Genomic DNA, 72089 nt, shown 5'->3' on the forward strand with positions numbered 1-72089 from the left:
GTAAGATGCGGAGTATGCAGCGCACGATAAAGGCGGTGTTGTGTTGTGTGCAAAAGGAGGGAGTGCCCCCTCCCTCGTCGGACTTGGTCTCACAGTAGGGAGTTGTCATGGATATGGACTCCCTCACTTCGTATGTCTGCATGTATTAGTTAGCATCCTCATGATAGTCACTTCATATGTCTGCATATATTAGCTAGCGTCCTCATGCATTTTCATGTTTCTTTGCAACTTATGTACTGAATGTCTTATTGAATGAAATTGGCCTTAAGGAAAAAGTTTTTGGGTTACCTAAAATGCATGAGTATTGTGTTCTTATGATGTTGAATCGGGCTATGCCGAGAAAGATAGTTGAAGTTGTGTCATGTTTTGAATGTATTTAACACAATGTGGGTCTACAATATGGAGTGAAAATCATTGATCTCATGCCTGCAAGTGGGACTTGAACACTGCAACCATGAAAAAGAATGTGTGGTCATTTGATCACTGCAACAATGAAAAAGAATTATTCTTTCACGCAGTGGTTAGGATAATTGTTTGGATTGGCACCATTGCAGATTAGTCATGTCTCAAGACTTTCTCCAGGTGGAAAACCTTATCCAAATAGTTGATGGGTTTTTACAATTGAATGTGGACCATTGGCTAGAACATCCATTTTCAGGACAATTGTAGTCACTCCCTTGTTGAGATCTGTTTTGGCATAGCTTATCATTTTGTGGAGGACAAGCTATGCGAAAACATATTGACAAAGAACATGCGAATTGACTGAATTCACCATGAAGTGAAGAGAATTGACCGCTTAGTGAATGGAATTGACAACGAAATGAATGGAATTCACTGTAAAGTGAATGAAGTGAATCGAATTGACCGTGAAATGAATGGAATTGACCGCGAAGTGAATGGAATTGACCGCAAAATGAATGGAATTCACCGCAAAGTGAATAAAGTGAATGGAATTGACCATGAAATTAATGGAATTCACCGTGAAGTGAATGTCTTATTGACTGAAAATGGCCTTAGTGAAGAACTTGAACTTGTGACATGAATCGGGATATGTCAAGAAGGACATCGGATAAGAATTCCAAATTTATTAGAACTTATTTCAATGCAATCTTACTCACATGGATTTTATTAGAACTAATTTCAATGCAATCCTAATAGTAGAAGGTTACTAAAATCCCTCTAAGACATGGATTTTCATAAAGTATCTCGCCAATCATTAATATTTATTCAAAGTCTGAATCGTGGTGGTAAGAAATTCACAATTTCAAAGAAAGCAACAAATGTATTCGATTTATAACATTCATAGTCGTATTACAAAAACTGCATTACAAATTACATTATTTCGAAGGTATTGGAAATTTGCAACTCCAACGATTATGCCACGTTTGTTTACAACGTCCACACTTTACTGTTTTTCATTCCTCTCCACGGGAAAGGATTCGTACCTTCTTCGGTCTTCCAGCTGACCTCCTTTGTCACGGGGGCTTGATACTCACACAATACTCCCTGAATCCAGTAGAAATTTTCCATTGGCTGTTGTCCTGTACTAGGTACACGGAATCTGGTAATTCCTCGTTGTATACAACGGGGAGCAGTACGAATAATGAGGAAGATTATAGTTTATACAGGCTGAAAGAACATGCAAAGAAGAGAATCCCGGCCCTTTACTACAAACTCGCGACATGTATAGGAAATCTCATTGAGCTTGACAGTATCATTGTAGTCTCCTACAGTATAGTATTCATCCTGAAAAATTACATGACAACGAACATGTTGTGCCTTCGATATGAGATCCTTTAATTGTTTCTCGACCCACGGTGTCAACGGTCCAACAAATGATGATGCTGATTCTCTTCTCCTATAAAACATCTTTTGAATTTTAATTCTGACCATTTCTATCAGGATAATCATGGGATATTTTCGTGCTTATTTGAATAGAGCATTAACGCACTCAGTTATATTTGTAGTGACTAAATTGAATCTTTTTCCTAGAAAGTGAGAAGATGCCCACTTTTCATATTCTATTTCTCTCAGCCATGCATGTACTGGGGGGTTGGCAAGTTCGATATCGTGCATCATTAACTTTTCAAACTCAGCCCTCATACAAGGCTTTACAGCTTGTCAGTAGTAGATTTCTAACGACTTGTCTTTGAACGTGTCCGCCAAATTTCAATATATATGGTAGGCACAATAGTCATGGATTGCTGCTTGGAAGACCTGAGGAACTTCTTTCATTAGACCTTTATGCCGGTCTGATATGATCACAAGATCAGGTAGATCCCCTAACGAACAATTGAGGTAAGTAAGGAACCAGTTCCAACTACTGTTGTTCTCTGATTCTCTGATACCAAAAGCGACAGGAAAGATATGATTGTCATCATCCAAGACCATAGCAACGACAGAACACCCTTATACTTACCTTTTAGATGCGTCCCGTCAATGGCCAAGACCCTTCGCAGAGATGTTTGAAAACTTCTAACGCACTGTCCGAGTGTAACAAAATATCTCTCAAACCTCATCGTCTGTGGATTCACAAGCAGGGCAATCGCTGTCCCCAGGTTCGTCCTCCTTAACTCATGCAAGTACATCGGGAGTTTTTTGTAACAGTCTTCATAAGACCCCCTTACGCAATTGATTGCAATCTCTTTAGCGTGCCATGCCTTCTTATAGCTAATAAGAATATTATACTTCTCTTGCATTGCGAATATAATGTCCTTCGACCTTAATCTCATGCGTTGCTCAATACAATTGACAAACAGTTCACTGGCTAGCTTATTGCTTGCTTGTCGGTGATCACTCCTCATCCATGACATTCCACATGTATGTATGGACGTGTAAGTCTTAATCTTGAATATCCCCGCATTATTCACCCTAGATATGTGTACCCTCCATTCATACTTATCTTCCATACACGCAACGGTTAATTTCTTGGATGTGGAATACAGGACCCTATATTGAAAGTTGTTGCGAATTGCAAATTGGCTCAAAACATACTTACATCGGCTCTTGGCCTTAAATGTTTAGCCAATGGCTATATCAATCAGGTCATCAAGTGAATATGAATGTAGTAACAGGTTTGCACTGGTGAAACCAGCATTCTCGAAAGGCACAATGACATGGCCGGTGATGAAGTCTGATGTTCGAGCTTACTTAGGCAATGGAATGTCGCTTCCACTTACATATCTGGCATTGGATGTTGAGGAAAAATCTACTCTTGTACATGAAGGTGATGCCATATATTCATTTCTGAGCTTGAAGTCAACTGACGCGCTTACTTGACTTGTCATGAAGTTTGATGTCTGAGCCGTCTCGAGTACTGGAGTATGGCTTAGAGGAACCTGTGAATGTGATACCATATATTCATATTTCAAGCCATGTTCCTCACCCAAACTTCCAACTGTCGGGGCGTCATGTTCGAAACCAATGTAAGCCACTGGGTTTTCAAGTATTACCTCATTAACGCGCTGCATTGTCTCGATGAATAAATGGATGTAGAGATCCAGATGCTTCGACTGTGCTGCCAAAAACATTCTCACATCTTTGTCGTCTTCAATTACAGTCTAAGGGATTGATTTGTTTAAGCAAAGGTACAATGCTTTCAACCTAATATCATAATCCTCAAGCGTACTCTTCGCAATCTTGTATATTTTAGATAAAAGCTCATCATATGTAGTCTCGACGCCCACAACAGTAGTTTTTGAGTTTCCACCCTTATACGTATATCGATTGTTTTCGCTTACTAACTCCCCACCATATGAGTATAGGATGATTATCGAAACCATTTTCTGAAAACAACCACAATGATATAACTCATTTAGTATTCACATGTATAAGGTGAATTTGACCAAGTAGTAAGAAATCCACCATTGTATTAGGTCAAATATGACTGACTTATCAGTCAAATTTTCGAAGTTCTCAATTAATCAATGAATTTCACTCACTTCTCGGTCCTGAAGTGATTGAAAATCACCGCAAAGTGAGTGAACTTAAGCACAAACTGATTGAAAATGACCGCGAAGTGAAATTGACTGTGAAGTGATTGAACTTGAGCACAAACTGAATAAAAATGACCGCAAAGTGAGTGAAATTGACCACAAATTGAGTGAAATGACCGATGAGTCGGTGATATTTGAGTGAAAATGACAGATAAATGTGTGAAATTTATCGAGAAGTGCATGAAATTGACCGAGAAATTCATTAAATTTATTGCAAAACATCGTCAAATTGATCGTTCACTTCTTGAAGTTGCGGTAAAATGCGTGAAATTGACCGATAGATTCAGTAAATTGACCGGGAACTTCGTGAAATTGGCTGCGAACTTCTTGAAATTCACAAATAACTGCGTGATATTGACTTAGAAGTGCATGAAATTGACCACGAACTTCTAGGTAAATTCTTCAGATTTTAAGCATCCTTACCTCCCATAGCCACCGTATCAGTGAAATTCGTGTTCGAGAAGAATAATAAGAGTGCGTTGATGTGAAACACGACCTTCGGAAAAAAGCCTTTAAGATTTCACGTTTATCAATGCATCCACGTCCTTTCAAAAAAAGAATGAAGGTAGCCTTAAGTAGGATGGAAGATGTAACGTGATAGTAGGATGGAGATTCTATGAAGATTTAATGAAGAAAATGGGTGAAAAGAAGAAATAGGGATGATTAAGATGAGTTCAGACATGTACGTGGGTGTAAGGGAGAGAATGGAGTGAAATTGATAATGCAGGGGCATTTTAGACCTGTGAAAAGTCATCCGTACAGCAGGGAAGTATTCTTGGAAGGTAAGAATGGGAGGGCTTAGTAAGGTGCGTGGCTCAAAAGTAAAGAGTACAGTGGGAAAAAGCTCTGGTTTTATTATGCTTTTTTGGCCGGACTTCGGTGGACGCGAACCGTTCAACAAAAACTCTTTATGGCCACCTTGATGCATGATATCCACACCGTCCATCATCTAATCCAGCTCATGTAAGAATGCGAGCACAATAAAAAAAAAATCCAAAAGTCAAAGTAGGCAACACCATATGAAAAAGTGGAGATGGGACGCCTGCAATTGAAACCCTCTACGACCCACCAAAGTCTTGGATCAGTATCATATTTTCTTTGTCCCTTCATCACGGTGGGACTCACCACCGTATGAACGGGTTGGATAGCATATAAACATCTTGGTGGGTCCCAGGAAGGTTCTAATGGTGGGCGTCCACATCCCCTTCGTTTCCCATGGTGGATTTGCCAGAATTTTTCGCTAAAGTCCTGCCATGACCTGGCGCAATGATGGATGTTACACATCAGGTGGGCCCACAGCTTTTCGTTGCACGGGTTCCCTTGTCCCTACACGACTTGTTGTAGGCAATTTGACGTGTCCCCGCACCTGTTGCGGAAATTTGCTTCCCACTTACAGTAGAAGTTGAGAACACAGGCGCTCTTAGCGTATCCGTGCTTTTACATACTTTTTGCTGCTGAATGATAAATGCGGGCCGTGCGTTCAGCTTGTCTCCCCAAACTCTACATTGATTTGAGGAAAATTTCCACGTTTGTACCAAAAGAAGGCCCACCTAACAATACCAAGTATCCTAATATTATCTCTATTTCTACCTCTGAGATGCCAATAACACTAAGTAGAGATACTGATAAAACCAGCAGTTTCAGAAATTTCAGGTACTGGTGATGTATCACTAAATATTGCCAATGTACCACTAATATTTTCCATTGTGTAAATTCTAAGTGTCACTTGTATCACCTATGTATTAATATCTCCAATGTATTGACAATATTTTCGACTATGTTAATTCTAGGTGTCACTAATATCGCGTGTATCGGTGATATTTTGATAATATCGCCAATGGATCGATATAGCCAAAAATCTATTTATTAAAAAAATCATTTTAATTTTAATTTTTTTATCGGCACATGGTTGTATGCAGTGAGTAAATTGTCAACGATATCATTAATGTAACATTGGCGATATCAAGAACATATTCTTTCGTTTCCTTCTCGGTTGTCGATAATTTCTCAGCAAATATCATATATATTTTAAGAAACTATTAGATGTTTGAGTAAAAGGTTGGATGGATAGATAAGATAATTAGACTGATTTCTTACAACAACACATGCTTTTGAACCCCTCATGAAATAAAAACTTATTATGTATGCATTTTTTTTAATTTTATTCTTAATTTTTAAATATGTAAATTATATGTATTTTAGCATCTCTTGAAGTTTCACTAAAAAATTCCATCAATTTTCTGTTTTCCCACATTTCCAGTTATCAGTAATGTTATTGGCAATATTAATATGGTTTCCGTATCCCCGACCAGCAAAACTTGTAGTGATAACAATAATTCAAACACTGCATTCAATAGAGTCAACTTAGCATATTTGGTCAAGGAACGAATTTGATAGATGAAAATAATCATCCCATCGTGACTTGTCCATCAAATGCGTGATCTCATGTTACCAAAGTCCAGAAAATCAGGCCGATCCAAAACTCACTGAGTTGCAAACTAGCATGATTTTATTTTTTTTTGAACTCTTCATCCATGCCACATGAAGGGTCTCAATCAGCATGATATAGTAGGTTTTATTTGAGTTAATATATGCCACGTGTACAATGTCTGAATGCCTGTATATCAAGCGCATGCACAGCTTGAGTATCATATAACTCCTCGTACTATAGTATCAGCTATAACCGCACTGAAGTCTACCAATGAAGACGCAAGAATCATACTCTTCCAACTTCCTCTTAATAGATAGGCATATCAACCACTACAATGAAATTGAAATTTCCTTCTACGTAATGATATTCAACAGTTTGCTTCTACAATACCATCAGGGAAGAGTGATTTTCTACAGGAAAATAGAGGATTCCGATTTAGCAAGTCATCTCAGCGGAACAGTGGCCATTTTTGCTCACCTGTGGCATATGAGATTATATTCCTCTTGAGGGGTCCAAAATACTGAGCGCCTTGGAACGCAGCGGCTCTTAAGAAATTGAGGGGACCGAGATCGACAGAAAATGCCTTCTGGAACCCATCCAGGATTCCCATCATCATAATGTTTGCCGGCTTCCTTTCCATTTCATATTTCTTCAACAAAGAGAGCTGCATGGAGATACATCACATGTAAATTGTAATGAGCAATTTCGCATCATACGTAAAAACAAAGGATTGCTGAACTTTCTCGTTTTGCAGATCAACACCCTTTTGCAGATCAACACCCAATAAGCTTTTTTCTTTTTCCATATTCAAGTACATATGCTGTGCTGTAATGTAAAGGTAACAGTGACAACTGTTACACGGTACGGGGTTGTAACAGCCGTAACGGCCATAATGGAAAAAATGAATTGTAACCGCCTGCTACGGCCCCCCATAAAGGCTGTAATGGCCCCGTAACAGTCCATTATGGAGCAAATACATTTTTTTCGGTTTTTTTTTTTTTCCAATTAAAGAGAGAGAGAGAGAGAGAGAGAGAGAGAGAGAGGGGCCGTAAAGGCCGTTACAGAGGGCGCAATGGCTGTTATGGCCCGTATCGTAAAGGTAATGATGGTGGCTGTTACAGCCACTGTTATCGTTACAGAATACCTTGATATATCTTCAAGTTTGAGACACTTTTTGAGATATACTCGTACGATTGATTCTTTAGTGTATGCAATATTCAATGATTTATGATATACTGCAATCTTCATGACTCATGGTAAATAGAATTATACCAGTTCCACAAATGTAGCAGTCCTTGTATAAATAAGAGAGAACATTTGTAATTATGATGTGGTAAAGATAGACCCAGCCTGCTAAAATGTGTGGTTAAAGTCAAGCAATCTCAAATACATGCAAGGCACACACCTGCTGCAAGTGCACACATGCTTCAACGAGAATAACGTAATCATATGATGTAACCAACACTAATGTTCCACTATAGTTACCCTCCAAACTTGTTGCAATCTTCTTCTTTCACTTCAGCAGTGATTGGATGTAGCAACAAACAGTGGTTGGTCAGACTCCCAAGCCAGCAAAGGTACAATTTGCTTATGGGGAAGTGTGAAAACGGAACCAAACTAATGCAAGCTTCCATCTTCCCACTTCTTCCAGCCCATATCTCAAGTGAGATGTACTGAAAGTCTGGATCATGCCTCAATTGTCTTTAGGCAGTAGTAAATTGTGTTTACCTTTGGAGCCAGCAACTCCCAAATATACCCTTAGAGCCAGTTTGCATGGGAGATATCTTTTTGAATTTCAATCAGATAATCTTTGACAAGGGGTGCTGTGTCAGCTATGGACTTGTCATTTTGCAGGAAGAATCCCCAAATACAATTTTTCTTTGGTGGCGCAATGAAAGAAAACGCATGGTTTTTTGGGGGATCCACCCACAAAACGACAGGGCTATTGCTGGCCTGGCATCCTTGTAAGAGATTCTCTCTGATCAAAATCCAAATGGATTTCTCCTCCATAAACAGGCCCTAGCTACAAATTCCATCATCAAGACCGGATGTAAAGGTACTGAAAGGAGAGATGAAATACCTCCCCAATGTTGCTGCCCACTGAGATGCCTTCGGCAATGACCTTCGAAAGAGCAAATGCATCTTCAAAACCTAGATTAACTCCTTGCCCAGCTAAAGGATGAACAGTGTGTGCCGCATCACCAATAAGCACCACATGGTGTGACGCATACTCGTTGGCATGCATTAAAGATAAAGGAAATGCCATCCGTTCTGAGGCTAGCTTCACTACTTTCGGTGGAACTTGAAAGCATTCGCTCACAGATGGTGTAACACCTCCTGTAATCCAAGAAAGGCTGTCTCCATATTGACCAAGAAAGCTTGAGCTAGGATGAGGTCCATATCCATAATCCAATGCATGGTTTACCACTTTCACAAAATCATCCTCACTCATTGATTTGTGATCAGAAGCTTCCTTTGGGTTCATTGTCCACACAATATTGCTAAATCTATCGCCTATTGGTAAAAGTGCAATGGGACCCGCAGGTAGAAATCTCTGCCATGCACAATGGTTCTCGACAGCATGTTCTACAATACAAATGACTGCATTCTGTGAATAGTTCCATCCATTTGTTTTGATCCCTGATATCTCCCTAACCCGTGACTTGGACCCATCAGCTCCAACCTGAAATGCTTGCGATCAGTTGGCTTGAACGTCATTACAAAATGGTAAGAAATGACAAAGGCATTTTATAGCTCTTAGATGCACTAAAATCCACATTCAAATATGCGCACCTCTATTCTATTTTACAGCATATTTGGGGGGAAATACTTCATATTAATCCATGAAGCAGAAATGTTCATGCAAGCTGGGGCCTTACCACCAATTTCGCATAGATGCTGTTGCCGTCGCTCAGTTCTAACTTTGCTAAGCATCCACGATGTTTTTGCTTTAAAATATTCTTGTACAAAGATGTTCCTGATTGTGGGTCCTTGAGGTCTGGTGACTGAGAGTTGATCTCTGAAGATGGCGGATATGATTCTAAAGTCATTGAGGTCAACCTCGTGGGATGGATTGCCATCTGGAAATCTGCATTCTGTATATAAAAAATAAAAATAAAAATGCAATAATATGGTTTTGTCAAGTTGCATGAAGAAAAGCGAAAAATACTCCATTTATTTGTTAGCTAATTCCACATGCATGTCAAGTTCAGCCCCTCAACCTGCCGCCACATGTGCCACTCTGGCACAAGGTGGGCTCCACCGAGGCCCTGGCATATCAGGCCAGTCAACTCATCAGACGCCATTAGCTAAAAGATCTAGCCAAAATTTTCCCAGCCATCCATTTTCTTTATACATTGTGGCCCACCAGATGCTTTAGGATGGTGGCAACTACATAGTTGGTCCCATCTGATGGATGGCTTGAATATGGCACACATGGAAGCAGTTGGAGTGGTTGGGTTCGCTGTGAGGACTAGAAAACCTCCTGTGTACCACGACAAAAGGCTAAAAGGGACAGCTGATAATGCACATGTAACTTGATTGATGGTTCACACAGAAGCACCACAATAGTCGCCATGGTTCCTAGGACCCTTTGAAATGTCACTGCTGCTGACTTCAGGTAGAATTTCGTCAAGTCGTATTTCATGAAACAACATAAATGACACAGATATTAATATTGAACTAATCAAACTAGTTTGTGTTCTGTGGTCAGAAGGAGATTCATGTAACTTGGATTCACTCTTTTTTTTTCACACACTCTCACCCACACATGCCACAACGGGCACTCGAACCCATGACCTCAGTGTTGAGACTCACAGAATCTACCACAGAGTCATGAGTAGGGACCCATTTGGCTTCACTTTACAAATGAAGATAAAAATTAAATTTCTAATGACAGTTAACTAGATGGGTGGCAGAGCTCTTGATGCCATTCTGTCAGCAACTTGTTGGGTGTTTGATTTACTTGATAAATCTCCTGACATTGTGCAACTACTTGATTGGGCCATCCTTTTTTTGTTCTTGAAAGCTAACGCGGGCTTGAACGCATGGCCTCAATGTTGAAACACAGTCTACCACTGGGCCATGAGTTGGAACCCTCGATTGGGCCGTCCTAACCACTTGTATGCACTTTTCCACGTTTTGAAGTGTTGCTATTTTTGTCTAAAGTGTCCAGTTATATGCCATGAACTGAAGATTGACGCTCGTCCAAATAGTGCAATTTTTCGTCTATGAAGTGTTAGCTATAGGAGCTACTGAATGAACAGTTCCGATCATGTCCATTTATGTAACCTGTGCAGCAGCAGCAACATGTAGGCACAGTACTTCTCATGCCACAAGAGGCACTGATCAGCTCCAATGTATATGTACGTACATATATTCATAATATAAACTCTCACATATACTGCAACATTGTCAGTGCTATTAAGAAATCAATATTTATACACTTCTTTTATAAGCATACTATAAGCATACAAAATATTGGGATTTTTAAAAAAAAAAAATTTACACACGCGCACACACCCTCACACACTCACGCCATAGTGGGATTTCACCACCTATGGATACTCGAACCCTTGACCGGGTGTTGAAACTCCTAAGAGTCTACCACCCGAGCAAGAGTAAGGATCCCTTCTTTTGGGAAGAAACTAATAACGTAGATTCTTTCCACAACTCCACAGATCCATAGACAGTAGATCTATTGACCAAGTCCAGCATCCACACAACAATAACACAACAGCACCCAGCTGTCATTGGTAGAGCTTCAAGGGGAAGGTGTAAAATATGTACATGCTGTTGCCATGATTGCATTGTAGGGGCAACCAGGGTAGTTTTGTTATTTTCTTCTGTTTATTAATCCCTTTTGTCTTCTGCATTTGTATAGGGGTATCTGTGGTTTTTTACAATTCTGTCTATTATTCTAGGGGAGTTTTAATCTTAACTTGAGACTAATGAGATCTAGTCCATTCCTCTACAGTATCTGACCTGTAGCTAAACAAGACACATGAAATAGCTAACTCGAAGTAAATGCATTGATTTAATAAAGCATGGAGGTGGCCCATCTAGTGGGGGTCAGATTTGGGGACAGACCAGAGGATTATATTGCTTATTTTGAATTTCTAGAGGAAAGAGAGAGGCCGATTATTCCGAAGCAGGTTCATTTTAGTATGCCTCTTTCAGTGGCCTTCAATCTCAATGGAGAATCTGGTAGAGAGCAGTTTAAATGGGAACAGTATGGGCGCATGCAGTTTTACGTGAAGATAATGTCATGGAACGTTAGGGGGCTGGGTTGTGCCTAGAAGCGGGCTCAAATTAGAGATTTGTGTAAGAAGTTCAAAATTCAAGTGGTGGCTTTTCAGGAGACTAAGATGGAAAAGTTACACCTGAGGGTTAGTGGCAAATGCTTCAGGATTTGCGGGAGGCATTCTGGTGATATGGAACTCAGCGGTGTGGCAAAAAGAGGACAGCTGGATTGGCGAGTATTCAGTTTCAGTTGTGCTAAAAGATATGGCATCGGGTTTTCTTTGGTTGTTCACAGCAGTGCATAGGCCATGTAAATCAAAGTTTCGCGGTGAACTTTGAGACAAATTGGATAGGTGCAAAAACAGATGGCTGCTTCCTTGGTGTTTGGGAGTGGACTTTAATGTAGTGCGGTTTACTCATGAGAAGTCAAATGGGGGCCAGTTGTCCACAAGCAGGAAATTTTTTTTCTGGATTTTAAAAATGAGTTGGTGGATTTACTGATGGGAGGTATCAAATTCACTTGGTCGAACGACAGAGCCGAACCAATTAAATCACAGCTAGACAGATTCCTTATTTCTATGGAATGGGCAGACAGGTTCCCTCTGATCCATCAGAGTAGTATGCCAAAGCCTTTTTCTGACCAGTGCCCGATCTTGCTTGAGGTAGATGAGGAAAATTGGGGTCCCCGTCCATTCAGATTTGGGCTAGCTTGGTTAGAAGTAGAGGGTTTTGTGGGTAAGATAGTGGAGTGGTGTTCTTTTTTTTTATTTTGGGGGGCTTTGCCCTTTTCCACCCTTCTTCATAGAGGAAGAAGTTAAGAAGGCAGCGGCAAAGTTGGGTGGTGATAAAGCCTCAGGACCAGATGGTTTTCCATTGGTGTTCTTTCAGAAAATTTTGGGGTTGGTTAGGGGAGATGTGCTTCATTTTGTGAATGAGTTTTTTGAAAAGGGTTTTATTGCATCAAAATTGGGGGCCATGTTTATAGTCTTGATTCCCAAAAAGGAAGGTGCAAAAAGCCTAAAAGATATTCTCCTTATCAGCTTGCTAGACGGTCCATATAAGATATTGGCAAAGGTGTTGGCTTCTAGATTTCGGTTAGTGTTGGGGGATGTAGTTTCAGCATCCCAAAGAGCCTTTGTAGAGGGTAGACAGATAGTAGACGGTTCTTTGCTAGCGAATGAATGTATAGATTCATGTTTTAGAAGTGAGGATCGAGGAATAGTTTGCAAACTCGATACCGAAAAAGCTTATCACCACGTCGATTGGTCTTTCCTTGATTATATGCTAGGGATATTGGGTTGTGGGGCTAAATGGCGAACTTGTATCCAAGCGTGCATTAGGTCGGCTAAATTTTCGATTCTGGTTAATAGTTCACCAAATGGTTACTTCTCGGCATCTAGAGGTCTTTGTCAAGGCGATCCTTTATCTCCTTATCTTTCTGTTTCAGTGACGGAGGCCCCTAACAAAATGCTATTGAGAGGAGATGAGATAGGCTTGGTGAAAGGTTTTTGAGTGGACAGATCAAAATTTCAAAATTCGCACCTCCATCATGCAGATGATACCCACTTGTTCTGTAAGGCAGATGATTTCAAAGTGTAGAATCTTCGGTCATCTATTGTCAGCTTCGAGGCGATTTCCAGTTTGAAGGTGAACATTTCCAAAAGCAAGATTCTTGGAGGGGTGCTCTCTACAGGAGAAATTCATTCTTTTGCAGCCATATTCGGTTGTAATGACAGGTCTTTCCTGAAAACGTATCTTGGGCTTCTGTTATGTATCAACAAATCGGCTAGACACATGTGGGATAAAGTTATCGAGCAGTGTGAGAGGAAAATGTCCAATTGGCAATTGAAATATCTATCAAGAGGTGGGTGAATGATTCTGATTCAAGCGTCTATGTCCAATCGTCCAGTCGATTTCATGTCTCTCTTTAAGTGTCCAAAGTTGGTATTAAATGCTTTGGAAAGGTGGGGGAGGGATTTTTTGTGGAAAGGCACAAAAGAGAGTCGTAAGTTTCATTTGATGAAGTGGGAAGATGTGTGTAAACCATGGGAACAAGGAGCAGGATTGAGTAAGTTAGAGGAAATGAACCTAGCATTGCTAGGGAATGGGTGTGGAGGTTCGGGATCGAGGGGGGAATAAGATGAAGGGTCTTGTTAGAAAAGAAGTATGGGCTAGATGATTTGGGATAGTGGACCAAATCTTCTTCATTGTATTGTGCCTCGCATCTTTAGAAGTCGGTGGCTTCCTTGAAACACAAGGTTTGGGAAGGGATAGGCTTCGAGTTGGGGAATGGAGATAATATTCCGTTTTGGGAGGATAGGTGGTTAGGTGTCGATAGCTTGAGGGTTTCCTTTCCGAGGTTAGTGGTTCTAGCCCCGGAAGCAAGTATTAAGGTTAGTAGATATTTCACATGGAGGGACGATGATGTTATTTGGTTTCCCCTTTGTAGAAGAAATTTGGATGATGAAGAATGTCAAGATTTTATTGTGCTTTTGCAGTGGTTGGTAAAGGTTTCTCTGATTGCTTCTAGTATGGATTCTTTAAAATGGTTGAAGGCTAAATCGGTCAAATTCTCAGTAAAATCTCTGTACTGGTTTTTATGCGAAGAGGGGGAAATCGCAGGGTCAGATCCAACAGCTCCAACAACTTTCGTTTGGCAATATGGCGCTCTGTTGAAGGTTTCAATCTTTGGTTTGCTTGTCGGTAGAAACAAGGTGCTAACTATTGACAATATGAGAAAGAGGAATGTGGTTCTTATGAATGTCTGCCTTCTCTCTCTGCAAGATGTAGAATCTGTTAATCACATCTTCCTTCATTGGTCTTTTGCTAGGGAGGTGTGGGTTTTTTTTCCAGCTTTTCGGAATTCTTTGGGTGATTCCAATCCAGGGTCTATCAATGTTTTTCTTCTATCGTGGCACGGAGGGGGAACGGAGAAAGAGGAGAAAAGAATCCGGAGGCTGAGCTGTCTAGCAGTGCTGTGGGCTTTATGGTTAGAAAGATATAGTCAGGCATTCAAGAACAAAAGCGCCACAATGAGTTTTGCCTTTGGGAGGGCAAAAACTTTGGTTATAGAATGGGTGTTGGCTTCAGATAGCTCTTTCCTTTTCCCTTTGGGGTGGAAGTAGGCTGTTTGTTAATGGGTTTTTCTGTTTTTTCTTTCATTCTTTTGTATATTTTGTCCTTGGCCTCTTAATGAAATTATCATCTTTCAAAAAAAAGGAAGAAGAAGGAGAAGCATGCAATCCTTTTAGATTGAATAGGTTATAAACAAGATATTATACACAGACGATTCACGTAACCATGAAAAATGTGGTAACAATAAATTCTCAATGAAAAACAACGAATTCATTATAAAAATATGTGAGGAATACCTTTAAGCATGACAACAGAGAACTATGAAGCACCTTGTTCTCCACTACACACCTAGAGAACAAAATCCAAATCTACAGGAATTATCTGTCTACCAAAGCTTTGACAAGAACAATAGTAGTTACACCTCAGAAAGATGCTTACCCTAGTATTTCTTTACCCACATCTCTTGCATTGTACCTAGTGTACCCCAATCCTGTGTAATCCCAAACCTATACGAAAGAATATTAGATGAATAAAGGGAGATAGTTATTCCATTGAAATTAAATCCCTCAAATAGGCATAGTTAAACTAGCTTCAAAACCAAGCATGCCAGTGGGATGGTTTGATATGGTTGAAAAAGAAGAAAAAAAAAGTATGGTGAAACACTCTAAACAGAATGCCTAAATCTCAGGATAGTGATCATAAAAAAATGAAAGAATGATGTAGCCACGAAGGCTTTCAGGAAGCATATTTCACAATAGTCTGTTTGCCTATTTACAGGCGTCAGTGTACACCGAACCTATTCAATGAAATCTACTCAAAGGCATTGATGATTTCAGGAAACTAAATTTAGGGGCACAGATTTCAGTGCTTCAGCAAGGTTAGGATCCACCTATTAATTTGTTCATAGTTTCATAGGAATAAGATCTTTTGGGTTAAATTCAAATTATTCATAATTGGTTTATAGTAGAAAGCTTTATGTTAAGACTTTCGAAGAGTCTATGCTAGGTTTTGGAGAGTAAATATACAGTTTTGGCCTGATATGAAACGGCTTGAAGTTTGACAATAACATGACTATTTTGGGTCTTTCTCGAAAATTTTCTAGTAGATGGCTCAAGATGTTTCTCATCAATAAAGAAGCCCATGCTAGCAAAGGACCTTGAGGCCACAGCCAGGCACAAGAAAGGAGGTTATACGTAACACCATTTGATCACACCTTTGATAGCCCAAAAAAAGGAGGGGGGTCTATAGATATGTATGGACCCAAAAAGGTTCCAGCATATCAATATTTCGAAGCTAAGGGGTTGTTTGGATTGGGGGCATTTACATGCCCTGGAGATTTCAATTACCAGGTATCACAATGCCTGGATATGTCCATCATGTAGTTCTCCCCCTTAATTGTGGGCAATTATAATTTCTTTGTTTGGGGAACTTCTTGTAAAAGGCATTGTGATGCCCAAAAATTATAATGCATGTGTTTGGTTGGCTTACAAGTTGGGAATCATGTGTGGTGTACTGTTTATTTATTTAAGAAGTGTCCAAGTTAAATGAATGAGTGTGACCTGTCCCACAACTTGATCAACTCCAACTCCCAATGTCAATTGTATATCATGTGATCAAATTGATGAATGAATTGGATGTTGCATATGTGAGCAAAATTTGCACATGTGATCCACGGTGGCTAGAGAAATGAATTGCCCATATTGATCGCAGTTCTGATCATTGATCTAGGTTGTCCATCATGTGGTTCTCACCCTTGATTGCACATCCTGTAAAAGTCACTTTTATTGGAAAATCCTAACCATCCTTTCAATGGCTAGTGAAATGAACACACAAATTTATCACACTACAAATGGTCCAATCATTGATCTAAGCCATCCATCATATGGTCCCACCCTTTACTGCCACTCATTTCTGTCAAATGATCTTAATCGTCCATTTAATGGTTATGGAAATGGAAGGTTCACATTGATCATATTGCAAACAGTCTAATTGTTGACCTTGACTATCCATCCTGTAAGTCCCACCCTTCGTCGTCCATCCCTCTAAAAAAATCACTTCCACTAGACTGACCCTAACAATCCATTCAATAAGGAAATGGATGGTCCTTGTTGATAATACTACAAATCGTCAAATCATTTCCAGACCAATCATCATTTGGGTCCCACCCTTGATTCCAACCCTTGACCAGGAAATGTGGGTCCCAATCTTCCAATCAATGACTAGGAAATTTGATGGGAACATCAGAGGATGTACTCGGGTGTACTAGAGACGGAGACGACCACGCACATCAGCGCAACTTTCTTTGTGGATGGGAGACGAGTTCCCGATGGAGCCCGCTGGGCCATTTTGAAGACCCCACATGCATTGGACATGCATCAGGATAACCTCACTTTGGGATAATACATGTAGGCTGCTTAAGAGACCATTTTAGTCATAGGATTTTTATTTCGTGTCGATCCGACCATTGGATCTTATTGATTAGGCCGCCGGATCTTCTAGATCTGGGCCCCTTAGACTCTAATCTTGTTTCCTTTATGTTTTTTTTTTTAAGGATTTATTTGATAGTTGAGATTTATAATAAATGTTTTAGTTTTCTTATTTTATATGATTGGCCATTTCACTAAAAAGAGTGGTATAGTTATAATTATTTTGAATTTTTAATTATAAAAGCACATGAGAGGTGAAAGTCTAACCCTAGTGGAGTTATTGAGAAGAAAATAAAAAGAGAGAAGCTCTCTTGTGAGAAAGAATTTTTCTCGCGTTTTAGGGTTTGTGAGAAACCCTCCTTTCCAATTGAATTGTGGAATGGTAGAAGCTTGTTTGGTGATGGATTTCCCAAGGTACATCATTCCTCTTTCTCTTCTTCAAAATGTATTCTTCTCATTCTCTTGTCTTCTTCTTTCCCCTTCTATTACAACCTTCTAAACCCATCGAAACTCCACTCGATCCTCCCTCTCTTTCTTCTCCTTTACCTAGACACGTGTGGACTCGCACGTGCACACGCACGCACGTGCATCTGTACGAGTAACCACGTGTGGGCCCCCGTTTCGGGTTTTCCCTCTTTGATTTTCCTTCAAAACTCCCTAATCCGTAGATCCTTTGAATCCCTAAAATAACCACATTCCTAAATTTCAATGAATCAAAACCCTAATAAAAATCTGAATTTTTTGTGAAACTTTTCCCAAACCAGAATTATGCTTGCATCTTTGTCTATTCACATGGCTTTTTTTTTTTTTTTTTTTTTTTTTGAGAGGCAACGAAAATTTCATTAAAAGAAAAGGAAGGGTAAAGACCGCTGAGACAGCGAAACTGAGAACTTCCAGAAGAGGAAAAAAACAAAAACAAGAAAAAGAGAAACAGAAACCCAAAAAACAGTTACACCCTGCCATTGTGAGTACCGATGAGAAGAGGGATGTGGCTGATGTTTGAAGAGTGACGGGTCCATTCAGAGAGGAAATGTTGAATTATGTTTATCACATGGATGACGGAATGGGACTCATCTCTGAAGCATCATTCGTTTCTTTCTTCCCATATGGCCCACCAAGCAGCCAGGAGAGAGATTCGCCACACCGTAGCTCTGTTCTTATCCAGGGGGACTCCATGCCATGCCGCGAAGACAGAATCAGTGGACCGAGGAAAGGACCAGGAAATGTCGAATTTGGAGAGGATAGTTGACCAAAGTGAATTGAAAAAAGGACAATGAACAAACAGGTGATCCGTCGTTTCTTCGTTTGATAGGCAGCAAATGCAAACGTTTGATAAAAACATCCCTCTTTTCCTCAGATTATCAATAGTGAGCACTTTTCTCTTTCCAACCAGCCAACCAAAGAGGGCAATTTTTGGAGGGACTTTATATTTCCAAATCTTCGCAGTAAGTATCCGTTTTGAAGATTCAGTTTTCTGATCCAGGAAACGGTATAGAGATTTAACCGAGAAGGTGCCCTTACTATCAAGGGGCCACACTAGCTTATCATGCTGCTCCGGATGCGGAAGGCAGTTTCCTAGATGTTGAAGAAGCTTCATGTAAGAATCTACTTTCCAATCGTGAAGATTTCTTCTGTAGGGGGGAGTCCAGACAACGGCGTTTCCTTGAATACAATAACAATCTGCCACTGTTATAGACGGATTTGGGGCTAGCCTGTACAGATCTGGAAATTCCTGTTTTAGCGCCTGGGAGCCCGCCCAAATGTCATCCCAAAACTGAATTTTGTCCCCTTTCCCCATGGAGAAGCGGCATTGAGCTTGAACCACTCTATGATAAGATATGATTCCTCTCCAAACAACAGAAACACTATTCTTAGACACCCCCTTTGTCCACCAACCTTGAGCCGATTTCCTGTATTTACACTTGATCAACCTATTCCAAAGGGTTCCTTCTTCTGCTCCAAGTCTCCACCACCATTTCCCTAGGAGGGCGCGATTCATAGCTTTGAGATTTCTGATTCCAGCTCCACCATCCTGATAATGTTTGCAGACATCAGACCAAGCAACCAAATGAAATTTTTTTCGATCCTCGCTTCCATGCCACAGGAAGTCTCGTCTGAGCTTCTCTAGGATACGTAAAAATTTTGCAGGGCATTTAAAAAGGGACATGAAATACAAGGGGAGATTTGAGAGCGCCGCTTTGATCAGAGTGAGCCGACCCCCTAGAGAAAGATACCTACATTTCCACCTCGCGAGGTAGAGCTGAAAGCGATCAATGAATTTGTCCCAAAAAACCATCGGGGGCTTGCCAATACATAAGGGAAGACCGATGAAATCTGTTGGGAGACTGTTAGGGGTGCAACCAAAAAAATCAGCAAAACGGCGAGTGTCGGAGTCGCTAATATTAACGCCTATCAACTTGGACTTGCTGAGGTTTACTTTCAAACCTGAAACTGCCTCAAAACAGCGGATAATTGTACGAAGATTGCCCAATTTATCCTACTCGGCTTCGCAAAACAGGAGCGTATCGTCGGCATACTGGATATGAGAGATGGGGTGTTCCATATCTTTTATTTGAAAACCTCCAATAATACCTTCCGCCTGGCCGTTTCTTAGCATACGCGATAGTGCCTCGACCACAATAAGGAAAAGGAATGGAGATAGCGGATCACCCTGTCGGAGGCCTCTAGAACTTTTGAAGTAGCCTTTTGGGGATCCATTGATGAGAACCAAGTACGTAGCTGATCTGACCCAAGCCTTCATCCAATGTAACCATTTGTCACCGAATCCCATCCGCTTTAACATGTATAGGAGAAAATTCCAATCAACGTGATCGTAGGCCTTCTCGAGGTCGAGTTTGCATAAGATTCCTCTTGTCCCGGATATATGACTGGAGTGCAGACATTCGGCAGCCATGAGGGCACTATCAATGATTTGTCTACCCTGGATCAAAGCACTTTGGTGATGGGAAATGATCTTGTCCATAACTCCTTGGAGGCGATTGGCGAGGATTTTTGCGAGAATTTTGTACCGACTCCCGAGAAGACTGATAGGCCCAAAATTATGTAGTGAGTCTTCCCCCTGCACCTTCGGGATAAGGACAATGAAAGTGGCCCCAAGCGTATCTGATAATTGACCCCTTTCGTAGAATTCATTTACGAAATCAAGGATGTCCCCCTGTAACAGCTCCCAGAAATGCTGGAAAAATAAGATAGGAAATCCATCTGGGCCCGGGGCTTTGTCCCCTGCCGGCAACTGAATAGCGGGTTTGACCTCATCAGGGGAGAAGCCAACTTCTAGGGAGGCAGTGTCCAACTCAGATATTTGGTCCATAGGCAGGAAATCGAGGTGGTCCATAGGCAGGAAATCGAGGGTAGGCATGTGATGGGTATCTGACTTGAGAAGATTGGAGAAAAAAGAAATGGCCTCATCGGAGATCATCTGCTTGTCTTTCGTGCACTCCCCGTTTATCGAAAGACAGTGTACTTATTAACACTTGCCCAAGCACTCGCAATAGCATGAAAATAGCGAGTGTTTTTATCGCCTTCCTTTATCCATTTACACCTAGCCTTCTGTCTCCAAGAGATCTCCTCCTCTAAAACCCGAGCTGAATAAACATTGATAAGCTCAGCGCGTCTAGATGACAATGTACTATCTGTCGGATTATCTTCATAGGCAGCATCAATGGAGTGAATTTGGCCTAATATATCACCGGTTTCGGCCTGCCGTTTGAGGAGAAAATCTGATTTCCAAGCTTTACAATGAGTCTTTAACATGATCAGCTTTTTACTGAGTCTAAATCCTGCGAAGCCATCAACCTTCATCTCCTTCCACCAGTCAGAAATGAGCTTATCAAAACCTTCAATCTTTAGCCACGAAATATCGAAGCGAAACGGCTTAGGGCCCCAATTTTCCTCTTCCATAGAGAGAAGAATTGGCGCATGATCAGACGTTGGCCGAGGGAGAAGCGTCTGCAAAACATTCGAAAAAGTTTCGGTCCAATCTACAGAAACAAGAAAGCGATCTAACCTTGCAAAGGAAGGCGGGTCACGCATATTTGACCAAGTAAATCTGGAGCCGGATAACGGAATATCTATCAGCTCATGCTCATCAATCCAGCGAGAAAACGATCGCATCGCAGCAGAGACATGACCAGGCTGAGATCTCTCCTCTGCAAACCTCGTGATGTTGAAGTCGCCACCGATACACAACGGACTGTCGAAGATTTCCCTGGCAGCATGAAGATCCTTCCAAAAATCAGGTCTCCTGTCAGCATGATTAGGGCCATAGACCGAAGAAATGAGGAGGGAGAAATTGGATCCAATCTGATTTAGGACCACAAAGACCGAGAATTCACTGATCCGACTACAACCCATCGACCAAATTTCTGAGTTCCAAGTAATAAGAATCCCACCCGCACTGCCTGCCGCATTTGAAGCCTCCCATTTAACATTTTGAACTTTCCAAAGCGTATTTAGAAGAGAAGACGAAAAAGCCGGACATTTTGTTTACTGGAAGCAGATAATACAGCTTTACTTCTTCCCGTGATATCTTTTATCAGGCAGCGCTTCTTCTTGGAGCCCACGCCTTGAACGTTCCAAGATAGAATTTGCATTTTGAAACCGATCTTCCCCTACGGCCACCACGGATAACACCTTCTGTAGGCTCCAAATTATGTCCAGGACTGGTTAGGAGGCTCTGCAACTCTCTGTTTCTAATGGGCTTTACATGAAATTTTCTTGGAGATTTTTGACATTTCAAAGGCTTGCCTCGAGCTTCAATGCAGTGGAAAAGAGCCAAAAAATCTTCAGGATGATCCCTGAAAGAGACCCCTAAGGATCTTCTGATGTGGCTCATAGCATCTCTGATCCACTGTTTTTCTGGATGGAGGCCACCAGTTCTGATCTCGCAGCCGCAGCCTCCATTTCCATTTCTTGAGATGGGGAGCCCATTCTAACCTGGATCGGCTCAGCATCTATTATGTGATCTCCTGCTCCTTCCTGAAATAAGGCAACTAAAGCGGAATCTTCCATGATCAGGGGATCAAAGATGGCTTGTGGGGAGAGAGCGATAATCGATCTGTCGCAGTCGGTCGGAGGGAAGGAGACGACGGAGTGAGATTCAGCAGGGATCAAATCCCGCGGGGTCGAGGTGGGGGATAACGAATCAGTCTCTTACCGCCGAAGCTGGAGGTCGATGTTCTTAAGGGAAACGGGCAGAGGTCCCGAACAATTCGCGTACCTGTTTGAAAGAGAAGGAGGCCTGGCGGGAAGGTTGAGATTGAGGGAGGCTTGAAGCATGGGAGACCGATTGTCTTGATCATTTGGATCAGTAGGGGCGAGAGTCGGACATGCACGAGGGGTCTCTAGATAAAAACCATCTGTCGAGTAAAGATTCATACGTGCGGAAGGAATGAGGGGGAGCTCGCACAATTCGCACGAGCTATCCGAGTAGCTACAGTTAATAACCAAAGGAGATGCAGCCGACCCTTTGATAATACCATCTTCTTTTGGAAAAGTCGCCCAACACATGTCGGGAGCTCTGATGGGAGGAGAAGCGATCTGCGCGATATCGTCTGCAGCTGCCACGCGAGGAGCAGATGCGAGATTATCACGCCAAGTGTCTGCATCTACAACGCGAGGATCGGAGGCTTGATTTTCACGCCGAGTGACAGTCGTTTGGACTGGTAGGTCTGTGAAAAGACTGGCTAGGCTGCGCTTTAGGTTTGGTACTCCAGCAGAGCATGCAGTCCGTGCACCGTCTTCCATCTCCCCATTCACTCCAGTAACAGTGGCAATCTTAGCCCCTTCTCTGGATTGCCATAGATCCCCCCATCTTGGGATCGGATCATTTTTACGCTCCATCTGGTCTGGAAGATGAAAAACACGATCATCAGTCCGGATCTGGATAGCTAATGGGGCTGGTAGCCCCTTCTTCCTATGCACCAACACCCTGATGACACCTATCTCTTCTCCTGACAGAGTTTTGGGATCCACCTGGATAAGGGTACCAAGTCGAGCAGCCACAGCAGAGAAGAAACCTTCATTCCATAGCTCCAATGGAACCGACCAAATCAACATCCATATCTCTTCAAATCCGAACGAGGAGAACTCCCAAGACTGAATAGAAACAATCAGCCCATCCTTAAATAGCACTCCTGCATGATTAATAAATCTATATTGTAATCAGGCTTTACCTTTATCCATAGCTCATTAAAACCAAGCGGTTTGATCGTGTAAGCAGAGGAAGGGATTCTACAACTCTCATCTAACCATCCGGTAACTTGGGACAAAGAGGCACCCTCTCTGGTGATAGCGACCACCGAATTTAAGAGACCATCTTTGGCTGTTGCGATAGACTTAGAGTCGATGAAAATGGGATTCTCTTCCATTGAATCTAGATTGTTTTTGTTTTGATCCATAGCTTGTTTTCCACTATCAAATCCGGAGAAGCGCCCCCCCTTTAAATTCTCCCTTCCGATTCAGAGGACATTTCTGAAGGACGTTGGCCGTAGCTGGTTATCGGTCTTGAATATTTGCTTTGCTTTACTCATTGTTGGAGGGAGGGGGTTAGGAGATCTTTGTGTAGAAGTTTGCATTCTACGTTCCGGTCCGAAACGCACCTTCTGGACACGCATTTTTTCTCCTCCAAAACTCTCACCATTTAGGAGCTGGATCGCTCTATGAAGTTCACCCTCCGAACTCATGCAGACGAAGGCAAAACCACGAAGAGATCCATCTCCCTTGTTCCTTGGCAGAACTACTTCCATGATTGTCCCCACCCTAGCAAATACTCATTCAAAGTTGAGGGGAAACCATCCAGCTAGGAATCCTTTAATGAACGGAGTGGGATAGCTAGAAACATCCCTGTTTTACTGAAAGGATTCAAGTTTTTTTCGCTGATTTTTTTTTTCTTTGCCACCACCGTCCAATCATCAGAAAGAGGTTGGGTAAGGGTGATAGAGCTCCCACCCTTGCAAGAGCTTTTCCACGATCCCCCAATCTTCTCTCTCTCTCTTTGCCGTTAATGTCGCTATACGATTTAGATTGTCATCCCTTTCTCATTCTCCGTACGCCTCTTCTTAGATATTAACATCTTTGTCGTCGTCCGCACTTCCTCCGGTCATTGTATCGTGGCTTCCTCCAATTCAGTATTGTTAACGTCTATTCACGTGGTTGTTGCACTACCCATGCTAGATTGAAAGTCCCCACTTCTAAGTGGGCTACTCTTGAATTATTTTATATTTCCGTGCACTGCATATATGATAACGTAGGATCTTCGTGTTATAAATCTGAATTTCCGAATCTATTATGTGGATATGTTTGATTTTACATGTTGATTGCTAAAATTAATGTGTAATTGATCTCTTATCTTGCTTCCTAGGATATTTTCCATCATCCTACATTTAGAGTAAGTGGTTAATTGTCATGCATCAAAATTGACGATCCATATTGATAACATTACAAATGTCCCGATCATTGATTTATGACATCCACCATGTGGGTCGCACTCTTGATTGCCTATCCTTTTTGAAAAATCACTTTGGTTAGATGATTATAACCTCCAATAAATGCCTGGAAAATGAATGGCCCATATTGTTCCTACTAAAAAGGGTCCAATCATTGATCTAGACCATCTATCATTTGGGTCCCACATCTGATTGCCTATCCTTATTGAAAAATCACTTTGGTTAGATGATCATAACCTCCAATAAATGCCCGGAAAATGAATGGCCCATATTGTTCCTACTAAAAAGGGTCCAATCATTGATCTAGACCATCTATAATTTGGGTCCCACATCTGATTGCCTATCTCTCTCAGAAAATCACCTTGGTTGAATAATCCTGACCTTCCAATCAATGCATAGGAAAATTGACGGTCCATATTGACCATGCCACATGTTTTGGTCATTGATCTATGACATTGACCATGTGGGCCTCACCCTTGATTGGCCAATCCTCTCACAAACACTTTTCTCGGATAATTCTAACCTACAATCAATACCTATGAAAATGAACGGTCCATATTCATAATACTAAAAATGGTTCAATCATTGATCTAGACATCCATCATGTGGGTCCCACCTTTATTGCCCATTCCTCTCAACAAGTTACTTGGATGATTGATACTAACCTTCCAATCAATCGGAAGGAAAATGGAATGTCCATATTGACCATAGTACAAATAGTGCCATCATTGATTCAGAACCTCCATCATGTGTGCCCAACATTTTTCATTGCTCATCCCTTTCAAAAAAATCACCTTGGTCCAATGACCCTAAGGCAAGATATGAGGAATCCTTGGTTGGTATTGAAACAAAAAATGGCCATTTTATGGGCATTGCCATACCCAGTGGGAACTTAAATTGTCAGGATTTTTTATGCCCATCATCATCCAAATGTCGGAATCGTGATAATGGTGGGTAGTACAAAACCTGGGCATTCAGATGCCCATGATCCAAACAATACCTAAGAGATGTTCCTTCTAAATTGGTGGACCCAAAAAGGTTCTCTCTCATGTGTCATGAATGTGCCTTCAACAAGATTCTTTCAAACTTGCTACACGCTAAGGCCTGTTGGGTTGCCACTTAAAAATGAGTTCATCTCATTCTAGTTAACAGTAATACTGTAGTAGGTATAATAATTTATATACATTATGGACTATCAAGATTTGTTTCCAAGCCTTACAAAATCTCTAATAAACAATTGCTATTAACTAAAATGAGATGAGAGTGGGATGGCGGAATAGGATTCATCTAGCTGACCCAAATTAGTTGGGATAAGGCTTAGATGATTATAAACACAAATGAGATGAATTTGCTTTTAAGTGGCAACCATACAGGTCATAAGGGTCATCCCAGATGCCAAATATTATATTGTCACTTCCCCTTCCCTAAAATTAGGGAACTTATGTTTCTTATCATCTGTGATATGCAGACTAAAAACATTCCTGAAGAATGGTAGTTAGTCAAAGCAAAAGTCAAAACTGGAATGTGGAGTCCAACGTAAGGCACTGACACAACAAACAAATCACCTGCATCTTATCAAAAAATGCATGTCTGTGTTGTTGAACATATTGCCAAGCACCAACATCTGCACAAAAAAAAAAAGGAAAAAAAAACGAAAAAAAAAAGGAAGAAAGAAAGATTAACCAACCTATAAAAAAGAACTTCTCCCAAAAGAACATAGAGAAGCACATCTACTTTCCTGATCAGTCATAGTGGTAATCACAAATTCACATTAATCAATAGCAGCAGGTAAAATCCACAACTGAAAAACAATAAAGGCAGTGAGCAAGGTCACGAGAACATAGAGGCCCACCATTACATCCACAATTTCGCAACCCATAAGGAATTAAGCTTTCTAATGGAAATGTATTGCTTTGATAAGACCCATCACCCTGAGAAATAAAATACTCATCGGATAAATCCACTGCTATGCGAGAAGGGATCCCATTGATCCATCTAGTAACATTTAAGGGCATTATCATCGACCAATGGGCAGCATAACAGACAGAGAGCTGGACATTGCAGGCCCTGTCTGAGAGCCACTAACAGCTGTGGGAAAAACAGCCTAGTACCATCCATGGAAGTCGGATATCGCAACTGGAGTGTTCCATCAGTTTCCCTGATTTGAGAAACCAAACTCAATTGACTGAGCTCCTGGTATTCTTCTGTATTGCTTAGTGTTGAGATTCATCATTGGCCTTCACTCGATACAAACAAACCCATTTATTCTAGATTACTAAAAGTTCGTCCACTCTCATAAGGTAAGTTGTTTACAATAGCCCTAAAAAGATTATGCCTTGAAAGACTAAAAGATTATACTGACTTGGTTTCTTTTTCTTTTTTTTTCTTTTCCTTTTTACTTCTTTTATAAAGCCAAACTTCTGCATCATTCAAATAAATAAATAAAGTCAAACATTCATTTCCTAAACTAGATGAAAATTTTAGCATGAAGAAAGCAAATGTCCAAGTGGTTATGAGAGTTAACCTCCATTCAACATCCAATACTCCCAAAGGTTGGGCAATTAATTTGAGACCACAAGATCTGAGCACGGTACCAAAAATTTCAAGTTTAGTAGCAGACAGGTTCACATCTCCATAAATGAGAAGCTCCTATAAGTTTCTTCACTAATACAGCGATCACTTCATTAAGAGAACTGATTGCCCACAGCCAACGCCACCATGACTTGCGGTGCCATACTATCATTACAGCCAAGAAGCCACTTGTGTAGGACATTCGTACCATGAAAATGGTAGGTCCCGTCGATCACCTGGCACAAAAATCATGACGGTCCACTCATCAAATGGGCTACACCATAGGAATCAATGGACAACCAACAGTATGACTCAACTACATGCATGGGCAACCTAGTGAACGGATCAGACTGTTTTTTAGAATGGAGATCTTCATGGTGGGGCCTACTGTTTTCATGGCAGGGATGTCCTACACAAGTGGCTTGTTAGCAGGGAACATGGTATGTCACCACAAGTTGTGCTGCCATTGTGTGTAGGCGATCAATTCTCTTTCATCAAACAGGCGGGAAGCCTCCATCAGAAGGGATGAAGATGCTTTATTGATCAATCTTAACATTCATCGAGCTCCGCTAAATAAACATAAAACTCATTACCAAAAGAAGTTGGTGCATGATGATTGACACATAGTATAAGAGAAAGAGAGCATCCAAGCATGGGACCCACAGAACCAATCAGATGGCCTGAACAGTGGTCCCCTTGGTCTGTGGAGCCCACAATACCAATCAGATAGCCTGTTACATGGTCCAATTGGCCTGTGGGGCCCACAGGTCCAACCTGTTGATCCTATTAACCAACCATGGGGCTTACTTCTCCCCTTTGGACATAGTTAAGCATATCTTGCTTTTTACTAGGGGTGTGTTCCTTTTTCACTTAAGTTTTAACTTGTTCAGCAAGACTGTTTTATTAAAATAGGAAAGTGAATGTTGTGTGCAAGCATGCATACAATACATACATATGGCCATGCGTATGGCTCCACAAATTTTTGATCCAATAACGACTTTGAGATGAATTCCTTTCTTCAAATCTAGAAGCTAGGAGAAAGATTGTTCTTCTTTCTAGCAGTTCACTATTAGAAGGCTGTTGGAAAGACTTCAACAGTGACTTTTGGAGCTTTAAATATCTATTGTGCAGTGTTTTGAGGAAAATTTAGCACTAGAAATCTGCTATCTATTTCAAATTCAAGAATCTCAATTTGGGCTCAATTTCAGCTTCATAGTGTCAGATCAACATAAGTACATTGTCCTAGATGAGATCAAAGATTCTTGCAAACTGCCTAACAGAACTAAAGATTTGGTATATGAGTTGACTTAGAGAAATAGGGAAGACAATATGCCATATAAGACCATATAAGCAAAGCAGTTAATGAGAGAGATTTCACTTTACTAGCTAAGAAAATCGATTGAATTGTGTAGGATAAGCCATCGTGGTTATTCAAAAACAAAGAAGGAAACATCCGTATGACCCTCTTTGGACTGTATTAGATAGAAACCTATTAACAATTAGCCCCCAATAAGTCAATAACCAATGTGAGGATAACACCTGCACTACTAATTACTTGATTTGCTACTCAAGACGACAATTTTAGACAATTAAGCAACCTGATTTGAACCCAATATCAATGTAGACCAACAGTAACCAACGAGAACACAAATAGGCCTCTAGTACTATTAGTTCCTTGATATAAACCCCTCTGAAGTACAGGAACAAGCCCAACTTCTAATATAAGTAGCACAAGGCCAAACCCTTTACACTGGACTCTTTATACGATCTCCTACAATAAGCCACCGGCCATTATTCTTTCCAAATAAAAGCTCTTTTCACAGCCCATACGCCCTTCTACTCCACAGATGTGGTCCCTGTGGGGCCCCACAGCACATCAAATCATGCCTTAATTTTTTATTTTTTATTTTTTTAAAAAAAAAAGAAAGAAAAAAGAAAAAAAGAAGAAGTAAAAGTCTCAGACTGATTTATTGACTCTTTTTGGACATGCAGGACCCACTGGATTGACCTGACTAACTCTCAATCTGATCAATTCATGGCCCACTTTGGGCTGCATCATGAATCCAAACTATTAATTTCACCAAAGAAAGACCATGATTTGAAGGTCTTATTATTTAGAATACCAGCTTGCCTATATGTGCAAGAGGCCAGCCTAACAAGCACTAAGGTTAACATGGCGAGCATCATGCTGATATGGGGGCTATCCAACATTAAGGAGGGATCTTTTCCTCTTTAAGATTAGTATTACAAAGCATAAGGTTGTTCACAGTTCACACATTAATAGAGCACATTTACTACACAAAGAAAGGCCATCTCACTAACTAGTTCAACCTTTCTTTTTAGTGATTTACAACCCAAAATTATGTCCCAAAACATATGATGCAATTCAGGATTTTGTATATGCAGTACATACATAAACAAGTCACAACTTGCCTCTGTAAAATGCATGGAATTGCTGAATTTGTTAGATGGCTAATAGCTATTGCAGTTTTTATAAAGTATTTAGGAGAATGAATTTCTTCACAAGCTTCTTTATTAATTGTTGAGAAGCTTTTCTCTCCAATATCATCACTGGCAGTCCACATGATGGGCACAAGGGAATTGAATATATCATGATTTAGGAAGAAAGAACTCAAAGAGGGGGGGAAAAAGGCTACTCAAAATAAATAACAATTATTTGGTCTACTGAAGAAATATAATTGATATTAAACTTAATACCTTTGAAAAGAGAAATGGTTGCAGGAGTCACCGTGCTGACCCTCGAATCAGGAAGATCTTCCTTCTTTATGTGAACGCTCGATCCCAAGGCAGGATTGCTATCAATAATTGCAACATTCAAATGTTTCGTCAACGGCATGCTTGCTGCAAATGCACAAAACAGAAATATAATAGTTTAGCTGTACAGAAATGGAAAAGAAGAGAAGGCACCATGCGGAATACAGAACCAATTCATGGACACAACTGAATCTAGTCATGAAACTGAATTTCCAAACTCAACAACTCTCTCTCTCTCTCTCTCTCTCTCTCTCTCTCTCTCTTTCTCTCTCTCTCTCTCTCTTTTGAGAAGAAAAAAAATAAAAAAATGAAGGGGCAAAACATCAAGAAAGAGGCAATGAATACTCAATATATAAAGGTCTGCTAAACCCAACTCTGACCAACACATTAGCCTCCCTATTTACATGAACAAATGAAGTGTTTCACCTCGACGCAAAATTATGAATTTCACTAGAGGATCAACTCCACAGCTTGTAGTGACCTCTAAGGGCACAGACCACACAACATTAAAGGAGTCACATCCCACAGTCCCCGGGCTGGAAAAATTCTTCACAGTTATCCAACTTTTCTAATGCAGGGGCATTTTCACACCGGGCTCGAGTGGGGTAACCCGTAGGATGCGGGGACACACTCGGGGTAGGTGACCCATGTGATTTGGGGCCCATGAGGGAGGTCTCGTATTCGAAACTCCTCACCGGGGGTGATTAATACGCATTTCACACCAGGCTCGAGTGGGGTAGCCCGTGGGATGCGGGGACACGCTCGGGGTGGGCGGCCCATGTGATTTGAGGCCCACGAAGGGGGTTCGGCCGAGGTCCTAACCCATGCGATGTGGGGCATGGGCTATGAGATAAAGGGATTAATTCGCTATACTCTAACAGTTCGAGCTTTTAGAGCAAGTGGTTAATTATCCTGCATCACTTTCTCATGGCCCAAAACGGAAGTTTGATCTTTGCAGCTGCAAAGCCCTCAATGACACCCACATTTCCGGCCATCCTGCTAGTAGTATACTCTAGTGCATTTGCATTTTTCATTCATAACTTTCAGGCAAAAAAAAAAAAGTAGCACAATCTAGCTTTGCTGATGAGAAGGAAGACAACTCCGAACCTTCGACATTGGCCACAAGGAGTTTTAAGATTAGCGCAGGCTAGAGCACTTATGTAAAGGCATAGGTATAACAAACCATCTAGGTCCAAAGCAGAAGAATCAAAAGCAAACGAACTAAAGATGTGACAGATCTGATTGGAGTGCAGATAGAAAATTCAGAATGGAGCGACCAGACATGATAGTGTGCGCAGAATGCAATTGATAGAAGATTTGTAGAGCACGGAAGCAGATTAGGTTCACAAAGAATGTGAAAACTAAATTCCATATAATGGAAGACAACATTTCGATGAGTTAGTCAACATGATACATCTATGTAAATACCTTAAAATAAAATTTTAGAAAATTAAACATGATTGGCAAAATGCCAAAATGAGATATATCATCTATTGGATAATACCTACATAGAGCACAAGCAAGAGCCATGCCAACCATGCCTCCTCCAACTATAGCAACGTCATAGTGATTAATGTCATTTCGTGCACCCAGCTTCTCTCCATGCTCCTAATCAGTTGAAGTGACCAAATCAGATCAAAACTGCAGCCCATATCATGGATTTAAATATGGTTTAACACAACTCAATATTGGCCCAATCGTATTGGTTTTGGTGGGAACTAATCCGAGTAGAATTTGGTGACTCGGACTGACTCATTTAAATTAGGACGAGTCAGACCGAGTTGAAAGGTTCAATTTTAAACTTTTTTTTTTTTTTTCCAATTCGTCTAAGCAACTCATCCTGTATTTGACAATTCATATTGGTATCAACGATACAACTCATCTGCTACCATGATGAGTTGCACTTTGAACTCGAGTTTTAAAAACTTCACCCATATGAATGGAACTCATTAAGAGGCTGATGTAGGTTAGGTCATGGATGGCCTTGTGGAGGGCCAAGATTGAAGGAAATCATGCTGTAGGGGCTGAGATGGGGCTAAAAAATGACGTAATGTGCACTATAGCCTCCAATGGATATAAATTTGAGACTGTTAATCAGAATCACGCATATGATATATCATTGGAAAGCTATTGACGAACTCTATGTCTTGGGGAATGCCAATTGCCATTGGCCTCTGAACAATTTTGCAAAATTCAATCATTTTAGTGATCAAATTTGAGTTTGAAGTCAAAACTTCTTGTTTTTAGTAAGTTACAACTTTTACTAGATTTGGTTGCTTTACGGTTTGGAGGAACAACATGTTCATAGGATGAGTGTAGCTGAAATGAGGATGTTGAGATGTATGAGTAGCAAGATGAGGAAGGATACAATTAGAAATGAATGCATTCAAAGGAACTTAGGAATGGTACCAATAGATAATAAGATAAGAAAAAATAGACTTAGATGGTTTGGTCATCTACAACGGAGACCAAAAATTGCATTAGTTAGAAGAAGTGACTTGGTACAAGTTGAAGGCTCTGAAAGGCAAGGGGAAGGCCCAAAACGACATGGATGGAGGTAGTAAGAAAAGACATGATAACCTATGATCTAACAAAAGGTTTGACCCTTGATATAGTGAAATGGTAGAACAAGATTCATAAAGCCGACCCCAATTAATTGGGATAGCTTAGATGATGATGACAATGATGATGACGATGATGATGAGTTGTTTTTGGGTTTGGAGAGTTTTGTAAAAGCTAAAATATTTTGTTTGAGTCGTATGAGAGAGATTGAGTCAATTTTAGACATCTTTGACTACCTTTAGAAGGTTCGCTATTTTTGGAAAGTTAACAATTTCTAAAAGTACAAAATTAAGTGCTTATGTAAGTCATATCAAGTCATTGTAAACATAATTCAATTATGGGTTGTTTGGATGCTTGTAAAGTCCTTAGTTATAAACAGCTTACAGGTAAACACTCTATAGGTTGGTGTTTGGATGGAAAAAGTTGCATGTAAAGTGTTTACATTACAGGTAAACTCACCCTTTTTTTTCCAGGCACAAAGCTATGTTTCAAATTACAGGTAAAGTCTTTACAACTCAACAAAGTAGAACACAATGGTTGATACACACTACTACTGTGTGGCACCCGCTGTGATGTGTATAGTCCATCCGATATGTCCATCATATAAGTCCCTTGTTGCTCTCTTATGGCCACAAACCCAATTGATCACCAGATGGGCCACACGAGAGGGAACATTTAGGGTGGGATGCCGACCATTAAAAACCTCCAAATTGTGTGGGGCCCACGGTGATGGGTGTATGACATCCAATCTGTCTAGCATGCATGTAGTTTGATGCTCTCCTAGGCATGGTGTGCCGTAAAGGCAACGGTGGCAACCGTTACGCGTTACCGGGTCATAATGGCCATAGGCCGATAACAGCCCTTATAGAAAAAAAATAAAAATAAATAACCTGTAACCGCCATTCACGGCCCATTACGCCCCTATAAAGGCCGTAATAGCCCTAAAATGGTCTGTTACGGGGAATATACGGGTTTTTCGGAAAATAAAATAAAATTCAACATTACGAGGTAGATATGGGTTTTTCATTTTTATTTTTATTTTTTTCAAAAAAAAAAAAAAGAGACCGTAACGGGGACCATAACAACTGTTACAACCAGTAGCATAAACATAACGGTGGTGGCCGTTATGGCCACCATTACTGTTGATAACGGTGGTGGCCGTTATGGCCACCATTACTGTTACGGAATACTTTGCTCCTAGGGCCTAAAAAAATCAAACCCTTTTTATGAGATTTGCAAATTTTGGTGGGATTTACTGGCCCAAGCTCTATGTGGTGTGAATACCTGCTTTATACATTGTAAACACTTTACACATTCTCCAAACACATAATATGTTTACCTATAAACACCAACACTTAAGCTAGACAGAATGGGATGTAACAGTTTACATTTGCAAATCTTTTCAAGTGCAAAGTATTTATTACTTAAAACTCTCCAGGCATCCAAACAAGCCCTTATTCTCAATAACATTCTCAAGGATTATCTTGGAGGAAGAAGATGGTGATCCTTTTCCTCCCCTTTTCACCATGCACTCATTACCTTAGAGGAGATCAAGATGTCAACCTGATTTGACACCGACAGACAATTCATTCAGGGTCCTTCAGCTTTGTAACTTGGAAGTCCAAAAACAAGTTTACATTTTGTTTCTAAATGACATGCAATGCCTTAGGGGTATTATGTTGATGTTTTGTACATATAAAACATCAAAACATCCGATCATCAAAAGTAATAATTCTTACATCATTGGGTTGAACACTATTGCTGAAACTCGATAATCCCCTGACCGCATCAGGACAGAATGTCTTCTTTGGAAGATTCGATGTACAGATCACAGCTGTGATTTTCCTTGCAATCACCCTATTTCACAAAACAAAATCATTAGACTAAGACAATAAATACATCACGAAATATAAAGTACAAGGAATGACCACTTGTTAAGCATGGGAAAATCGCCCCAAGTTGTAGTGCACAAAGATCTGGGACATTCATCAGATGGGGCTAGAAGTCAGGCAGTTCCATGGATGAGCAATGACACGGGCCAAATGCGTATCACAAAAATAAAAGGCCTATACTCAAATGTGCTCGTGGGGCCCACACGATAAGTGGGCCGAGGTCTTTCTTTTCAGGTCCTCGGTCCAATGGCTACTCAAATGTGTTTCATAGGAGCAGGTCTCAAGTCCAACTGACAAAAAGTTACAGTCCGCCCAGCAGATAACCTCCAACCTGTCAAATGCATGAGACATCCAACCCATTCAGTAGCTTAGCCCCACCATGAGGATCACCTTGTACAAGAATCATCCATATCAACTCATCGAGCGGGCCAAAATTGTATTTTTCTATTTATCAATGGCTAGAGATTGTTTTCTATGGTTTGGTCCACTTGCTGAATGGACAGGCTGATTCTTGCATAAGGTGATCATCATGGTGGGGCCAAGCTGCTGGATGGGTTAGATTTTGAATGCGCTTAACAGGTTGGAAGTTGTCTACTGGATGAACCATAAACCTATGGTCCAAGCTGTTGGACTTGAGACCTTCTCTTTGATTAGAACAATCAGAATAAAATGCCTAAAAAAAGGTAAGAAATCTAAAACGAGACATATTTGCCAATCTTTCAATTGAGAAATTATAAGAGAAACTAACTCCAAATCATTCCTGTCCATGGATTTTGTATTTGTATTCGATTGGAGATCAGAGAAAGGAGAGAAGAAGATACCTGTTCATTGTCTTAAAGTGGGATTCTGTATCTGTATTCGATTGGAGATCAGAGAAAGGAGAGAAGAAGATACCTGTTCATTGTCTTAAAGTGGCTCTCTCTCTCTCTCTCTCTCTCGAATTTGAAAGTGGCGATCAGCTCTGGAAAATGGCGAAGATGGATTGCATTTCCTCGCCCCACGGAATTTCGAGAAAGAGTCGAACCCGAATCGTGAAACGGAACTGGAACTCGCTCACGCGTCTGCCAGGAAAAGGAAATGGGTGGAGAATCGAATTCGCCTGTTAACCGGCTCGAACTTGAAGACTCCAGCCGAGTACCTATGTTTCGGCGGGGGACGGGCTGCCACGTCGCACTGCGTGAAAATGCCCGGGTAGGACGCCCGATCTGTCTTGGGCCTCGAAAGCATCGGCCCATTAATTTTCGGGTCAAAGCCCCATCTGGCCTAGCCCGACTTTTATGTGGACGTGTCTATCGCACAAATATACCATTCTAATCCTAAGTTAGGCAATCCAGCCATCTGGAATGTAGACAATTGGTTTCATTCCTCTAAAATGTCTTTCTTCGTGCAAATGTGGCTCACTTGATCAATGAATAGACCAGGGAAATTGAAGTGGAACATAGGAATTTTGTCATTTTTCGGGTCAGACCAGGGCCTGACTAATTTCTTCGGGCTGGGGCTTGGGTCCGCTGTGTACCTCCGGTCTTAAGTGTCAGTACCGGCCTGGGCTTGGCTTGAACCGTCCCACACTTGGCCATTGCCAACTCCACAAAAGGGATATGGTGGCCCAAGCTCTATAGGGCCCACCATGATGTATGTGTTTCATCCACACTGTCCATCCATTTTTTCATCTCATTTTTAGGGCACGAGACCCTATAAAATGACATAGATCTAAAGCTCAAGTAGACCACACTTTAAAAAAAAAAAAAAAAAAAAAAAAAAAAAAACAGTGGGGATTGAATGCCTATTGTTGAAAAACTTCTAGGGGTGACAAAAGTTTTGGATAAAGCATATATTTGCGTCTCCCCTTCACAGGGGTCTGTGTGGCCTTATGAATAGATTAGGTGGCAAATAAAACATTAAGGTGTGCCCTAGGAAGTTTTCATTGGTGACCGTTCAATCCCCACTATTTTTTGTGGTATGGTTCATTTGAGCTTTGGATCTGCATCATTTCAGGGCTTACAGCGATGGGCCATCTAAAGCTTGGGCCACTTTGTGCCACTGGCAATCCACTTCCGTGGTGATGGACCCAGTACCAACACCAAAGTGGAGGCCAGCATGGGCCTAGAACAGCTGGCCCAAGCCAAAGAATGAAAAGTTAGTTGGGTGTTGTCCTGCACAAAACCAAGTCCTTATTACCCATGTGAGCATTCTTAATCCATCCATTCATAGGTGGGTCGAACATTCAAAAAGAACTAAACATCTAGAAGATTGAAACCAACAGTCCACATACAATACGTACCCATATGAGAAACAAAGATTATGGAATGGCATATTGCAGGATAGCCACGCGTATGAAGATGGTCCAGGTTGGGATCAGATGACTCGAGCCTTAAGCCTGGATCCAAAATGGATCACGCCATACATGCCAGGTCAAGCCCAGTCTAATGCCGGATGGTTGCTACCCCGACTCCTATCAGAGTATTTCTTGGGTAGGTCTCTAGCCTGCCGTCACTAATTTCGCCATGTCATTTTAGGCTGGGGGCACAAAAATGAGGCAAATCCAATGCATTTCGCTGTGTCATTTTAGGTTGGGGGTACAAACATGAGGCAGATCCGATGCTCAAGTGGACCACAAAATGGGGCTTAAACGCTTATCATTAAAATTTTCTTGGGCGCCACAGAAGTTTTGAATCAATTCAGTATTTGTGTTTTACCGTCATTCAGGTTTCTATGACCTTATGAATAGGTTGGATGAAAAATATACATCACGGTGGGCCCTAGGAAGGTTTCAACAATAGGTGTCATTAACTCCGCTGCTTCTTGTGGTGTGGCCTACTTAGATATGCCTCATTTTTGTGCCCCCGGCCTAAAATGACATGGCAAAACACATGAACGGTATATGCAAATCTCAGAGTCCCTGTCCGTATCTTCAGGTTTGCAAATCTCATTTTTAAGTGGCACACTGGCCCTTGGATCTGGGGGCTAAGCCCGTCCACATAAGACCCTTGGTAGGCCCCAAATCTGTTCCAATTTGAATGATCCCAGTCGCTTATTTGGTGGCCTAAAAATAAACAATAGAAAAAACAAAAAATAAATAAATAATAAAAAAAGATAAGAGCAATGATCCCAAGAAAAGGACACAACTGGATGGTCAGGAACTAGTAATATGGGTTTCTCCAGGCATCGCCATCCAATGTTGTGCCTAGCTAATCACCGGTCTAGGTTTTTTTATTTTGAGTGAGCTACATATCAGTTTGCAGCTAAATAAGGGCTCACTTAGGATCTTGTAATTGAAATGCTTTGGAATCGAAATCACAATTACATGTGCTTTGTCACTTATGTTAATTGTGTTATCATTACATAACTAATATATGTAGAAACAATTCGTGTAGAGTTATATGGAATGAAGCATATGAATCTAAAATTTATTTATGACTTAGACTTTCTTACGGAAATATTGTTAACAACACTGATTTCTATTGTTAGATGAATTACTTTTCTTAATTAGGCTTTTTTGGAAATCATTTGAATCTAATACTTGATCATGTGAAGTATGTTTTTTTTTTCTAATTTGCTTTCTTGATTTACTTTAGCCCAAGTGACCACTCTTTTCATAAATCCAACGTTTTTCTATTTTGTGTCATTTCTACGTAGATGTTGTCTAATCTCTTTTATGGGTATATTTGTCAATATATATATATATATATATATATATATATATATATATATATATATATATATATATATATATATATATATGTCATTATAACATTACTAGCATATTCCCATGTATTTTTCTGTTGGATTATTCGGTAAGTAATATGGATATGGTTTACTCTATATTGAGATTTGGATCATTGCTAAGATTTATAATCCAATTATTTCACAAACCTGGTATCAAACAAAGTAGAAGTGTGACCGTTTCTTCAAAGTCAGTCTTTACACCAATCGCCACCAATATGCTAATTAAAGTGTTAAATCCCATTCAAGTATTATTGTAAAGATGATAATTTTTTCATCTTCAAGTTGTACAACTATTATAGAGAAAGATTCTATTTAACATTGATTTCACTTTATACAAGTTTCACAATTTGTCCCATGAATCTTTTGTAATGGTTTGATCATGCATGTTGAACAAAATCGAATCATCTAATACGAGAAGAAGATTCACAATAACTAATTGATTTTTCTTCTTAAATATGTTTTTTTAATATCCATAGGCTTTTCTTTTTTTTTTTACTTTTCCTTATATTGCAATTACATAGCGTTCATCTTCAATTTCTACAACATATAATTGGATTTGTCAAAGTTTGGGGCGTGACAAATATAGTATAAGTTGATCAAGAAATTGTGCGTGCGGAAGCTTTTAGAAAGCTTAGAAATATGGATAAGTCTAGAGGGGAGTGTTCGGTGAATATAACTAATTTAAAATATTTATCAATTTTAATTCAATTAAGCCACGAGGGCTAAATGGTATAAGATCATAGACTACACAAAATTCAACTAATTGTGCAAGGTAGGCTAAGAGGTGAGATGTGAAATATCAAATGTGTGTGTAATGCATTAAGTGCCTAACATACAATATGATTATTAATTTAAAATTTTTAAAAATTTCAATCACAAGCATAAATAAAATTGCATTCATATAAAGAATCACAAACACAAGGATAAACGGTAGTTTGGTTAAGTAGCTACTCCACTCCTGGTAGATGCACTCAAACTCAAGTGTACCGGATTTTAATATTTCTATTGGTTTTCCATAAGTTCACCAAAAACCTTTACAATAGTTTTCAATAGGTTCACCACAAACCTATATATACACACTCGTTTCGATGGAGGTCCTACACAAGAACCTTCACGTACATACCCATGTTGGTGGAACATGTATATACCCGTGTCGGTGGGTCGTTCGGATACTTAAAAAGTTTTCTATATGCTAACCAATAACCTATGTGGTCCTATACAAGGACTAATATATACTCCCACCGAAGGTAGTCTTACATAAGGACCAACACGTACACACTCGTGTAGGTGATGGTCCTACACAAGAACCTATTTGAATTTGGGTTGCAAAATCTATAGTTAATCCTACACAATGAATAAGTATATTATAGACTTAAATATAAACTCTTACTAGTTGAATTGAGCCTCATTGATGCGCCTTCTTGAAATGCTTGATCCATGCTTTTCTGCACTTGAATCGGCATCGCTTTTTCTCTCCCGAACTTTGATGTCGATCTTATTCGGCTTAAAACGATCGACTGCCTTGAAGATGTGCTAAGGTAACAGGAGAGATGAGTTGGTTGAATTTCCTGCAACTAAGGTTGTAGTTGCTTCTAATTTGGAGATTCACCTAGAAGGGCATTATAGAGGTTGATAGACAAAGGGTTTACCTATGAGATTAGTATCTAATCTCTAGAAAATGCAAGATATAATGTTATTCTTGAAATAGAACTTGGAATGCTCATTGGAGTGATGAATCATTAAGAAGAAAACATCTCTTTGAGATAGAGTCTAGGAGTAACAAGGAGTGAGATTCACTAGGGCTTCTAAATCACCAAAAACCATAATTTATGCAAAGATCCGAATGCAAATTATATAGAGAAAAGGCTCCAACGGATTTATAACAACTAGTTGTTGGTTGAATCGACTCGAGCTGAAAATTCAGCCCGGGAGGACCGAAAATTCCAGATTTCCAATTAGTATGCTGGACTAATTTAGCAATTTCGCCCAGGCCAAAAATTCCTTAGGTCAGACCAACAATGTTGAGATTTGTCAATTTGCTTGTTGGACTGATTTAGTCATTTTTTGTCAAACCGAACTTTATCCAAGTCAAACCAACAATGCATGCAAAGCCTCTAAAGCCTATTGAACTTAATTAATTGGATTCCTAAAACTATGGGATGATCAAATATGATTTTCCTATTAAGAATGAAATATCTCAAGGCCCGTTGTTTTTTAGCTTAAAGGAGTCTAAGGACAAATACACCAAGGTACTTCAATTTACCAGTTATCTTTAAGCATCGATACTTCAAAGTCTTCAAATATTTGGTTTTCATTGTCTTCAAATGAGAGCTCAACCAACTCAAGACTCACTAACACATGTCATTAACAAACTGGACACTAACAGATCCAACCATTTGAAACATTGTTGCAACAAAACACTAACATTGATCTTGTGCTAAAAAGCTTCTCAACATTTAATTTTGATATCAATTATTGTGGAAAAAAAACTCTTGCACACCATTGATGTAGAACAAGTCAAGCCATAAAAAGATGAGCTAAAAAAAACAGAGAGAGAGAGAGAGAGAGAGAGAGAGAGAGAGAGAGAGAGAGAGAAGAGGCATAGAGAGTACGTGATCCGTTAATATGTTAAATTTATGAGGCAGCAACACAAATCTTTCTTCTTCACTAAATTAAGAGAAGGTGGGATCTGTGCCACTTCGCTAGTGGGGTCACTGCAAATGGGCACGGATTAGGTACTACCCACGCCTGTTTGAAGCTTGCCATTGACAGGTCGCCATGATTTTTTTAATTCTATCCACACCATCCATCCATTTTTCCATATCATTTTAAATTATGAACCTAAAAATAGAGAAGATCAAAGGTTGAAATGGACCACACGGTTGGGATTAAGTTCCTACCGTTGAAATTTTCTTGGGGACCACAGAAGTTTTGGATCAAGATGATATTCGTTTTTTCAGTTCACACCGGTGTATATGATTGTATCAATAGGTTGGATGGAAAAATAAAAAACAAGGAGGATCCTAAGAAGGTTTCAATGGTGGGCATCCTCAGCACCGCTGCTTCCTCTGGTGTGGTCCATTTGAGCCTTGGATCAGCCTTAGTTTTTGTCCAATACTCTAAAATGATATGTAAAAATGGATGGACGGTTTGGATAAAATTCATACATCTTGGTGGCACCTCAGTGGCCCTCAGAGCCTTCACCTGTCCCGAGCTCCAAACATGCGGGGATGGTACCTAATCTGTGCCCACTGAAAACATGCCTTTGGACTGAAATAAATGGTCACACATAGGGGTGTACATCGAGTCGAGCTGGCCTCAGCTCAACTCGGTTCGGCCACTAGCTCGAACTCGGCTCGGCTCGGCCCTCCAGCTTGACTGGCCAGCTCGGCTCAGTTCGGCCAGCAGCTAGGGCAGAGTTCGCCATTGAGGCATTTTCACAAACACCTGGACTGCACCTTCAAAATCTCACTGTATTTGAGATAGCAGCAATGGCTTCATAGGTATTTTATCAAACAACTTCTAAGCAACATAAAAAAAAAAGAAAAAGGATGTTGGTTTCATATACATACCTACATGCCACTAGCCACAGTTCTTTGAGTCATTTCATCAAACACTTGGTGAGCAACATCAATATCGAAGAAATTGAATCACTGAACTGGTTCGATCCGAGTTCGATTCGAGCTGGGTTCGATCCAAGTTGAGTTGAGCAGGGGCCAGCTCGAACTCATTTTCAAGCTCAAGCAATCGGATCGACTCGGCTCGAACTCAGCTTCGAACCAAGCCGAATCGAGCTTTTTCAAGTAGAGTCGAGTGAGCTAACTGAGCTAGCTCGGTTCGTGTACACCCTAGTCACACATGTTCGTCGAATTCTTCATCTCTTCTTACCCGTCCATTTCTTACATTGGTTGCTGGGCTATTTAAGAGAGAGAGAGAGAGAGAGATTTTTAGAGTAGAGGTCCTCAGGGAATTGAATTTTACCAAACAATGCCTCGCCAGCTACTGCTTTTTAAGATGAGAAATTAGATTAGTGCCTTCTTTTGCTTTTTCTTTACAGCAAAGGGGCAAAAAGAAAATTAAAATAAAATTGTAGGGTCAAATGGCATGTATCTCACATGCAACCGGTGCAATAGATGCACAACAAACCTCTTATTAAACAAGCCAAAAATATGGCAAATCCAATTGTAAGGTGGGCCAATCAATAGAAAAAATAATATACATCATTCACCAAATCCAATTGTAAGGTGGGACCATCTATAAAAAAAAATAATGTATATCATTCAAAATGTTCCAATTCAAGTGTAACTCATCTGGTGATATGATTGACCTAATGTTTCGTTCATGTCATCACTATGGTGTAGTGCATATGGGTTGAATGGCATACACAAATACACGTGGGCCCCATGATCCTTAAGTTAATAAAAAATTAAATGAGGATATTTTTGTAATTTCATCATATAAAAAGAACCTCCATGTAACTTCTTATCATGGATGCATTATTTAGTAAAATATATATTCCTTGAGAAATTTTTGGTAAAAAACTCAAAAAATAAGAATAAAAAGGTAATAAAGACAAAATATTGGCAAGTGTCTTTTCATAATCTTTTAGTGCAAATTTTTGGTCCTACATCGAATATGAAGAAAAGTTTTTAAAAATTTATAAAGATTCCATTTTCATAGTCTTTCGAAAAAGTGCTACATTATGCTTTAGCTAGTATGTTGACTCAAGGATGAACATGATGAGGATAACTACTCCGAATCCACAGGATAAATCAGAATGTGACACTTTTTCATAATCATACTATTTTTTTTTTTAAACTACGTGCTGTAGTGTTTTTGGTGTTGGATTTCAGCAACGTATGCAGGCTACTGAAATTATGTTGGGCGATTGTATTTTGAGGATAGTGTATTATAAACCTGCTATATCGCGATTGTATTTTGAGGATAGTGCATTATAAACCTGCTATATCGGAGAAATTCTGCTGAGTGGCGTGAACTATTTCAAAGAGAATGGCTGACTTCGCACCTCATCCAACAAAAAGGTAACTTTTTCAGCAATTAACACTCTTCCTTTCGTGGTCATTTAAATATGTGTGCCTGCAGTTATATATTTCACTAATTTATTCTAGTTTAAACATTTCCTGTACCATTTTTTCAACATAAGTATCACCAAACCAATGAGTAACCAGCCTAATCTTTTCGCCAAAGCAAGTTCATAGCTGCCCTCCTTGTGAACTGCCCAAATCTCGCACATGTGGCACAAGTTGCCGGTTTAATCTCATACCTGAGGGGGAATAGCATGAAAGTAGGCCGGGCCTGGTCCAAGCAACATCAAAAATCTAGCCCATGTGGTCCACCATCTGAAATTCAAAATTAAGTCCAAGACCAACCTAGGCCCCGGCCCGTTGATAGCTCCTTTATGGAACTGATCATGGAAATCCCATTAATTCAAATTGTCAAATTTACATCTATTAAACGAACAAACGAGCCCCGAAATCAAATCACTCCATGCATGCATTCAGCAACACTAGGCAGGGAATGGACGTGGATAGGTAAATGATAGTAATCCAAAGGACAAAACTACACTTCTATCCTACTATCGTGTCACTTCTGTTGGACATCAGATTTGTTCACAAGGTGGGCCCATTACAAAGATGAAATTAGTTAAAACAAGGCCGGTTAAAGTATGGGTGGGTAAAACTACCATTGGAAACAAAGGACGTCTAAGGTCTAACTCATGGTACATGTGTGACCCACCTAATCAGGGGATCTGCCTCATGTTCTGCCCGGCTACTAACATGTCGTTAAGCTAGGATAAGTCTAGTTCACTCATCAGGTGGGCCATATACACACACACACACACATGTTATAGGCGTCTAATCTGAACGATTCATGTGATGCGGAATCCCATGAAACCCCAATGGACAAATTTCACCTTGATCTAAAATTATAGTGGACCATAGAAAAGAGAAATGCAAATCAAGGGAGGAAATTGTTTTCATTTTTCATGGCCCACCAAAGTTTTAGATCAAAGTAAAAATTGAGACCAAGGGGTTTCATGAGGTGCTTCTCCACGTGGACCATTCAGCGTATGATGAGTTCTCAAAAACGTTCGCACGAGTTTCGTGCGAAATGGTGCATAGCTGAGCATTCAGATATATATATATATATATATATATATATATATATATATATATATATATATATATATATATATGGAAAAGGTACTATGACCTCACGATTAGCTCCCATGAGGTCGAGCGTGTGGGCCCCACCGTGATGCGTGTCGACCATCAACCCCGTGTATTTGATAGGTACCCTCTAAATCATGGCATATCCCAAAATCAGCCGTATACGGAACTCGGTGAGCCATACCATCTAAAATCATGTGAAACATGTTAAAACATATAAAAGCACTTGGTGGGGCCCACCGAGTTTTGAATGGCTAAAACTTGGTCCGAACCCTCATGCAAGTGTGACACACATAATGGATGGGCTGGATTTACAAACCACATCTTGGTGGGCCCAAAAACTGATTATGAATGTTTTAATGGTGCACACCCCTCCCCACTTCTATATATGGTGTGGCCCACACAAGTCACGGATTGACTTGATTTTGAGACCTAGGTCTACGATGGAATGGTGCATCTGACTGATGGGGTAGATGTTCGAAACGCATCACGGTGGGGCCCACACAGCTCGACCTCATGGGACGGACTCGTGAGGTTGAGCGTATAGTACCTTCTCCCATACCTTTTCCATATATATATATATATATAACTCACATACCTCTCTTTCATTTACACTTGAGAAGATTGAATTAAAAACCATACATATGCATATAATGAAACCTAAAATTACTAAAATTTCTAATATAACACTTTTAGAAACATACATTTCTATTTTAATGGGCTCTAAAATCAATTAAACAAAGGACTCTACTTAAAAAGTACGAATATGGACTTTAGAAACCCGAAATTATAACTTTAGCCATATTTTTCTATTATTGTTTCTTCCTTCCTATGACACTAAAAGCCTCACCAGATCTTTCACATCCTACCAGCATAGTTAAAAAAGACTTGGAGACTTAGATATAAGATTTCCATTAGGTAGGCCCCTCATGATCATCGGGTTGGATTAAACCATTGGATTATTTTGATTGAGCATGCAAGTGATCAGTCCCACTTCCAAACGGTACAGGGTCCCGAGGCGTCCACGTAGGATTTTTCCGCAGACCGAACATTTGAAACATTCGTGGGGGATGCCATGAGCTAATTAATTTAGGATTAGCCCATTTGCCTATACGGCAGGCCATGACAAGACCAATGCGGGCCGCCAAGCCGATGACCATTTACACGAACTACATCCGGCCGTCCGCGACGAAGGTCGAAAAATCTAGAAATTTAGAGGATCATAGGTCTCACGGGCTTGTAGACCATCGCGGACCGCGGGCCCGCAGACACTCGGAAGTGGGATCTGCCCGGACTTAATGCACCTCAACCACGCCAGAACCAAAATCTGCTTGCAAATGGAACCAAGATCCTAGGTTATCCGACCGTTGGATCTTTTCATATTTACCGTGGAGGCCTAATGGATATTCCTACACCTGTCCACCAACTCTGAGACCCGATCGTAGAATGGTCACCGTCGATCACAAATCGGACCCGTGCGGCCAAACCCCTGGCCCGATCTCCCCAAAGTCTGCGTGGCCCTTCATCGGGCCATGAAGCACCCATCCTAAAAACTTCATAGCCTGAGGGCCACCAGAATTACTCAAATCACTAAAATGGACCCCACAGGGCCGTTTAAAGATCAAAGCCTTTGACTCAAACCCCACTTTCGTCTATCCGTTTATTCCCAAATTTTACGCGGGCCTTAGACGGGCCATAAGGCACCTACCCACCGAATTTGGTGGCCAAAGGAGCATTAGGGCCACGCCAACCCCGAAAATGTCCCTTAGTAGGCTAATATGGGAATTTAAGGGAACTTAAGGCCATAAGGCCCAAGTCTAGGGAATAAACCCTATCCCTCATAAATCTCTCTCCCATTTGCTACAACTACCAAGAGAGAAAGAGAGTAAGGGAGAGTAAAGAGGAGAAGAGAGAGAGAAGGAGGAGATCAAGGTGGACCTAGATCAAGAGGGGCCCCAAGAAAGCCAACCTTCCAACTCTTTGCCACTCTTGCAAGGAGAAAACCCTTTTTTCTTAACCTCAACAACTATCCGTGGGTTGCCTAGGTGAGTTTTTCACCATCCTTCTTGAAATTCGAGTAGTATTGTCGATTTGGGTTGGGATTCTAACATGCAATAACTTGATTTAGGGATTCCGATCGTTCTACCCAAAAGCCCTCATTCCTAGGGCATTTTTCGAGTCTCCATCGAGCCATAGGTGCGGACTATTATTCCTAGGTGGCCTTGCACTAATTTCAATATGAGTTTAATAATGATGATTGTTTGATTGATGCATTTAGAGAGTGCAGGGAAACCTAGAAATTTATGTCTATTTTAATGGTGTGGAATTGTATGTTCTATTTGATTTTCCTCACATGATGCTACTCTTCTCCTCACATGACTTGTTGAATCTTGATTATCGCTTGTGGATGATTTGTGGATTGCTCATATGATGATGCCTTATGGTACATGTGCCTTATCAATTCCCATGTTGATGTTTCTATGAAATGTAGGAAGTGAGCAACTTCCTCACCAACACCCACAACACATGCACCATTGCTAATGAATTTGTGAGAACTTGCTTATTTAACTAATATGATTTATATGTTTGAGGTGAGTGAACATGATTACGATTTTGTCTGTTGATACTCCTGTCCGTTGACATGTAGCGGACCACCATTCAAACCCTAGGGTTGGCCAAGGAAATAAGGAAAAAGGGGCTAGGTAGGACCGCCGAGGCTAAACCCACGATTTGGGCAAGTGTGTTTGGGCGATGTAGTTAGACTACGTGGGTTGCTTGCACCCGATGTCGCCCGTTACGCACCCGCCGGACTCGTGCGGTCTAGCCTCCCCCAACCACGATTGTTAACCCTATTTGCTCACACTTGTATGGAAATTGGGACACCCCAACCATTGTAGCCCAACAACAACCCACTTGAAATCGGTCCACCGCGTGAGCCGGCATGGTGGAATGGGACACCGTGTCCGAGCCGTCCGATGGGGTACCGCGCCTCCCCGTAGTGACCACGAGCGATTCCTTTCTTGCACTCCTCATGTGCTTGAAGTCGGGGATGAGGAACCCGACGGGATCACGGACCGCAGGGCCTCGGCCTCACGCATTGGGGGGTCTTGGTCTCGCAACCAGTTTAGGGCATTAATAGATGGGGTGTACTAGATTTCCCAATCTGCTGGATGAATGAACCTAACTAATAACTTGACTAACATGACCGCATCGCATCGCATTAGTTAGGTTGGCGACTCGGCAGTCGAGGTCGCACTGAGGGAGTGTTGGCATTGGAGATCGTTAGATGGCGTCGCACGAGGGAGTGTTGTGGCGAGGGCATACATCATATCATACTGCATGCATGCGCATTAACAAGACTAGACAGATGCTTATGATTGATTGCTTTTCATTAATTTCTTATTGAAATTGATGCTTGTTACAACTTATGGCTAATAGCACCCACTGAGTTGATCACTCACTCCCACTCTGGGACGATGTTTTAAAACACCAACCAGACCCTTTTATAGATGCAGGTGACTCGGGACTGGAGGAGCCTGGAGAGCCGAGCCTAGACGAGGAGGTCGAGCTGTCATACTTTCAGCTGATGGAGGGATCGCCGCCTACTTGAGGAGCGGGATTGGATGGTTGGGTTATGGGCTCAGCCCCATTCTTTTGGGCATCATATTCTTTTGTTATTTTGGTTGGGCAACGCCATGCGCGACCCATTTATATTTTTGAACTTGTATATGTTTATGTGAGACCTCTTCATTTCAGCAGACTTGTGTGTTCATGTTTCATGTTCAGGGAACTTAGATATAAGATTTCCATTAGGTAGGCCCCTCATGATCATCGGGTTGGATTAAACCATTGGATTATTTTGATTGAGCATGCAAGTGATCAGTCCCACTATGGTGGTCATCTTTTCAAATAAGTTGGAGATAGTATATGTTGATACAAGAATTTAGACCGCCCTCTTCCAAAGGAAAATAAGGGAGACCCTAGCTAGAGCAGGGGATCCTCCTATGCCAAAGTTAAGCTAAGAATCTGGGTCTAATCAAGTTGAGGAGTTTAGGGCGAGAGATTTTGCATACCTTTCCATGTTGGTGGCCCCTTTACTTATAGTGTTCGTAGGGCAATATGGCCAGCAATCTTAAGCATGATTTAGCCGTTGGGTGGCATATGTGCTAAGTGGTGAATGCCAACAGTTATTCTGGAATCACGCGGTGGATGGTTACGCGCAAGTGATGGGCTTCGACGATTACTCTGAATTCGTGCATGGCCAAGGAAAATCATTCGCCCATCTGAGGAAGTAGGCTGGCACAGTTCTAGTTGGGACATCGTGGGTCGGATGATAAGGGCCCCTTATCTTGTACGAGGTGGATCCGTATATGAATGATTCGAGGAGGTTATCGGGGCTAATGAAGAAGTTAAAGGCTACAGATATTCAATATCGCAGGGATCCGGGCCGACCTGAACCCATCGGGCAGTTGTGGACGGGCCGAGCATGATGCTGAGCTGTGCTGAACTCAACGGTTGATTGGCCAGAGGTTGTTCTGAGGAGCTCGGAAGACCTGCGTTGGTTAGAGCCTGCCAAAACCTTATTCACCTGGACTGTTATCTTTTTTGAGTAGAAGAGTGTATTTTCCGTCTAGACGGTTCTTTCTATTCTCAATGAGCTCATTCTTCGCCGACCTGATCAACCCCTTGGGCTTATTCCAACTGGACACATCGGGACTGCCTCCATTTCCCTTTTAGGGGTGAGAGCTCGGAAACATACACTGCCGAGGACTACACTTGGAGGTGTGAAGCCTGACTTTTCTGGATGAGATGGTGTAGGAACGTGCTTGTCAGCCCAAGCCGACCCTGAAGGTGGTCGGACTACTTTTTCCCATAACAATATACACTCACACTATGTTTTCTATACACAATATTGAGATGGTCATAGAAATCTGTGTGGAGACTACCTAGGTAAGAAGAAGTATTGAGCTCAATTTCTTCACGCCCTTTGCTGTGACTTAGGGCCATATAATTTCACCAATTTATATAGAAAAATATTGTTAATGCATCAGGAAAATCATCCCACTTAGGTGCGCATTTAAGATTCTGTTCAATCAATGCATCAATAATAGAGATTATTTAAATGAATCTTAAACATGTACATGTGTGGGAAGATATTCTTAATGCCACTGCAATGTACTACGTCTTCCCTAGCTATCTTACACCCTTTAAAAAATTTATCAATGGAACTGGAGTTTTCTATATTTATGGTGAGGAGAAAAGACGGTAAGTAATAAAAAAAAAATTGCCAGTGCAAGCACATGCTACTTCAAACCTATCTTTAAAAATCACAATCATAGTGGGCCCACTGATATGGTTAAACGCGATAATCCAATGGTCTAATCGAACTCGCTAATCATGTAGGGTCTGCTTAATAAAGATCTTATATTCTTTCACTTGGACCACATTGATCAATCAATTTTATTTTTTTTTTGAATTGGTATCCAGCTAAATATGAGCAACGCTCCTTAGATCTGGTCTTTACATTAGATCAATTCGTTTGGTCCTAAGTTAAGCCGACTAGGATGAATCAGGCCCAACCTGGATGAGTTGACCCCACCAAAAGGTCTATGGAGACCATCGTAATATCTATGTTATATTGAATTTGCCCACTCGCAGCACTAATTAGGGCTGGAGCTTTAAAAAAAAAAAAAACCTAAGAAGATTCACAATTCAAGTTGGCCATATCACGTGAGAGTAGGATTGAACACCCACCATTAAAAATTCACTTAGGGCATAAGTACTTTTAGATCTTGTCTCACATTTGTGTTTTCCCTTCATCTTGGAGGGAATAACCTTATGAATGGGTTAGATGGTGTGTCCATGGTGGGTCTTTCAATCCCCACTATTTCCTGTGACATGGGTCACTTGAGTTTTGTATTTGTCTCATTTTTGGAATGAGCTTGCCAAACCTCATGAATGGTTCTCTTTTTAGGCTGTTGATGTCAGAGAGAGTCATTTACCCAGAGAGAGAGAGAGAGAGAGAGAGAGAGAGAGAGGAATGAGTTAAACGGGACTTACTACTCACCTGGTTTCACCCACTCAGATGGGTGGAGTCGACTCGGGTCGAGTCAACCCCATTTGACCGCAGCCTCCGGGTCCGACTCGAGCCTAACGAGCCTTAACTCCATGTCCACGTATATGTTAAGAAGGTGACCCGGGCACAGGGGGACGCGGATTGCGTACTACCCCTGCCCGTCCCTAGCTCCGAACGGGTAGGTCTGTGGGCAGGCCCACCGTGATGTATCTGTACATCCGAACACCTTGGTTGCATTAAAATGCATAAAGCATTAAATGTAAGTTGCATTAAATGCAAGAGTCATCATTGGTGTGGTTCATTTGATCGTTGGATCTGCCTCATTTTTATTTTGATGCCTTAAAATAATCTGAGAAAATGGATAGACGGCTCGGATTTACAGATACATCACGGTGGGCCCGCCCACAAACCTGCCCGTTCGAACCTAGGGACAGGCGGGGGTAGTACGCAATCCGCGTCCGTCACGGGGATATTCCTGTGCCAATGTAGTACAGGAATCTAAAAATCAGGCGTATCCAAAACTCCACATGAAACAGTAGGGATTGAGCGCCCGACGGTGTCAGAGGTTTTATATCAGGATAATATTTGTTCCTGCAGCTTATCTGAGTGGTAATAACCCTAGGAACGGTTTGGATGGAATGTAATCATGGTCAGCTCTAGGAAGGTTTCAACGGTAGACATTTCTGTTCAAACTGTTTCATTGGTGTGGTCCACCTGAGTGGGATCTGCCTGATTTTCAGATTCATTTTCTATTGTGGTCTTTAAAAGTAGATGGATGGAGTGGATTTGTCATGCCCATCTCTGTGGGCCTCACACAGCCCTGGCACAGGTATATCTAAATGCCCCCCAATCAGCTTCCATGTTGCCAGGGAATTATTTGATAATCTATGGATACTCCATCATTCACATTTCTGTGCACGTTCAAATTAAACCGCCAAAACTATGAAAATCAATGCAACTAAGTCACAATCCTAGAATCAGATTGATTGAACGATCCTCATCTGATCTCAACACGTGACTTGTAGACATTTGTTTTGTTGGATATTTTTCATTTCAACCATTTATTGAAGGTCAAGCAATCAGTACTTTGGTCTTGAAGGGCCCGTTTCAGTACCACCAAATAAGTTACTTTTTCTGCTTACAATAGCATATAAGTAACTTATTTCATATAAGTAAGTTTGGCTTATATTTGTTATAAGAAACTTTTTTAACTTAAAAGTATTTAATCACTTCAGTTAATCTTTTTATTTTATTTTTTTTAGCTTTTTTAACTTTTCATAATTTGCTAAAGATTGGCTAAAGAGAGATGAGAGTGAGGAGAAGCTGATAAATATATTATTTACCAAACATATAAGTATGCTTAATAAGTTAAAACTAAGATAAGCTACTTAAGGCATAAGTAACTTAAGTAACTTCTGACCCAAGCGCCCCTAAATAATTTTTATTCTTTGATTTATGAGGTGTACAAATATTTTTAGTGCCCGTGTACCTTTCATCACACTCTGCCAGAGTATCAAAGTTTTCCTCTGCCTTCGCTCTCTTGAAGATGGACATATAGAAATGAATGCATTGTAATTCAACGGTGGTAAGCTGGCTTTTTCGGCTTTAGCTAGCAGTAGACAGTGCATGTGGGATAGCTTTAGCAAACTGACCTATGGGCCCCACATGGGTTCTGGTGTGAGAGAACGTCACCATGGTGGTCAGACTAGCTAGGATGATTTATATAAGGACATGCACGGTTCAGTCAGCTGGACCATTGAGCTGTTGGGGCCCACCGTGGAAGGACCATGCCAACAATCGTAGCCTTTAACTTTGTGGCGGGCAAAACTGGCAAACAAGCCATTGTTGATATTCGACTGAAAAACGCCTACGGTTTATGGTAGGATCTTCCCAATCTGAAGAGATTTTTGAGGCATAGTCCATCTACTCACGGGCGCATCAGAACAACGGTCTGGATGGCTGAACCATGGGTCCCACTCCTACAAACTGAAAATCCAAATACACTGCATATCATTGTGCGAGAAAACCTTTTGGAAATGAAAGAATGTATTGCACTACCAAATGGGTTGGGTACTAAAAAAGGATGTGGGCATTTTGGCAAGAGTCCGGATCCTCTGTTATTCGGTGCAGGGACCCCCTGATTGCCTAATCCTCATTGGTCCACGTCACCACTCACTAAAACAAAAAAAAAAACTAAAAGAAAAAATCAGATTCCAAACTATTATATATATATAAACAAATAAAGAAAACAAGAAGAAAAAAAGCGAAGGATTTGGACTTCACTCGTTGCTTTTGCGTCCCTCCTCTCTACACTTCTTCACATCTCTCTCTCTCTCCCTCCCACTCTCACTCATTGCTTCTTCCTCAATCCTCCTACACTTCTTCACATCTCTCTCTCTCTCTCTCTCTCTCTCAAAGGAATTAGGAAGGAAGTACTTTTGTGATAAGTAAAATGTTCTTCTTCTTCTTTTTATTTGCACGTATGCCAAAATCTAAGTATTAAGCTAGTTTGATTATAAGGCTCGTTTGTTTCTCTATTATAAATGTAAATGGTAGTGTAAAATTAGTTTTCACCGATGTTTGATAGAGAAAGAAATTCCATTTTAATTACCCCAAAATCAGATGTAATGCTACTAATCGGATGAGAATTGTATTTCATTAAATCTTTAGGGCCCACCATAATTTATGTGTCTGATCCCCGATGTCCATCCGTTTTACTAATTCATTTTAGGGCATTAGACAAAAAACGAAGCATATCCAAAGCTCAAATGGACCACACCACAGAAACAAGTGAAACAATGATGTCTACAATTAAAAGCTGAAACATGGATCAGAGCTTACAAGGATGTGCATCTGTCATCCAACCTGTTCATAAGGTCACACAAAGATGGATGAAGGGTAAACACGTATATCAGCTTGATCCAAAACTACTATAGCCCTAAGAAGGTCTCAACGGTCTATGTTCAATTCCCCTGTTTCACGTGATGTGGTCCATTTGTGAAATAAATGGCCGACAGGGTGGAATAGACACATACATAACGGTGTTTCCTGCGGATCTTACTCTTGTGTTTTAATTTCTCAATTTTATTGTCGAGCATTCCAAACAGCTATAGCCGTCAACGTCACATGAAAACTTCAATATATAATCCTAAACTTGACTCCCATGGTTGGTCTGGGCTCAAAATTTGAGCCCATTTAAAAATTGGGCCTGGTTTAGTATCATATTTTGTCAGGCCGGATGGCCCATCTATGATTTCAAGGGCATTTTGTTCTAGATCATGTATAATTGATACACTTAAGGGGTGTTTGGATTGTAAGTTATTTGGATAAGTAGGACTATCACAAAAAGTATAGTAGCAGAGAGCAAGTAGATATGAAAACAAGTGTAAATTCACCTTCGGACAAAAGCTAGTTGTCTTTCAAACAACTTCCTTCTTAATATCAGTGTTCACATTCAATTGTATCTTTTCCCTTCTCAATTTCTTTCTAGGTGCAGTACTGTAATTAGGAAAATCAAAACGTACACTGACGGAGAACTAATTATCAATAGCCTTTTAATTGTTGTAGTCAATTCAGTTTCATTAAAGAAACAAATCCCCCGTCAACATTTAATTGGAAATTTGTAAAGAAAAAAGATCTCGTAGGAGAAGATAGTCACCAACTTGAAGACCAAAAGATGAAAATGAAATCAACTACTTACATTGGGTATCATTAAAGAAAAGATATGTGGTTTAAAAAATCTCCCATGTTCGTTTTTTGTCAATTTTTCATATTATATGTTTTTTTTCATTTGGATAATTTAAGTAGAGGAGGTAAACCATGACTAACAGGGACCATAATAAACCTCCATTCCTAACCGTTTCAAACATTGATGATGGTAAAAAAAAGCCTTCACATTCAAAAGCAAGGTGAGTATTATGTATGCCTCATGTGAATTGTTTCAATAGAAATTTTTTCTTGTCTGAAGCAATTCATTAAACAAATAATATGCAGATTTCTTTATATAAAAAAGATCAAATACCACATGAAAAAACAGGTGAAGAAAAGAATCCGAAAAAAAAAAACTGGCATACAGGTCGTAAGGAATGTAGTCATTCATTTCACAATGTCCATGGCATAGCCTAGCTTCCCACTTAAAACCCATTCACATCCTAAAATGAAACCAAGTTATACTCTTGATCAACTACATCATAGTCTTAAGGATTATCACATCACATATTTGACTATACTATTACACCCTCAAGTAAACCTCGTCACTCAATTTTGTAAGTTCCTCACTCTTTTACTTTGAATATGGATGATTTAGGTTAAGGTTATTTAAAATTTATACATGAATCGAAGTAATTTTTTTCTTATGTTATTATCTAGTTTTCTCTCATAATTTATTTATCTTATAAACAAGATTATATTCTCATACTATGACATCATATTAAAGTGGTTTTTGGTATGATATGATGAGTTATTTTACCCTCTCTTTCAGATAATATCAATCAAATTTAGAATGATTTAATATGTAATATTAAAAAGGTATGTGATAAACTCATTATGATTGTTTCTCATTGAATGTAGGAGAACATTCACTCACAAAAAGTCAATTATATTACTAGATGTGCGCCGTCAAAGTTTTATAATTTTATTAAGAAAGTGAATTTGAAGAATAAACATATTAAAGTGATAAAAGATACTCAATTTAAAGGATTTATGCATTTTCCTAAGTTTTCAGTTCAACGCACATTTGTAAATACTTTTCTTACTAGATGAGATGATGAACATAATTTTTTCCTCATCGGAGGAAAGATGATCTTTCTTAAACCTCAAGACATTGCTATTATATTGAAATTGAGTATGAATGGAGAACATATGGATTTGAAAAGGGAATTGAGCGCAAGTGAGAAAGAACTAAAGAAAAAATATTTTGTAAATGTTCTTCTCAAGGGAGAGTTAATAGAGGAGAATATTAGGAATTTGTTAGAAGAAAGTTCGGAAGAATCTATATTTAATTTTGTGAAATTGTTTATCATGTATTTATTCAATACAATTCTTTTTCCAATCGCCAGTGAGACAACTCCTATTTTCTATTATACTATGTGAATGAGTCAAAATTTTTGCATAATTATGCATGGGCCACTGTCATTTGGACATTTCTGGTTAGGAGTATTTCTCAAAGCGTGAGGAAGAACAAAAAATATGTGAATAGATGTGTCATGATTTTGGAAGTATTACTTTTTATATTAATGAGGTTGATTTCAATCAACTTTTTTTTTTGTTTTATTTTGCATGTTGTTTTCATCAATGATATTGTTTTCAACAGCCATGGTTACATGAGCATATTATTCTTCCGTCATGGTTATAAACGAGGATGGTGTATCCACATATTTTGAGATGGGTCGATAGCAATTATTGACAAACAGGCACACATAAAAAATTCTTAGACACTCTTATCTGCACACAGGTATATACATTTGTTAAAGAATTATTCGTTTAAACATTCATCACTATTGCATCCAAGTGTACATTTATATTGATATATTTATCTCCATTAGATTATTGAAGATATAACCCCTACAAATGAGGAGAGTCACCTTTTACCTCTTACTATAAGCGCTTTATATTTATGTTTTTGCCCATTATGTAATTACCTCATGGTTGTACACTTGAGATATATAAGTCTTTATTGTGATTGGCATACATGAGACATCAAATTAATCAAAGAGATACATTAGTGGTTAGAACCATCTATCATGAAGATTGAAGAGAAAATAGTAAATATTCCTCATATAGTGATTATTTTGTTTATATCATAGATTCTTGGTAATATAAATGATCTCACACTTGATCATATAAGTAATGGTTGTGAAATTCATATAGGATGCCTCAAGCTCGAATAGAGAAATACGTCAGTGATTGGAATCCACATTTTTAAAGATTGATGAAAAAATTGTTAAGTAAAATTTTATATATTTTCTACATATATTTTTAAATTATATAACTAATTTCACATTACTTTATATAAGGTGACCTCAAATATAAATAAAGAAATTCATCAGTGGTTGGAACCCATACTTGTAAAGATCGAAGAGAACATCGTAAGTACTTTTCACATAATGGTTATTTCATTTATGTGCATGCACATATTTCTAATTAGAAAATCATTTTGAAATACTTTATTTTTATTGCGGTTTATTTCAACTTGTATTGAATTTTTTACTGTTGAAATAAGACCAGTATATGACTCAGAACAAGAATCACGAAGAGAGCTTACATTACAAAGAAATGTTGAAGGAGCGTAAACAATTATTAGAGGTGTTAAAATGAATGCAAGATAAGTTAGATACGCAGACAACACTTATCACAGAGATATTTGATAAATTGATAAAGTCAAAAAAGAAATGCAATTATGTCAGTCCAATGTGTGAGACAATAGAGGATAATTGGATAACAGCATGTAGTCCACAACTTTCTTATAAATGTAATATCGGATACACTATTAGTTGCAAATAGTCCACATATCCTCATATGAATGCGATGGCTATCAAATATGATTTTGTACTTGTAAGTCTGAGTTCCTTAGTAAGGCATGTGAAAGAGGGTGGTAGAATTAGAAATGCTTTAAAGGTCTTCCAATCACTGTACATAATAACATATCATAAATATAATACTAAAAGTAAAGTAAAATCACCTGATAATGATTCAACAATAAAAGAGAGGACGGATGAGCTTATGTTGTATCAATAAGAGGATGTTGCAATTAAAAGTTCCGTTGACATGACTGATTGCAAGTATGACATATAAATTTATTAGTTTGTCATTATTTACTTTCTTTCATTGTGTTAGTTCCTCATACTAATATCCTACACATTTCTTTAGGGAGAATTCTTGTGGACCACTTTATGTCCTTTAAAGTTCATTAAACTTATTGATTGATTCTAAAGGATGACTTGATGATGAAGTATATCCACATATACTACTTTCATTCTCTTACTACCTCATGCAATAACATATATTAATATACTATTAATAAATACAAAGAGTATAATCATTTGACATATTATATATATATATATAAATTGTGTTTTAGGTTATAGACAAGTATAGTGAATTGCTGAATATTTGAAAAAATAAAGACAGACATCATTTATTAAAATTTCATTTCTTTAATACCTGGTTTCATGTAAGTTTTTCATATAAATATACAATGTTCATACAAAGATTGATGTGTTTAGCAAGCATTTTAATTTGTTCGTGACTGAACTATTTCAGTAATTTATATGTTCAAGAAGAAATGATAAGGCAAAAAGAAAGAAAAGTATAATAGTTTTAGTCGTCAAATTCAACGTGTCTTTGAGATGATATCTTATGATTTGGGGAGTAGAGATAAAATCTTTATTCCTATGAATGAAGTATCACATTGGTACTTGCTCACTATTGAGTTGAAGAAAAAATTATTTTCAATTTACAACTCTATCAAAGGTCATTATACGTCTAGCTATATCAACACAATGGTATGTAGTTGTTTATATGCTTCGATTTAAATTATTTTTTCGATGTAAATTGTTTAAACTTGAATAATATGATTATAAGAATATTTACTTTTTATTGTTATTGCAGGTTACAAGTGTAAAGAAATATTTTTCAATACATGGTATACCTGATTATGGTACTTTTCAACTCATTATGTACAATAAATGCCCTCAACAAAAAAAATAATCATATGTTTATCCTTCAATCACTTCTTTGTAAGAATGTGTGTTGATTCTGTTTTGATAGGTACTCACTTTTATCATTTTGGTGTAAATAGGTTTGATTGTGGTCTTTTTGTGATGAAATTTATGGATTGCTTGTCCCAAGGAGATATATTTTATTTCAATTCGGTATTTTCATTTCCTCTTTAAGAATTTTCATTTATGTATCATTTATGAGATATATTTACAGTCCAATGTCATGGTTAAGGAGATATGCAATTTGAACGAAAAAAAGATAGCTGTATAACTTTTGCTCGGCAAGATAAGTCCATAGAAATAAGGTATTAGTTTCGATTCTAATTTCTTACTAAATTCAGAATCACAAACAGTGCATACTGCTTACATTTTTTTTTATTTCTAGTAGACATTATGAACTGATTGGATTTATTGTGTCATTTCCATATATGAAACATTTCTATACTTTTTGGATATGAAGCGAGACTTCAAAAGTATGAGTATGACATTCCTATACTTTTGTGGCCTGCTCAATGTGATATTGCAGGTGCACATGAATTAGAGATGACTAGTGTGGCTAAGGATGATACTGATTACTAGAATATGATTTTCTTACCTTTTTGAGTGAGGTCTTTGTGTGAATTGGTGCAGAGAAGATATTACAAGCTGAAGAGATCGTGAGTGTCTATCTCTCGTGATTTTGTTTCATAGCCCTTGTTGTTTTTTGGGTTGCCCAGTTTGACATTGTATAGTTTTTTTTTTTTTTTTGTTTGTTGTGACTCATGGCCTCAAATTTTTTGTTAGGTAGCTCTTTTATTGGGAAGTATATCTACTTAATATAATGGGTCATTTCTTATATGCTTGTGTCTGGTCTATATGATAGGTGATGAACTTTTTGTTTGTAGTACCCACCCGAATGTTTGTACAGTTTTTTACTTACATGTTTGGATTTTTATAGGTGGTGTACTCCCACTTTATAAAAAAAGGTACGATTTAACATGTTTGTACAGTGGAATGTTGGTGATTATTTTGATACACATATGGCTGATCAGTGCATCTATTGATATGTGAAGGCCATGGCATTATACAAGGGTGTGGTTGTTTAAAGAATGTTGGGTACTTACTCTTGCTCCGGTGGTAGACTCTTAGGAATTTCAACACCTGGTCAAGGGTTCGAGTACCCATAGGTGGTGAAATTCCACTACGGCGTGAGTGTGTGGGGTATGTGTGCGTGTGAAAAAAAAAATGCAATGCTACGACGTTTTGTAAAGTTGTTTTAACCATATGTGGCCTATCCCAATTCCAACTTTTACTATATCCTATTTTAGAGTCAATTCCTCTATCATAATTTTGTGTCTCTTATCCTTTTACGTTTTGAAAACATGAAATTATTGTGGGGCCTTTAACTAAGCCTTACCCTCCTAAAGGTATGTTTGATTTATATATGATCTGAATACTTTTCAAATATTTAAAAAAGATAGGTAAAGAATTCATATAGGACCCTGTCTTTGAAATGCAATGGAATTTAAATCACAAATCAAGGTGATTGTGAGTCCAAGTTGCATTTGAGTTGGCTTCTTGGTGATGATGATTTGAAGGCCCCAATGAATAAATCCAATGAGAAGTCTGGTGGAGGATCTAGGAAAGGAAAGAACAAAGGCCGCAACACGAAAATGTTACATCATGTGCATAAATCTTCCGAGTATGTACATCATGCATGAAAATAATTAATTTATGTATGTTTTTATACCTTTGAAGTTGTGCATAAATTTAGCTTTAGAAACGACGAGCATTTACTTATATAATCTATTAGGGCCTGTTTGGATTCGCGTATAAGGGTGTATAGTATTGTATTAATGGTGGATTTTTATACATACAATGTTTGAATAGGAGTTGGCGTCCGTGGGTTACCATGCGCACGAATACATCAACATCTCAAAATTTTCAAAAGGCGGTAATGTAATTTCAGACAGCACTACATCGTGCAGTGTAGTGTAGTCATTGCGATGTATTTTTGCCAGACATCGTAGCTATCTCTTTGAACATTTGCTATCTATGGAGAATGGAAATATCCTACACCAGCATTGCCCTATATCATCTCCATTCCATTGCATGTGGACGTTAACCTTCTCCGTTTCTTCTTTGGAGGTCTGAGGTTCGTTATACAGTTGAATCTCTCCTCGAGCTCTTGGAAGGGACAGAGTAGACATTCGGTGAGTTAGATTGGACACCTGCGATCACCTTTCAAATCTGGTGGGGCCCACTTTCCTGCGATCACCTTTCCCAGGAAGTTCCTACGTTAGTACGGGTGGGGCCCACTTTCATGTTTGTGAATGATTCGATTCGTTCATCAGTTCTGTGAGTTCATTTTAGGACATATTGCCATTTTAGATGTCATCCATACCGTTAATAACGTCATTGCTATTGGGATGAACTGAAAATAATTCAATATTAGCATGAATTAAAACTTCTGTGGCCCTATCCCAATTTCAATTATGAATTATCCTGGATTACACATACAAAGCTTTCGAGACGGTTCAATTTTAGTAACATGTACTAAAATTTAATCACAAAATGGATGGACGAGTAGGATTATTCACAAACATGACAGTGGGCCCCACCTGGGTTCCCATTTTGAGAACTTAAAATAGCCACCGTCGTACAAGTGCTATCAATATTATACGTATATAAAATACGCATCCCTAATACGTTGTATCTAAACATTGATCTGTACAAGAATTTGTATGCTTGCCCGAACAATACCTCATATGCAAACATTGATTCATGGCATGTTGATTTGGATGTATTCTGAAATTGATCGAACGTATACATGAATAGTAGTTGGATACAATACAATACACCCTCATACGCGAATCCAAACAGGCCCTTATGTCTCTCTAACAGAGGATAGCTTGCTCAAATTTTCATTACTTAAGCTTTCAACATGTGATGAGGGTTCTTTTTCATTATCTTTTTCTTTCAAAATATTTTTCAAATATTGCAACATTCATTGTAAATGCTTGGAAGCACATTCAAATGTTTCTTCACTTTCACAACCCATTGTTGCCAATTTCATAAAATTACAAAGTAAACTATTGTAACGCTGAGATTGTGATTTCTTGCTTTTGTCATTGGAGTCACATCCACTACTTAATGAGGGGAATGAAATTGAAGCAGTTTCTCGAGTCCACCTTTTCAAGATGTACTTACTTGGGATATTTGTGAGGGTATGATTCGTAGCTTTTAATACATGGGATTCGTAGCTTTTAATACATAGGAACACATAATACCCATGAATTCAAACTTTCCACAGCTGCAAATGATGGACTCGTCCATTGAGTTAACGGTAACAATGTGAAGACTCTGATTTCTTGTATTCAAAACTTGATATTTTTTTTACTGTATTGGACTCATCTACTTTTTCCACTATTTGATTAAGGCTATCACCAAATTTTGCTTGAAATAATTTGAAAATGGTTGGTGTATATACACTAGTTGCGTGCTTCAGGATACTGACAGAAAAAGTCACAATTTGTGAACTTTGGGTCATTTTGAAATTGGCTTCTAATTCTGCATTTCGTCTATCATCCACCAAGCGTTCGAAATATTGAAAAATTTTAATTATATTTTGGCCAGGATGCAAGTATTTCTTTAAATTCTTATTTAAACTTTCACAACGCTGGGTGCTCTTCATATCTAAAACTATTCTTTCCATATACTAATGCCTACTTTTCTTTTTCATTGAATAACTATTGTAACCATATATTATCTGTGAGATTATATTTAATGATCATTCTTTCCCATGTTTGAAGAAATTCGTTTCTCATCAAAATCATATACACATCTACTAAAATCATTACCAAACAACTTGCAAGAACAAAATAGATGACTTAGATGTTTGCAAGCGTTTTGAAACATATGCCATACACAAATACGGTGAACTGTTCCAGGTAACTCTGTCTTGATGACATTTGACATAGCCTTATCCTGATCTGTGAGAATGGTTTGAGGTTTTTTTCTACACATTACATCACAGAATACTCTAAACAACCATATGAAAAAATTGATTGTTTCATCGTAGACGAGTACAGTCCCAAAGATAACTGTCTGTCTATGATGATTAACACCGATGAATGATGCAAATGGCCGTCCATACTCGTTTGTTTTATACATCATGTCAAAGTAAACTACATCTCCAAAACGTTCATAATCTAAAATCATTTTACATCTGCCCAAAACATGTTGGTGATACAATCTTCAACATCAAATTGAATACAATAAAAGAACATTGGATCTTCAGCTTGCTTTCTTTTGAAAAATATCAAAAGACATTCATCATCAAATTTCTTCATTGCTTTCACCATTTTCGTCCGTAAATAATTCATGTAATCTATTAAATTATATCCAACATTCTATCCACCACTGACTTGTTTAGTTATGAAATCATATGTTGCTTTTGGATTTATACCTACATTATCACAGTTATCGGCAACTACTTCTTGAGTAAATTTTCGTTGTGATCTCAACAAATGAACTTCTTTAGGAGATGTAAGAATATAATTATGATCAATCTTAAGTAACATGATATTTACTGTCAACTCCCAATCTAATTTTCATATGTGTCTCACAACCTGTTCTTGTTTCATCCTGAGGATGCTTTACATTAACATCACGTTTATCAAATGAACATTTGCCTTCTTTGAAACAAACAAATTCTCTCATTTTCAATACACCTGTCTTTTTATCTTTATTTATACTATGCTTCCGAATACTGAAACTGACTTTTCTTCCAAAACTATTGTAGAAATCATATGCATCTTTCTCTGTTTTAAACTCTATATCAATTTCTGTATTTATAACCTTCTCATCCATGTCTGAATCATTCATACCAACTTTCACTTCTGAGTCGATGTCTATATCATGTCATGAATGAGGCATAGAATCCACCAGGCATGGCGTGCAAAAAGCCGTAAGAGCTCTATTTTTCATTGACCTATAATGTCAAGAGAAATTTAACATGAGGACTATGATTAAAATAAAAAAGCTATATAATATATATATATCCATCATCTAACATAAAATACTTCAAATAAATCTAAAAACTCTTTAAATAAATCTATAGGGTCACCATTAAGAGCAATCAACGAAAATCATCCCCAAATCCTATATAATCTGTGGGCCACTGGAGTTTTGAATGACCTAATGAATGCCCTAGAATGATCAATCAAAGTGGGCCCGACAAAGCTCGTGGTATAGTTGTCCATATCTAGGTAGGTCCTGGTGGGTGTAGTACCCAATCCACACCTCCTACGAGATCTACAAATGGTTTGGATGGAAAATAACTATTTAGACTGTAGGAAGCTTTCAATGATGATTGTTTACATACCACCATTGTTATCCAATTGAGATCCATACCTATATTTTTCGGCACAAGAGGAGTAAGATCTGTAAGGAACACCATTATGTACGTGTCTAATCTATGCTGCCGGCCATTTATTTCACAAATGGACCACACCACGTGAAACAGGGGAATTGAAAATATACCGTTGAAACCTTCTTAGGGCCATAGAAGTTTTGGATCAAGCTGATATATGTGTTTACCCTTCATCCATCTTTGTGTGACTTTATGAACAGGTTGGATGACAGATGCACATTCTTGTGAGCTCTGATCCAAGTTTCAGCTTTCAATTCTAGACGTCATTGTTTCACTTATTTTTGTGGTATGGTCCATTTGAGCTTTGGATATGCTTCATTTTTCGCCTAATGCCCTAAAATAAGTTAGTAAAATGGATGGACATCGTGGATTAGACACATAAATTATGGTGGGCCCTACATATTTAATGAAATACAATTCTTGTCCAATTAGTAGCATTACATCTAATTTTGCGGTAATTAAAATGGTAATTTCTTTCTCTATCAAACACCGGTGAAAACTAATTTTACACTATCATTTACATTCACAATAGAGAAACAAACGGGCCTTATAATTGGACCAGTTTAATACTTGGATTTTGACATATGTGCAAATAAGAAGAAGAAGAACATTTTACTTACCACAAAAGTACTTCCTTCCTAATTCCTTTGAGAGGAAGAGAGAGAGCTTTAATTGTTTAGCCAAATGCAGTGAGAGAGAGAGAGAGAGATGTGAAGAAGTGTGGAGAGGATTGAGGAAGAAGCAATGAGTGAGAGTGGGAGGCAGAGAGAGAGAGGTGTGAAGAAGTGTGGAGAGGATTGAGGAAGAAGCAATGAGTGAGAGTGGGAGGGAGAGAGAGAGAGAGAGAAATGTGAAGAAGTGTGGAGAGGAGGGACGCAAAAGCGACGAGTGGAGTCCGGATCCTTGGCTTTTTTCTTCTCATTTTTATTTTCTATTTTTTTTCCTTTGGTTTTTTATAATAGTTTGGAGTCTGATTTTTTCTTTTAGTTTTTTTTTTTTTTTTTTTTTTTTTTTAAGTGAGTGGTGACGTGGACCAATGAGGATTAGGCAATCAGGGAATCCCTATTTACCGAATAACAGAGGATCCAGACTCTTTTGGGAATATACGGTGCAATAAGTAGCTTTTATAATGCATGTGAACATATGAGTGAGGGTATTTTATGAATAAATGATATGAATAGTTAAAGAGCCCACAAATGGAGATGGGGATGCTGATTGCACCTTGCCCCACCTGGACTATCATCTATCCAGGTAGGGCTCTGTGGTGCCCACCGTAATGTATGGGTTTTATCTACACCGTCCATCCATTTTTCAGACCATTTTAGGATATTAACCTAAAAATGAGGTAGATCAAAGGCTCAATTGGATCACACAATGGTAATTGAACTCCCACCATTAAAAGATTCTTATGAGTCGCAGAAGTTTTGGATCAATCTGATATTTGTATTTTTTTCTTCATCCATATGATCTTATGAATAAGTTGAATGGCAAATAAACATTATAGTGGCCCTTAGGAAGTTTTAAACACTGAGTTTCACTATCCCACTGTTCTCTATGATCTAGTCCACTTTAGCATTAGACCTATCTAATTTTTAGACTCATACCCTAAAATGATCTAGAAAAAATAGATGAACGGCGTGGATAAAATCCATATATCATGCTGGCCCCACAAAGCCCTTGCCTAGACGCATTAAGGCATGGTACAATCTTCTCTGCAAGGAAGGAGCATTTTGGGAATAAATGGGACAATTACGAGGTTGTAAATTGACCCATTACGAGGTTGTAAATTGACCCATGGTTTAGTCGTCCACACCATGAGTAGGGTCGATGTGGACTTGGTGGTGATCGAACACCACAAAGCTACATGGTGCTAGGACTTCGTGTGAATCACCATAATGTATGTGTTTTATCTGTGTTGTACATTAGCCCAAAATTAAGTATGTCAAAAGCTCAAGTGAATCACACCACAGAAAATAGGGTTGTTCACGAGTCGAGCTAGCTCGAATAACTCGCTCGACTCGGCTCGAATCAGCTCGGATTGACTCGGCTTGAATGGCCGACTCGGGTCGAGTCAAGCTATTTTTTTTTAGCTCGAGTTGAGTTCAAGCCGAGTTCGAGCAAGGGGGATTTTAACTCGACTCGACTCGAACTTAACTCGACTCGAAGCTCGAGCTCGACTCAGCTCGGTTCGATTAGTAATAATTTAAATATTATATATATATATATTATATTATATTATATTATATTATATTTATATTAAATATATTATATATAATATTTTTAAAATTACCAAACCCTACGGCCGGCCCTACCTGCACGTCCTTTCCCTTTCTTCTCTTTTTTTACCCCACCTAGTCGCTGCCCGCCGCATGCCCGTCCAACCAGCAATCCACCGGACCACCACCACCACCAGGACCAGCACACTGCCCGCACGCCCAGCACTCCACTGGACCACCACCCCCCGATCTTGCCGAGCGTACCAGAGCAACCGCGCCCAATCCCGATAGGGTGAGTGCCCAGATTTGTTCCTTCTTCTTCTACTGAATTGGGCAAATAAGCTTGATTTTTGAAAAGGGTTATCTTCATGGTGGGGGCCACTGTTTTCACTGTGCTGATTTCTATACAAGTGGGGTGTTGGTGTGAAAGATTGTACGGTGCCACATGGTGTGGCACCGTTGCCTGTATATGATCAAGAAACATAGTATGGTAGATCCGGAAGAAGTGGAATATGGTGGAGCTGTCTCTCCACTGTGTGTTATAGCCTGGTAGGTTGGAAGTATCAATCAAATCTGGTCATCTGGTTGAACCCGTGAAGGATGGCTTATGTTTGAAGAAATCACACCACAAGCTCGAGCTCAACTCGATGTAAACTCGACTTGACTCGAACCACTAGCTCGACTCGAACTTGACTCAATAGCTTTGGCAAACAAGCCAAGCTTCGATGTTGAGCTTGAGGCCGAGCTCAAGCTCGAGCTCAACATTGAAGCTTGGCTTGTTTGCCAAGAGCTCGAACTCGAGTACAGCATGGACGAGCCAAACCGAGCTTGGCCCACCTCGACTTGACTCGGCTCGATGCCTACCTCTAACAGAAAATAATGGGAATTGAATGATTAAAAGTTTTGAATGAAGTTGATTTTTGTGTTTTCCTTTTATTTAATTTAGGTCAGTGTCATCTTATAAGTTGGATGACAAATAAACATCACTGTGGGTCCTTAATAAGGTTTTAATAGTGGACATCATTTCTACTATTTTCTATAGTGTATTCCACTTGAACTTTGGATATGCTTCAATATTGGGTTGATGCCTTAACATGAGCTATCAAAACAGATGCATAGAAAAAGCTTTGACAGATGCATAGAAAAAGCATATAAATCATGTTGGGCTCACACAAAGTCCTAACTAGGTGTTGTGATACTCGAGCAGCGTATGAGGCTTGATACACAGGCACTCTAAAATTGAAGACGTCAAATATATTAACTCAAATCATGTGAATTGTGGGATCCACTGTAGCTGAGTTGCAGTCTCCGATCCTGACCTCTTTTTTTTTTTTTTTTGGGTTAGCTTGTTAGTACACACCCATGTCAGTACACACACTCCATGTTAGGCACCCTCGTTAGGGATCGATACTAAGACCTCGAGGCTCTTACTCATGAGGTGCTTGTTTGGTGAAATAAGACTGTCGGATATTTTTCATTTTTAATATCTAATAAATGTCCACCAATCTTGTAACAACCCTAAATTTTAGTGTATTAAAAAAAAAAGTTAAATATTTTATTTTTAAATAAAAAAATAAAAATAAATTAATAGTTGAGTTGGTAGAGACATTTTTAATTGAGATATAGGTTTAGAGATCAATTCTTGGAGTAGTAATAATATATATATATTTTTTTTTATATCAAATGTCATAAAAATTTTCAAATTCAGGATAAAGGAGGATGTATTCATTTTATTTTTTGAAAAAAAGAGATAGGAAGACCCAAAAGAAAAATGGAGAGGAGAGTACTTGATTAGGTAAGTTCCAACCCTTATATCTTTTTAATTTTTTATTATGTTGTTAATTTCTTCCCTATCTATACAATGGATGTTGTGGATCATCCACACGATCATTGTATATGTGTATAGAGAAAATTTTAATAAAGTAATGCTTTATGATTTCAAATCTGGTTAGTAATAATTTAGGAATAAATTTAATGGATGAAATCTGATTGTGTTAAAATAGATCTAAACGGGTCTTTTGATCCTAAGCACCAAAAGATAACAGTGTCTTGAATTTTAAATCGATCTGACCATCAGATGGGCCATACTAGTCAGATCCATAAATATTTAATATGAAAAGCTTAGATTTCTGCGCAACTGATTGATATCACTTAATGTACAAAGTCGAGATGGGCCATCAGTGTATATGTGGTTAGATCTTCACCATTTATCCAATGTGTAGAGGTAAAATATGCCCAGACCTTAAGAATCTGGATGATCCAATCATCTGGTGGGTCACCCTGATTAATCATTTGACATTCAATTTCATGATCTTAAAAAGAAAATCTAAATTTTAATAATTAAATTTAATAAACATATAAATTTAATTATTTGATCATTTAGGGTTTGGCCACCTAAGATGTATATCGAAGGTTGGCCCCACCATGTAATATAACCAGATGGATAATAATGTTGTTAATATAATTGATAGGATTTTTGAATTCAAATCAACCTACTTACCTTGTGGATTCTACACTACCAGACTCAGATGAGTCATTGGATCCCTCTGAAAGTGGCCCAACGGACAGATCAGCCCCTTTAATCATTATGTGGGGCCCGCCTGATATCTGGATATGCTTCAATTTTGTTCTCAACGCGTTAAATAGGATGAGGAAGGGAATGGACGGAACGGATTCTACATGTACATCACAGATGACCCCGCATGTACAGCGCGTGTACATAGGGTACATGCACGCGCGCCGCACCATACGACCAAAACAGTCCACAGACGGTTGACACGTCTTCTTCCGCACCTGTGTCCAGCGGACGGACGTGGGCTGGGCGTTTTTGGCTAGTGGGCCCCACTCATCACCCCTTTGCCAGATCTGAACCATCCATTGTATCCGGAATGGGGGTTTAACCTACGCCTAGATTTCCTTTTGGCATCATGCAAGCTTCTTCACGTTCCTAGTCGTTAAATACAGGATGGACGGCGGAGCAGAAAGATCGGTGGACCACACCTAATCCAAGCCACACAAACCATTTCCAAATGGTTTTTCAAGAGCATTTCAATGGACGGTGTGGATTTTCTTCCTGACGACACTCAGTGGGACACCACACATCACAGCGTGACGTCCGCAGCTCTGTTACGCAACAGAGCCTGCGGAAGAAAGTAGTGGGCCACCATGGTTCTTGATCCGGATAATCCGGACCCTCCATCAGGCTTGAAGGAACCCACGAATCACGGCCTAGGCGAAAGAATTTCAAAGGAAGACAATAGGGTGATTTCCAACCCTTTGAAAGACAACGGACGGAAGAAAGAAAGATCCCATGGGCCAAATCAACTGACAGCCAAAAATATACCATTCTAACTGGAATCTCGAGAGGATTTTGGCTGACGGTGTGGATTTCTCCTTTGGCATCAAGAATAGGGTCCACCGAGAATCAACGGAAGCTGATTTACGTAGGACTGTGCATCCGGAAAAGGATCCGGAAGATCCAGGATTGGCTGCGAGCTCGGCTAGGATCGGACCGTCGATCCTAGCTATCCAAATCAGTCTCCCAGGGTGGCCGATCATCGCCAAGGAGACTGAACGGCTCAGATCTCACTCTTGGAGGATCAGTTCATTAAAGATTTCACCTAGATGCGCTGCGGCATCTCTTATACGCTGCGGAAGAAGCTGCGGACGAGGTTCTCACCGATCCAGCGTCCGTTCCTTCATGACTATAAAGAGAAGAGAAAATCAGAGCAAAAGGGGAGGAGAATTGAGGCAGGGAGGTGGCTGCACGTGAGCTTGGAGGAGGGATCGGTTTGGCTGGGACAATTGCACAAGAGAAAGAGAAGTTTTGAGTTTGGTATTTTTTATTTTACTTTGTTTAAGGGATCCAGCCGCAAGGGATCCAGCCGCATCATGAGTGGGTGAACCTCTTAGCTAGGGCTAAGAGGTGAAGCTGTAGTAGATGGGAGATTAGATTTTGTGCCTTTAATTTAAAATTTATAAATGAATGTGATTTTAGTTGATTATTAAAGGAATATTTTTCTTAGTCTTTAATGGTGTGTTGGTGATTGAAATTACAATGGGTTTGCAATGGCTTTGAGTATTTCTTTCCCTTTTTTATGTTATGAAGTCGGGAAGCCTGTTGTTCATCATTGTTCCATGGGCATGGTAGGATGACAGTACCCTTCACGATCTTCATACATTGTTGATTGGTTGGTAATTAGTTTAATTTCGTTGTTTACTTTTTCTCACGGGCATGGTTTGGTGATGGAATCCATTCTAATTCATATACCTTACATCTCTTTGAAAATTATATAAGAGGAAGTTCGGTTTAAGTTCCATGATTCAGGCATAAAGATCTCCCCGATCTCTACAAGTGAATCCTCTGAATCCCTAGTTTCCTTCCTCTGAATTACTTAAGTTTTAGATAATTATTCCACAATCATTCCCTAAATTTTATTTGGTTTAGATCACATCTTAGTTTAGTTCTAGTTCTACTTAGTTTCAGACAACGTACAGGTATCAGTCCTTTGGGATTCGACCTCGGTCTTACCGAGTTTATTACTACATCACAACCCTATACTTGGGGAGTGAACAAGTTTTTGGCGCCGTTGCCGGGGATTGACGGTTATGTTTTCTGGAATTAACTCGTTTTAGGATTAATTTAAGATTAAGATTTTTTTTTAGGTTTAGATTTTCTATTTTAGAAACTAACCTGTTTTCCATGTTTTGTAGGATCCTGACATAAGTTCCTAAATTGGTAATTCCTTTCTAATTTCTCTACTTTTTCTATTTTTAGAATTAGGGTTTAAATTTTAGAAATTTTCTAATTCTAGTATCCTCCCATCTGTAGGAAATAGTTTATTTTTAGAAACTAGGTTATTTCTTTCCCTTTTTAGAAATTAACTTTCTATTTTTATTTTTAGTAACTTTCTAATTTTAACTCTTTTGGAATCTAATTTTGTTTCCTAATTTATTTTTTAAAATCTTTGTTTAGAAACTAACCTTCCTATTTTGTAGGCCTTTAAGATAGAAATTTCTATTTCGGTAAGCTCCTTCCCTACTTTCTATTTTTCAGTTCTCTTTTAGTAATTTACTTTCTAGTTTAGGTCTTTCCTCATTTATTTTAGAAATTTCCACCTTCTTTTAGGAATTTCTTCTTTTAGAAACTAGTTTACTTCTATCTTTCTTTTTAAGGATTTTCTAATTTTAGTCATTTTCTTTTTATAATCTAACTTATTTTGTTTTGTTTTCAATTTGGTAACTTCTTTCCAACCCTCTCTTTCTTTTTAGATTTTCTTTCTTAGGACTAGGCTTTAAATTTGATTGAGGGCTGCGAGTGTTTCATGCCCAAGTGGGCCAGTGACGACACTCGACGTCTCTTGACTGAAGGAGGATTGGTTGAGGGGTTGACTATCCATCGCAGGACTAGACACCGCTCAAAATCCCCTGAGTTAAGTGAAGTTATGGCTGAAGACCAACCTCCTCTACTTCCACCCAGGGTGGAGGATACCCAAGATGAAAATGAGGTGCAACAGGCACCCCCGCCTCGTACTTTATGAGATTATCTACAACCGGCGGGAGTGAGTACGCCCTCATGCATGATTTTTTCTAAAAACACGGGACAAATGGATATCAAGCCAGGAGTTATCCAACTCCTTCCTAAATTCCATGGACTTGAATCAGAAAGCCCATATTTACATTTGAAAGAGTTCGATGAGATTATAGCTACATTATGTTTTCCTAATGTATCTGAGGATACAATTAGGCTGAAACTCTTTCCTTTTTCTTTAAAAGAGAAAGCTAAGACGTGGTTACATTCACTGCGTCCTAGATCCATTGGCACATGGAACGACATGCAGAGGGAATTCATAAAAAAATTCTTCCCACATCATAAAACGATTACCCTCAGAAAAGCAATCATGAACTTTGCCCAAAAGGAAGATGAAACATTCTTCCAATGTTGGGAAAGGTTCAAAGATTTGGTCAGTTCATGCCCACAACACGGATTTGAAATGTGGCGCATTACAAATTTTTTCTATGATGGACTGACATCTTCCATGCGCCAAATGGTCGAGACAATGTGTAATGGAGAGTTCATTAATAAAGATGTCGACGAGGTATGGGACTACATGGGATTACCTGCTGAAAAAATACAATCATGGGACTATTACCCAAAGTCGAACACTACGTTTAGGCCGACGCAATTAAAGGAGAAAGGTGGATATTATCTCTTGAAAGAAGAGGATGATCTCAAGTGTAAAGTGACTACGTTCATAAGAAAAGTTGAGGTCATAGAAGGAAAGAAGGATAAGGTTAATGAAATTGTTTGCGGCA

The 72089-nt window shown here is 39.4% G+C and overlaps 1 protein-coding gene, 1 long non-coding RNA gene and 1 other non-coding gene across 8 annotated transcripts; 1 reads left to right on the top strand and 2 right to left on the bottom strand.

Annotated features, from left to right (window-relative positions):
* Positions 1-6542: 6542 nt before the first annotated feature.
* LOC131245715 (uncharacterized) lies at positions 6543-35544 on the bottom strand. 6 transcript variants are annotated; one of them, XM_058245350.1, is made up of 10 exons: positions 35329-35538; positions 34282-34399; positions 31489-31588; positions 29924-30067; positions 26200-26258; positions 15181-15248; positions 15039-15090; positions 9306-9521; positions 8507-9109; positions 6543-7090 (listed from the first exon to the last, which is right to left on the bottom strand). In XM_058245350.1, exons 1-10 carry the CDS (start codon positions 35334-35336, stop codon positions 6875-6877), a joined length of 1584 nt encoding a protein of 527 aa, XP_058101333.1. In that variant the 5' UTR covers positions 35337-35538; the 3' UTR covers positions 6543-6874. The 6 variants fall into 6 exon arrangements, with proteins under 6 accessions (XP_058101333.1, XP_058101335.1, XP_058101334.1 ...); XM_058245352.1 differs by lacking the exon at positions 35329-35538 and adding an exon at positions 35256-35282; XM_058245351.1 differs by lacking the exon at positions 9306-9521 and having other exon boundaries at positions 35329-35544.
* A 22585-nt stretch (positions 35545-58129) lies between these two features.
* Positions 58130-58738, top strand: LOC131247249 (uncharacterized). The gene is made up of 3 exons (XR_009171581.1): positions 58130-58163; positions 58378-58450; positions 58672-58738. It is a non-coding gene; the product is annotated as an uncharacterized LOC131247249 (long non-coding RNA).
* A 12918-nt stretch (positions 58739-71656) lies between these two features.
* Positions 71657-71763, bottom strand: LOC131247438 (small nucleolar RNA R71). The gene has a single exon (XR_009171735.1). It is a non-coding gene; the product is annotated as a small nucleolar RNA R71 (small nucleolar RNA).
* Positions 71764-72089: the final 326 nt, after the last annotated feature.

Source organism: Magnolia sinica, chromosome 5 (assembly GCF_029962835.1).
Source record: "Magnolia sinica isolate HGM2019 chromosome 5, MsV1, whole genome shotgun sequence".
In the NCBI taxonomy this organism is placed as follows: domain Eukaryota; kingdom Viridiplantae; phylum Streptophyta; class Magnoliopsida; order Magnoliales; family Magnoliaceae; genus Magnolia; species Magnolia sinica.

Coding starts and splice junctions, on each gene's coding strand:
- LOC131245715 (XM_058245350.1), bottom strand. Junction 26,259..29,923: donor AACCATTTCTCTTTTCAAAG/GTATTAAGTTTA, acceptor TTTTTTGTGCAG/ATGTTGGTGCTTGGCAATAT. Junction 7,091..8,506: donor TGGGCAGCAACATTGGGGAG/GTATTTCATCTC, acceptor ATCTCCATGCAG/CTCTCTTTGTTGAAGAAATA.